The sequence below is a fragment of the Henckelia pumila genome, chromosome 3 (genome assembly GCF_033568475.1).
Source record: "Henckelia pumila isolate YLH828 chromosome 3, ASM3356847v2, whole genome shotgun sequence".
Classification (NCBI taxonomy): Eukaryota; Viridiplantae; Streptophyta; class Magnoliopsida; order Lamiales; family Gesneriaceae; genus Henckelia; species Henckelia pumila.
In genome coordinates, this window is record NC_133122.1 from 125302393 (window position 1) to 125374481 (window position 72089).

Consider the following 72089-nt stretch of genomic DNA (forward strand, 5'->3'; position numbering starts at 1 on the left):
TCTAATATTTTTAGGTGCATATCTTTTTTGTAACAAGATGTAATTTCATATTCGAGCAAGTTAAAATAGAATTAAATATGCGAGCCAACTTGATAGGCAAGAAACAATTAATACTATTGTGATTACTTATGTTGACTTTGAGTTAAGTTGCTTTGGACGGCTAGGATCAATCCAGAGGTTAAAACTTTGATCTGATGGCTAGGACATAATCTTGGTTAGTTATGGTCGTTAGTTAGCTCAAAGTCGATTTAAGGGGCTATAATCTGTGCATAAGGAATTATCACGATTAAGATCTATTATCTCTCTTCCATGTTCGATCTTGTTATCTGAAGAACTTCAAAGGGGATTTCCATATGGAATTAAAGGATCATCTTCGAAGAGCAACTGAGGAGAGCTGGAACTTTGAAGATCATTCTTTTGTCATTCTTGGTTCTTGATTGCTATAGACGAAGACTCTGTAATTTGAGCTTGAAGTTTATAGATTAGAATCGATTGTATTGAACTTGATTTGGTCGTTTACTAGTGAATTCACATGGGAAGTTTTCCAGATCCTTGGATGTAGGATTGATCTCAATCCTAACCAAGTAATCTCTTGTGTTCTTGTTCTTTTATGTTTTCGGTTATACTTAGTGTTCATTGTGATTGCTGTTGCTGTGCGTTGTACTTGTTTTCTGGTGTTCTGTGCTTCAACAAGTGGTATCAGAGCCTGAGATTTAATTCTTGGGCTCAAGGGTTTGAATCTTGCTGCATCAAATCTTCTTATTCTAGATCTCTGTATCGACTCTCGTTGAGGATTTTCTTGAGAAGGATGTCTACTGGCCAGGGGCACTCTTTAACAATGTCCACTTCGAGGTTTGGGGTGGAGAAATTTGATGGAAAGAACGACTTTAATCTTTGGAGAGAAAAGATGATTGCACATCTTGGAAATCTTGGATTGAATGATGCATTGCAAGGTGAATCTGCTATTCCGAGTACAAAATAAAACAAGGTTAAGATATTAAAGAAGACAAGAAACACGATTGTTCTTAATTTGAGTGATCAAATTCTCAGAAGGGTTGTTAGGGAGAAGACAGCTGCTGAAATATGGCTGAAGCTGGAATAGTTTTACATGACAATGGCACTACCCAATAGAATATATCTGAAACAGAAGTTTTATAGCTACAAAATGGATGAAATCAAGTCCATTGATGAGAACATTGATGAATTCACTAAGTTGTTATCCGATCTTGAGAATATGGTGGTGAAGATTGATGAGGAATACCAAGCAATCTTCCTACTTAACTCCCTGATGAAATAATATGATCAGTTGAGGGATACCTTGAAGTATGGCAAGGAAACACTTACCCTTGAAGAAGTGACAGGGGCTGCATATTCTAAGGAATTGGACTTGAAGGCTAATGGAAAGCTTCAAAAGCCTGCTGGTGAAAGGTTAAATATTAGAGGGATATCTCTTGGAAGAAAAAAATTCAAGCAATAGATGGAGATCTAGATCAAGGTCTAAGTCAAGACCAAAGAGGACTTGCTGGTCTTGCAAAAAGGAAGGTCATATAAGAAGATTCTGCCCTCAAAGGAAAGTGAATCAAGGACAGGAACAATTCAATGCTACTGATGCAGCAAACCTGCTGGAAGGATATGAAGAGAGCGAGGTCTTAACTATTTCAATAGATGATCCAAAAGAGGAATGGATTCTAGATTCAGGATGTACCTATCATATGTCTCCTAGGAGGGACTGGTTTTCAGACTTTGAACAAGTAAATACAGGTCATGTGTTGCTGGGAAACAATGAATCATGTAAGATTGATCATGGTATTGGATCAGTAAAACTAAAGATGTGGGATGGCTCTGTAAAGATCTTATCTGAAGTAAGATACATTCCTGATCTAAAGAGAAACTTAATCTCTTTAGGTACCTTAGATCAGAAGGGCTTAAGCTACAAAGCACAAGGAGGCATACTTAAGGTAGTAAAGAGTTCATTAGTTATAATGAAAGCTACCCTGAAACAAGGACTGTATGTGCTTCAAGGGATAACATTATCATCTGAAACTCATGTGACTACATCTGATAAAAATCATACACTCCTTTGGCATCAAAGGCTCGGCCATATGAGCTTAAGAGGGCTACAAGAGCTGTGCAAGCAAGGGTTGCTAGATTCCAAACAAATCAGCAAACTGGACTTCTGTGAGAATTGTGTCTTAGGTAAGACACATAGACTGAGCTTCAATACAGCCAATCACAAGATATAGTCACCTCTGGATTATATACATGCTGATCTTTGGGGGTCCTCTAAGGTACCTCAATCACTCTCTAAATGCCAATATTTCATTTCCTTAATTGATGACTGTTCTAGAAAGGTTTGGATCTATTTTCTGAAAACTAAGGATCAAGGTTTTAGCAAGTTTGTTGAATGGAAAAACTTAGTTGAAAATCAATCTGGAAACAAAATAAAGGTATTAAGAACTGATAATGGTTTGGAATTTTGCAATCATGAGTTTGATGAATATTGTGCTAAGAATGGTATTGCTAGACATAGGACTTGCACATATATACCACAACAAAATGGAGTTGCAGAACGCATGAATAGAAGTATCATGAACAAGGTGAGATGAATGCTTAGTGAGAGTGGACTGCCTTCTAAATTCTGGGCAGAGGCAGCCTCTACTGCCTGTTACTTGATCAACCTATCACCATCCTCTGCCATAGACTTCATGGTTCCAAAATTTAAATGGTCTAGTTTAAAACCAAACTATAAACACCTAAGGACTTTTGGATGTGTTGTGTATATTCATGCAAATCAAGGTAAGTTAAATCCTAGAGCAAAGAAGGGCATTTTCCTTGGTTATCCTACTGTTGTAAAAGGATACAAAGTCTGGCTCCTAGATGATCTTAAATGCATTATTAGTTGAGATGCAATATTCAATGAATCTGTTTTTTATATAGCTAACACAAGTATTAGAATTAGCCAGCTCCAAACAAGCTGAGCAGAATTTTCAGGATAAAAAGCTGCTTCAAACTCAAAGTAATACCTCTGGTAAGGAAGAAGGTGGAGCTGGCCACAAGTTAGCTAAAGATTTCTTTGATTTGAGTCATGAAGAAATTGATAAGTCTCATTATACTTCTGATATATTGGAGGAAAACAGAGATGAGCAAAGAGATGATACAGTAAGTGATCAACATCTGGAAGATTACTTGCTAGCAAGAGATAGGGTCAGAAGGGAAATTAGATTGGCATCTAGATTTGCATTCTGAATTCACAGCATTTGCTCTAAGTGTGGCTGATATGATGGTTTTGGAAGAACCAAACACCTATGAGGAGGCCATAAAGAGTAATGACAGTGCTCAATGGTTGAAAGCCATGAAAGTGGAATTCAGATCCTTAATAAAAAATAACACGTGGGTAGTAGTTGACAAACCAAAAGATAAGAGAGTAATAGGCTGTAAATGAGTATTCAAAAGAAAACCTGGAGTTCCAGGGGTTGAAGGGCCAAGGTTCAAGGCTAGATTGGTGGCAAAGGGATTCTCACAGGTTGAAGGGAGTGATTATGTAGTAGCCCGTAACCAAAAATCAGTAATTGAGGGATTAATCATAATTACTTGGGTAAAGTTCGGAAGCTCCGAAGGTGAGTTCGGAAGCACCGATCAGGATCGGAAGCTCCGAACAGGATCGGAAGCTCCGATCGATATTACGTCAGGCATGACGTGTGGTAAGATCGGAAGCTCCGATCAGGACCGGAAGCTCCGATCACCCCTATCCGGAATCAACAAGTGATATTTTGACACGTGGCAGATCAGGATCTTCGGAAGCTCCGATGGCAGGATCGGACGTTCCGATCGAGGTTCGAACGTTCTGATCGAGGATCGGAAGTTCCGATCGTTGTCTATAAATAGAAGGCCGAGGCTTCACTTTCATTTGCCAATTCCGAGTTCTCCTTTCCATTCTAGTCCTTTTGGAGCTGTTCTAGTCTTCTTAGGTTTGGTCCGGAGGTCGGCGAGGCATTCGATAGTCGTAGCGGAGTTGTGCCCAAGTTCTGGAGGCATCGACATCAAAGGGCTAACGACGGACGAAGGTATAGTTTTGCTTCCTATAAATATTTAGGAGTATGCAATAGCTTAGTTAAGGCTTTTAAAGCGCTTTAATGATAGTAGTATCATTTGGCAGTGTAGAGCAGACTATAGGCGTGGACCTAGAGTTGGTAGAGCTTGCACTGTTTTGAGGTACAAAAGTACTGTTCGAGATATCCTGACTGAGTATGCATGTATTATGTGACTGCATGATTTATATGTCATGATATTATGCTGCATTCATTTGCATCTTGCTGTATCTCTTTCGAGATGTCTGTTAGGAGGGTCGTACCCTATCCTGTTAGTGGATGGACTTCCATCGATTTGGGTCCGGTGTATCCACGGTTATCTCGGTATGGGAGCCACCTCCTGAAGCGACGGCACAGCGTGCTACATACCAGGGCCCGGTCTGTCTCTGTTATCTGATCCTTGACCTCGAGTCTATAGGGAGTTCACTTTGCATGCATGTATACTCATACTCTCGCACTGAGCGTTTTATGCTCACGTCTCGTACTCTGTATTTTCTGGACATCCTATTCCATGGGGCAGGTTTGCGATTGGACGAGGAGGGTGGATCCAGGAGGGGCTAGTCAGTGGTTGGCCAGCTGGAGCTTCGCTTAGGTTTTATTACTGTTGTTTGGGTTTATACAGCTATTCGATTTGGTTGTATATTATTGGATAAATTACAGATTCCTTTATTTGGGATTGTATATTTTGTTTATGGATTCCGCAGTTTTATTCTGATATCTGTTTAATTAAGTTAATTGCATGAATAAGTTCTGTTTAGTAGGTGATCCGGGTAAGGGTCACTACAGATTACCATGAGGTTTTCTCACCAGTGGTAAAGCATTTATCCATTCGCATCTTACTTGCAATCACAGCAATGCAAGACTTGGAGCTTGAGCAGTTAGATGTTAAAACAACATTCTTACATGGGAATCTTGAAGAAAATATCTTGATGACTCAACCAAAAGGTTTTGAGATTGACCCTCAAGCTGGAAAAGTTTGTTTGCTGCAGAAGTCCCTTTATGGCCTAAAGCAATCCCCTAGGCAATGGTATAAACGGTTTGATGACTTCATGTTACAGCAGGGATACATGAGATCGAAGTATGACAGCTGTGTGTACTACAGGAAGTTACAAAATCAATCTTTCATCTACATGTTGATTTATGTTGATGACATGCTCATAGCATGTAAAGACTATATGGAAATTCAAAAGCTTAAGCATCAACTTAATTAATTCTGAATTTGAGATGAAAGGCCTTGGAGCAGCCAAACAAATTTTAGGAGTTGAGATAAAAAGAGACAGAAAGATGAGAACTCTGACCTTGTCACAAGAAAGGTACATAAATAAGGTTCTAAGTCTCTTCAAGATGGCAGAAGCTAAGGCAGTAAGCACTCCTATTGGTGCTCATTTCAAGTTAATGGCTGTACAGAAAGATCAAGAGGAACTAGAGGCAATTCACATGAAGAACATACCTTATTCTAATGCAGTAGGAAGTATCATGTATATGTTGGTTTCTACTAGACCAGACATTACATATGGTTTGAGTCTTATAAGTAGATTCATGAGTAAACCAAGTAGAGAGCATTGGAAGGCAGTACAATGGCTAATGAAGTACATAAAGGGAACTTCAGAGTTGAAACTAAAATACTCAGATTCTGCTTCAAACAAATGTGTAGTTGCTGGATATTGTGATTTTGATTATGCTGCTGATCTTGACAAAAGAAGATCAATTTCTGGATATATATTCACAGTTGGAGGCACTGGTGAGCTGAAAATCAAGCTTACAAAGTGTGGTTGCTTTATCAACTACTGAAGCAGAATACATTAGCCTAACTGAAGCTGTGAAGGAAGGTCTTTGGATTACTGATTTTGTCGCAAAAACGGGTTTTGAGCAAAAAGGTGTGACTATCTTTTGTGACTCACAAAGTGCAATACACTTGTCCAAGAATAATGTCTTTCATGAAAGGACAAAACACATAGATGTTAGATTGCATTTTGTGACGGACGTTATATCAAAAGGTTTAGCTATAATCAAGAAGATTGATACATTGGTTAACCCTGCAGACATATTAACCAAAGCGGTACCTGTGAGCAAGCTCAAGCATTGGGAATGCTAAAGCTAGAATAATCTGAACTAGCTTGTTTGATGGGATCATCTCATTGAGTTAACAGTAAGCAACCATAATCAGTCAAAGGTGGATATCTGTGATGACTTGTGTTGACTTTGAGTTAAGTTGCTTTGGACGGCTAGGATCGATCCAGAGGTTAAAACTTTGATCTGATGGCCAGGACATAATCTTGGTTAGTTATGGCCGTTAGTTAGCTCAAAGTCGGTTTAAGGGGCTATAATTTGTGCATTAAAGAATTATCACGATTAAGATCTATTATCTTTCTTCCATGCTCGATCTTGTTCCCTGAAGAACTTCAAAGGGGATTTCCATCTGGAATTAAAGGATCATCTTCGAAGAGCAACTGAGGAGAGCTGGAACTTCGAAGATCATTCTTTTGTCATTCTTGGTTCTTGATTGCTATAGACAAAGACTCTGTAATTTGAGCTTGAAGTATATAGATTAGAATCGATTGTATTGAACTTGATTTGGTCGTTTACTAGTGAATTCACATGAGAAGATTCTCAGATCCTTGGATGTGGGATTGATCTCAATCCGAACCAAGTAATCTCTTGTGTTCTTGTGCTTTTATGTTTTCGTTTATACTTAGTGTTTATTGTGATTGCTGCTGCTGTGGGTGGTACTTGTTTTCTGGTGTTGTGTGCTTCAACAACTATACATTATACAGCAGAATTATATGAACTGGCCGGCATATAAAAAAAAAATTATTTATTTATGTATTTATATCATTATTAAAATCGAATTTGAATGATTGTATCACACAGAAAGAACTTGAACCAAAACCCAATCCAAAGCAAAGAATCCAAACAACTCCTTTCAAAATCCGTACAACATATATATGTATGTATATCTACTAAATAATTAGTATCCTCCGATCCGATGATATTCCTTTCTCTTCTATAAAGAATCGCGATCTCCAAAACTCCATCGGAAATCGTTCAATTCATTCAGTACAAGGCCGGGGCAGGCGCCGCAGCGAGCTCGCCTGCCACCGGACCAGGGGCGGCGCCGCCACTGCTGCTGAGAAGCTCCAACATGGCGCGGTGGGGGTTGGACCTCTGTTTCTCACACAGAGCTGGCAAATACACTCCTGAAAAATATGTAACAACGATATATAAATAACTAGTGATCGTGCATATATATATATATATATAGTTTTTGGTGATGGAAAACTTAAATCACCTTCAGCGGCGGCGAGGTTGAAGTAGAGGTCGATAATATTGGGGCAGTTCTGGTAGCATGCCGGCGAGCAGAGGTTGGCGGCGAACTCCGGGGCGAAAAAAGCATCGGAGGAGATTCCGACAAAGTCGCGGTCGACGCCGCAACCACTGACGCATTGATCGCTCTCTATGTATCCAGCCAACCTCTCCACAACCACCTCCGATGTCTTGCACGTGTAATTCAGCTGGTTCCCTTCTTCATTCCTGTACTTCTCCAGCAGACATCTCTTCCCTGATGATGCGATGGCAAAAGAACACAGGTTCTTGGGCAAATTCTCGCAAGTAACCTCGCCTGCAATCACAACCACAAACAACATATATAATCATAAAACAAATGGATCCATATATAAAAGACACATTATTAATTAAATATATGTTGTGCGTGCGTACCTAAGGTTGCTTGGAAGAAGAGAGAGCCGAGGAAGAAAAGAATCACTGGAACTTTCATGGAGGAAAAAAAAGAAGCCATTGTTGGATTAATTTTCGGTTCTTGTTTTCTTTTCCCTTTTGGAGATTTTAGATGTCAAGAGAATTAACTATCGACAGAGTGTTTGATGTTAATTATAAATGTGGAATGGGGGAGTTTGTAATTATATAGGGGTTGGTGCATGGAGAGACGGGGAATACGCGTATACATAAGATATTTTGTCCTTTTTTAAGTTATATTAATTAATAATCAAAAAAAAAATCTTTATGTAAAATAAAAAATTAAACATTTAGTTCTATATTTAGAAAAACATTACAACTAGATTTATGTATAATTATTTATATATCTATATATATCATAGATGTTACCGAGAAAAGAATTCAAAATTTTAAAGTTTATATATATAATTATTTCAATATATATATATAAAGAGTTTTACGATCTGAATATTATCTGTATCTATTTCTAAATATTACATTTTCTGAGTTTCATTTTTCGAAAATTACGATGATATCAAAATTAAACTCTGAATTTTTCAACTCGAAAATCATTAATTAATGCAACAGTATTTAAAACTAATTGGTTGCATGCATGTAAAATTTGACGAGTTCCTAGTCTCTAAATATAGGGTGGCGCTTGTCTGGTAGTAGAGGTGGAGCCCACGCGTAATTCTTGGCTACAATATTTATTATTTTTAATTAATTTCAATAATATTTTCCTACTTTGAAAATGTTATAATTTGGTAAAATTCCACTTTATTGGTTAGTATTTATGGTTGACTCCACGATATCATAGAGACGTGTGGGGATGGATGTTTTCACGTTTGAAGTTTCATACATATGGAAGCTTCGGACATAATGTTGACAAGGTCATAACTAATTAATCTAACACATTCTTGATTTTGTTTCCTCATTCTTTTTAACTCTAGACCAGTATATTTCTCTTATCATGATCTGTTATATATATATATACACGATACGTGTATATAATATATAACACATTTTATAGTGTTACTTAATTTGTAGATTGTGTTTTCGAGTAAAACCTTAGATGCGATATGTATCGTGAACATATAGGTTTGCGGCTTCATTGTCCATATAGAGATTAGAGCGAGAGATTAACGGAGAAAATTGAGATGATACATGCATGAGGGTATAAATAAGAGATCATGTGAGATTAAATGTATCAAAATGAGTTAAGTTTGTCGAATCGATCTGACAATAAATTAACAATTTTTCAATCCACTCGACTTACTGCCGAATGGCATGTGAGTTATAGCTCGGTATGCCTCAACTCTCAAAATTATACATAAATTGGTTCATTAGTCGAGTTGACCCGTCATACTTCACCTAAAGACGGATAGCAATTATGAGCTGCAGACGCACATCGCTAGCCCATTTAGGGAGTGTTTGCAATCACTAAAAAAAATGATTGTTAGCTTTTAGCTTAAAAAAATCATTTTTGTGTGTTTTTTAAACCTAGATTATGTGTTAGCTTATGCTTAACTTAATTGAAATCCAAAAGCTAGTCATGTGGTGATTATGATTCTTCAAAAGTGATTATAATAAGAAGGTCATTGTTAAAATCATTTTAATCACTTTTATCAACACACTACCCAACTTTGATTTTTAGATTTTTACATATGTTTCAAACACTCACAACTTTTGATTTTTCTTAATTTTTTTATAATATATAAATTAATCACTTTTACAAAAGCATAATTTATTGCAAACACTATCTTAAACCACTAGACGAGGAAATGAAAAAGAGCTTGCAAAAATTTTACTCTGTTTTTCTTAATTAAGAATCTCCATTAATGCTCTTTTGGTTAATTAGTCGCCTAAAATATTATTGAAGGTTAATAATTTTGCCTAGACTTTGGACCTCCTGAAATTTAAATGAATGCCATGTATGGGAGGATAATAATTTTGCCTAGACTTTAGATAGTGCAAAGTTCGCGCGTGACCATATATATTCTTTAACATTTATTAATTAACATTATATGTAAATATGAAGGTTCTAAAAAGCTTTTAGCATGTCGAAGCTGAAAAGTCAATCTTCAAGATTTTTAAGGCGCGATTACTATGATCTGAAACATAAAAAAAAAATTAAGTTAAATTATAATTATAGTTAGCTCAAAAAAATTCATGGAGTAAATAATGAATAAATATAATAAGTTCAAGTGTAATATATTAATTTTTTTGTGAGATTCTAATTCAATTTATTTTATCATTAATTTTATATCACATGTCATCGAACATAAACTAAATTAATTGGTTTAATTTAAAACATTAGCTGAAAAATTCCCCATTATGTACTGTATTCACATCATCACTAGACTTAACCATCTAATATTGTACATTTCTAACACTCACTAACAAATAAAATTGCTAATTTATGAACATTTTTGATCTTAATCAATGCTCATGTGCTAGCATAGACAAAACTCTTAATCAATTTTGATTTTTATAAAAGTTACACTCAAGCGTATTTACTATTTAATGACACATGACATCATCAAATTATATATGATCGTTTTTTTTTACCTCTTTTGGCCGAAGCGAAATGTTTTGAGAAAAATTCAAGCTAAAACGAAATTAAGCGAGATTTAATATTTTTTAAAACACTAGTAAATATACCTCTCGAATAAAATAATTGATACCATTGTAATAATCGTTGTACCGATATAGCGTCAATTTGAATAAAATTAGTTAATATCTGATAATTTAGGGAATAATGATTTTCGATTATAACAAATTTGATTTTTGGGTGGGAATCAATTAGTAATAACTAATAACCTTAAAGACCCAATTTACATTGAAAAAAAAAAAAGGTATTCTTTTCCTTGAGTTTTCTATTGATAATAAATAAAAAGTTGACCAATATGTATATCGTTTCCATGCGTAACTTTCGTTCGTCACCACCTACAAATTCATTGACCAATCTATTAGTTCCGGCCCTATATAAAAATTCAAGTATATATGACTTTTTTTTTTTTGAAAACGGTATATATATGACATTAGAAAATTGAAATTTCGCGATAAAATTTATCATAATAAGTACTCTTACATAATGAAACTTATACTGTAAATTAATTTAAAACATGCATCACTATTAAATTGTAATTCTTGCCTCCGCCAACGTTTTGAAAGGAATAATAGTGCGTACAAAATTATTATTAGAGTTGGCAATATTATCATTTATTAATTATTTTAAAATACAAAACTGGTGGTAAGATCAATTGTACTACATGTATTACATGATAGTAAAATAAGATTTGTACAACAATTCTGTTCGATCGATGAAGTATTTAGAATGAGGTTCAATAAAGATCATTTCAAACTTGTTGCACTTATGCTTCTAAAAGGAGTTCTTCTAATTGTTTAATTTTAAGGAGTCACAAGCTGGTCTCGTTCTATTACAATTAATACAGCAAAATACTGAAACAAAAATCAATATAGAAACAAAAACTCGTACAGAAAATAAAAAAACATGCAGTACATAAAGTAATATAATACAAAAATTGTCTCTGAAAGTTCGAATGATAAAAACTATTCTATGTCTCCCATTATTTGATTTCCATAAGGTATCACTATAAAACATTTATTTGTACATGCTTACACAAACCCATTTAAATAGATCTTAACTTATCTACTGAAACTCTTCGTATTCCGACACAACAATAGTACTGATTCTGTGAAAGACCCTTTCCACGTATCCAATCACTTCACAATATAATCAGATAATACTATGAGTATGAGTAATTGATGATCTTCTGCATCTTATGAACTTTGCAAGCATGCTTGTTTTTTTGAACTCCTAGTATGTGTTGGGATAAGTATTGGCATTTGACAAACCTGTTCAGTTAGACATCACATATCCAGTCCAAGTATCAACAGTACTGTGAAATCGAATTATTTAAGACATATTTCATAGGAAACAATACAATTTTGATCATTTATGTTTGTCACTTTACGATTTCGATCCTCTATATTTTAATATTTCAATTTTAGTCCTGCATGTTTCGATTTTTGGCTATTTCAATCATTTTTTATTTCAAAATGATTATGTGGTACTATACACGTCAGCTCCACATCAGCACTGTATTGGTGCTACATCAGCGCCACATAAAAAAAGACTACAATTGCCAAAAAATAAAGATAACGGATTAAAGCGCCACATTAAAAAAAACTATAATTGACAAAAAATAAAGATAACGGATTAAAACTGAAATATGAAAATATAGATAAATAAAATCACAAAGTAAAAAATATACATTACTGGAAAAAAGCAATTTTTCTTATTTAAAATATGAAGACCGTTCCAAAATCTAAAACTTTTATTAGAGAACGAGAAACTTCATTAAAGTCATCATTAATACCTATTGAAATTATAAGAGAGAGAAGAAACATGTATTTATGACAAAAATAAACTTTGAAAAAAAATTATATAAAAAAAAGTAGAGAAAGCTTAAAAAAAGAGAGATAATACAGAATACAAAAAAAGAAATACAACATATACACGAATGAAAAGCTTATTGAGCACTCATAAAATATTTATATAAATTGTTCAACGTGCCCACACATACTTCATACATCAAATTTCTGAAGATCATCAAGGCTCAAGAAACAACTAGCTCTAAATTGCTTATTTATTTATAAAGAGATAATATACCGTTTGAGTCTACGGATTCATTCGTTGTATTTTGAATGTTAAGACCGGGCCTCTTAAGGTGGTGGTACTTGTGTTCTAGGAGTTCCGACGCTGTTGACGCCGCAACCACCCACGCATTTATTGCTCTCTATATAACCAGCCAACCTCTCCACAACCACCTCCGATGTCTTGCACGTGTAGTCCAGGTTCCCTTCTTCATTCCTGTACTTCTCTAGCAGGCATCTCTTCCCCGACGACGCGATGGCGAAAGAACACAGGTTCTTGGGCAAATTCTCGCAAGTAACCTCGCCTGCAATCACAAACAACATAATCAAAAAACAAATGGATCCATAAAGAGACATTAAATATATATATATATATATATATATATGTTGTGCGAGCGTGCGTACCTAAGGTTGCTTGGAAGAAGAGAGAGCCGAGGAAGAAAAGAATCACTGGAACTTTCATGGAGGTAAAAGAAGCCATTGTTGGATTTTTCGGTGCTGTGATTTGGTTCTTGTTGTCTTTTTTCCCTTTTGATATTTTAGATTAGATAGATATCAAGAGTGTCGGCAAGCGGCATTAAATACATACTTGAAAAGTCATGGCATGTGGCAGATAAAATGGAATACACAGCAAAAAATGAATTGAATTCTCTTTGCCGTGTACACACTGCATGGGGGAGGAGCAGGTATAAATAGAGTCTCATTCTCAATAAATATTTATTGGAAAAATAAGTTTTGTATTTATTTAGAGTCGATAAATATTTCAAAAAAGTTGTATAATAAACGAATTTTATATCACAAATAAAATTTGTAAGAAATTATTTCTCGATTAATAAATAAGATGAATGAGAAATTAACTTATTAATTCGAATTTTATCGATTGAAAATATTTAGAGAACGAAATATGTGATATATTATATTATATATATACATATTATATTATACTATATAAATATATACATATTATACTATATAATATTATATTATTATATATATTATACCATAGGACTCGGCCACATATATATCACATGAAATGGTGTTTGCTTCATTCGTGAAGAATTGTGTCTTTCCATTAAAAATTTTCAACATCTATAAATAAGACCCCTTCATTTGCATTCAAAGCACACAATTTTTTCTTCTCCTCTTCTTCTCTCTTATTTAATTTTTTTGCAAATTTTTAAGTTTTTAGCGCTTAAAATCTGAATTACAAAACATAAAATCTTGGTTCAGATTTTTTAAGATTTTTGCGTTTAGATTCGATCTTTAGAATTAAATTCGAGAGTTGTTTCGAATTATAAGAAAAACACTTAGATCCAAATTTTACAAGACATAAAATCTTGGGTTTGGATTTTTAAGTTAAACGAGTAAAATTTAAATTCATAGCGTTCTAAACATTTCAAAGTTCGCGTGACTTTAAAATTTGTAGTGCTACTATTTTAAAGTCGTACTCGTTGTATCTTGAAAAACGTATTGTCAATAGTCGTAAGCATTAGGGTGGGGCAATAACGTTTTAAGAAAAAAAGTCAAATTCTTGTCTCGACTATTTTTCCATAACCATTTTTGTTCACCCGCATATACTCAATATATCCCAAGACTATTATTTTACCCAACAATCTTAAAAAGTTATTTGAATATTGGAACCAAAATGGTTTCTACAAGTACAACAACCCCTACTATTCATCATGGAGAAAATCCCGAAAAAATAAAATGGGTCTTGAGTGTTTGATTGTTAGACTGCTCATTGTATAGAACAATTGCATATAATCTAAATCAAATGTGAAATTATCTATGGATACAAGGGTTAATTTTGTTGAACCAAATGTTAGCAAAGGGATATAGTCCTGACATTAACAATGTCAAGAGGTTCGAAGTGAACTGTTATAATTGTGATAAGTCAAATCACATGGCCAAGGACTATAGACTTCCAAAGAAAAACAAACAAAATCAAGTTCACATGGTTGATGCAGATCCCGTCGCAATAGGTCATGAGAAAGACTGGGAGACATAGTTCATTATTGATGAATTCTAATGAAAAATTATTGGATAACCAAGTGAAATGGTTTATCAACTATATACAAAATATTGTATTGTTGTGAAAATGTTGTGATATTTTTTGTTTCATTCACAATGAATTTCGTAAGTTTTGTACGCTTAAAACTAGTATTTACAAGAAATAAAATCTTGAATCAAGTCTTATAAGCCTTTTGCGCTTAAAAATCATGTTGTGAATGAACACAAAAGTTCAAGTTCAATTTTGATAAGTCATCACACTTAATCTAAATTTACAAGATATAAAATCTTGAATTTAGAGTCTTGAGCTATAATGCTTAAAATTTGAAAAACTTGGAAGTTTGAACATCAATACAATAACAAGTGAAGTGATTGAATTAACATGTATTCTCAGTTTAAACCACAAAAAAATTCCTTATGAACTGTAGAAATGCAAAAAAAATTTCTAGAAATATCTTGAAAATGTGGGGGTATTTGAGAAATGAAATATTTCCATTCAATAACAAATGGATGTATATACCAAAATTGATAGATTGTCTCGTATTGAATATATCAATAATTGAAATGACAATCGAAATTGGTGAACCATTGAAATATTGTAAAGAACGACATAATACCATACAGTAATTGATCTCTAATGGCATTATCTCCATCGATTATGTAAAATCAAAAGAGAATCTCGCGGATCCACTAACGAAATGTATTGAAAGATCAAATGAATTTCCAATCGAGGGGAATGGGAATAAAACCCCAAAATTAAATCATGTAGTGGATACTCAACCTAGTTGACTGGAGATCCCAAGATCTAGGTTCAAAAGAGACAACTAAATTACAAGATTGGAGAAACACCTTGGAGAAATATCCTACCCATTCCTATGATAACAGGTGTTGTCCGCGCTAGGGGTATAAGGATATGTCTACACCTTTAATGATTCCTATGAAATACAAACCGGTATGTTATGGTATTGTGGAATACTTTCCTAAGAGATCACCTACGTAAGTGAAAAGTGTGACCGCTTCAAATATGTAAAGCACTCGCGGAACCAAGCGGTGTCCAAGGCTGAATTGGACAATATTGAGAACCAAACGAAATGTTAGAAAGGTTATTGTGTGAGCATAATTGTCTTGGTTTACACAATACGACGAATAGTCAAGGCTTCACGTCTATTAATTGCCAAGTAAATCCGATTATTTTTCACTAAGGAAGGTTCAAAGCCAAAAACTATTTATCCTGATGCAATAACTTTTCGCTAGAACGCTATTTGTCGAGTTAGCATAGTCACATGCATTAATTTTCATTCATGTGGGAGATTGTTGGAAAAATGAGTTGTGTACTCATTTAGAATTGATAAATATTTCGATGGTTCACCAATTTTGATTGTCATTTAAATTATTGATATATTCAATACGAGACAATCTACGGGGAAGGTTCACCAAGTGAACATGTAAATATTTTGATGGTTCACCAAGTGAACATGTAATCACTATTTTCAACAAATGTTATAAGTCATCGGTCAGTATGTATATTCTTATCATAATTTTTTTATTTTAATTCGTACTGTTTTTGGATACCCTATTCCGCGAGACATGTTTCAAACTTGATAGAGCAGGAGGCTCAGGGAGACCATAGTTGCAGGGTGGCTGCAGTGATGGAGATGAGTACTTTAGTTTGGTTATGTTGAGAGCTGCTGTTTTGATACATTTCGATATGGTTGTATAACTTGAGTTTTACAGATTCCTTTCCTTGAGATTGTAATTGGTTATGATTTCCGTTGTTTATTTATGATTTTGTCTTAATTAAGTTAATTGCATGTTTAAGATCTTGTTTAGTAGATGATCACGATGCGGGTCACTACACGTACGTATGAATCATTTATGGTGAAGACAAGTTGATATGAATCTTGATGTGTAAGATTAGTAAACACGATTACAATTTGAATCAAACCCTCTAATCAATAAACAAAAGACCCAAAATTTTGCCCAATCTTTGAAACAAGTAAAATTGATAGGATTTTGGATTTCCACCTTTAATCGACGGTACGATTAACAACAAAAATCACAACAATTGAAACCAAAGAAAACCTTCAGATAACTTGTATCTGACAATCTTCAGTGAGAAACAATCGACAAACGCTTCCAAGTAATTAACTGAGAAAGTTTGATTTTAAAGAGCAAAGCAAAGCTTTGAATAAAATTCTTGAAAGAATTTCAATAATTTTTGAATAAACTGAATCTGAATTATTATTAATGAAATAAACAAAAGTATTTATATTTTACAATCAAAAAAATAAAAGATAATGCAAAATATAATCTAAAGATATCATCTAGAAAGTTTCCTACTATAATTAAAAGACTCAAAATATAGAAAATAATGCCACAATATCAAAAAGTCTCGCACACACACAACATGCTGAACTGTGTGTAAAATTTGGAGGCGAGGGCGCGCGTAGATTGGCGCGGGCGCGCATGGCTCTCTGGAATGATGTGCGGGCGCGCATAGAACTCTGTCCAGAATTCTTGAAAACACTTGGTTGAGGCGCGGGCGCACGTCAGACAGGCGCGGGCACGAATGCGTCTCGGGTTGTGTTGCCTATTTTTGTATTCTCTTTGTCATTTTCTCCGCTCTCTTGACTTCTTTGGACTTCAATAACATTGTAACATCCTTCAAAGTGATCTTCAAGCATCCCAATGCCTTCTTGACAATTCACCATCAATGACTGAAGTGCATCTTTGAATTTCTTAGCTCGACCCCTCGTAACTGGTCCTCTTGGCATCTCCAACGGATCCTTAGTCACTTGATCAGCATGCGAGCCATCCATGATCGCATCATCTTTCTCTTCTTGAAAAGGATTTGTCCTCAAATCTTGATCATCACCTACATCAAATGGAGATAAATCAGAAATATTGAAAGTAGCACTGATATTATACTCACCTGGCAAATCCAATTTGTAAGCATTGTCATTGATCCGCTCCAAGACTTGGAAAGGTCCATCGCCTCTAGGTTACAACTTAAAACGCCGCTTCTCCAGAAAACGCTCCTTCTGCAAATGCAACCAAACCCAATCACAGGGTTCAAACACGACCTTCTTTTTACCTTTGTTTGATTGCTTTGTGTATTGCAAGTTCTTTTTCTCAATGTTCGCTTTCACCTTGTCATGCAAATTTCTCACAAACTCAGCCTTTGTCTTTTCATCCATATTAACCCTTTCACTCATAGGTAACGACATCAAATCCAACGGGGTCAATGGGTTAAAACCATACACGATTTCAAAAGGTGAATAATTTTTAGTAGAATGCACACTACGATTATAAGCAAATTCAATAAATGGCAAAAAATCCTCCCAATTTTTCAAGTTCATTTTAATGAAAGAACGCAACAATGTCTCTAAAGTTCTATTAACTACCTCAGTCTGTCCATCGGTTTGTGGATGACAACTAGTAGAAAACAACAACTTAGTTCCAAGTTTACACCACAGTGTTTTCCAAAAGTAACTCAAAAACCGAGTATCCCTATCAGAAACAATACTTCTAGGCATGCCATGCAATCTCACAATCTCATTAAAGAACAAATCTGCAACATGCGAAGCATCATCTGATTTGTGACATGCAATAAAATGTGCCATTTTTGAAAACCTATCAACCACAACATAAATAGAATCACTTTCCTTCTTAGACCTAGGTAATCCAAGAACAAAATCCATGGAAATATCTATCCAAGATTCGTTAGGTACTGGAAGTGGAGTATATAACCCATGTGGTTGTGATCTAGACTTTGCTTTCTTACAAGTCACACACCGCTCACACATTTGCTCAACATCATGCTTCATATGCGGCCAATAAAAATGTTCATGCAAAATTTGATATGTCTTAGCCACACCAAAATGCCCCATTAAACCACCACTATGTGATTCTCTAACAAGTAACTCCCTAATTGAAGACTTAGGAATGCACAATTTATCCTCTTTAAACAAATAGCCATCATGCAAGTAATATTTATCATTTGGACCACACATACATGACACATAAATCTCACCAAAATCAACATCACTCACATACAACTCTTTCACATGCTCAAACCCCAAAAATTTAGAATCTAAAGTAGTTAAGAGCACGTACCTTTGTGACAATGCATCCGCCACTACATTCTCCTTACCTTGCTTGTACTTGATTACATAAGAAAAAGTTTCTACGAACGCTACCCATTTGGCATGTCTTTTATTCAACTTTTGTTGTCCCTTGAGATGCTTCAAGGACTCATGATCCGTATGAATCACGAACTCTTTTGGCCTCAAGTAATGCTGTCATGTCTCGAGTACCCTCACCAACGCATAAAACTCCTTATCGTAGGTAGGATAATTCGAAGACGATCCACTCAATTTCTCGCTGAAGTACGCCACTGGCTTTCCCCCTTTCATCAAAACGCCTCCAATCTCTACACCTGATGCATCACATTATATTTAAAACATATTAGTAAAGTCAGGTAAAACAAGTAAAGGAGCATTAATCAACTTTTTCTTAATGATATTAAAAGACTTCTCTTGTTCCTCGCCCCAATGGAATGGAATGTTTTTCTTGATAACCGCAGTCATAGGCGCTGCCAATGTGCTAAAATCCTTCACGAATCTCCTGTAAAAACTCGCAAGACCATGAAAACTCCGAATTTGACCAATCGATATAGGTGTCGGCCAATCTCGAATGGCACTTACCTTCTCTTCATCAACCCTCACACCTTGTGCACTCACAACAAATCCAAGAAACACGAGTTTGTTTGTATAAAACACACATTTCTTTAGGTTATCATATAAATGTTGAGCACGCAAGGTGATTAAAACAACTCTCAAGTGTTCCACATGATCATCTAAGTTTTTGCTATATACCAATATATCATCAAAATAGACAACCACAAACTTCCCAATATATGCACGCAAAACATGATTCATTAAACGCATGAAAGTACTAGGTGCATTAGTCAAACCAAAAGGCATAACCATCCATTCATACAACTCATACTTTGTTTTAAATGCAGTTTTCCACTCGTCTCCCTCTCTCATCCTAATTTGATGATAACCACTTTTAAGATCAATCTTGCTAAACACACAAGCACCATGCAATTCATCTGACATATCATCAAGTCTAGGAATAGGATGTCTATACTTAATGGTAATGTTATTTATAGCTCTACAATCAACACACATACGCCAAGATCCATCATTTTTAGGTACTAACAATACAGGTACAGCACATGGTGACATCGACTCACACACAAAACCTTTATCTAAAAGCTCACTTACCTGTCGTTGCAACTCTTTAGTTTCCTCCGGATTGCTCCTATAAGTTGGACGATTCGGCAATGCACTCCCTGGTACCAAATCAATTTGGTGTTCAATTCGTCTCAAAGGTGGTAATCCTTGAGGTAGTTCCTCCGAAAATAAATTGTTGTGAAAAATACTCGCAAGCATACGAGTGTCAAGTTTTAGTAAAGTGAAAGAGAGAGTGTCGATCCCACAGGGAGTAATTTAAAAATATTCAATACTTGTAATTAAAATAGTCTTGATTTTATCTAGAAAATTGAACTTTAGAAGATTTATGACAAATTAAATAAATAAAGAAGATTGAAAAGCGCGCACAAACACAATCCTTAAGAGATTAACAATCAGAGAAAAATAGTCTAGAAGTTTGATTTCACCTGGTCTCAACAATATTCAATCCGAATCAATCTATTTTCATGAATTCCTTTCAATTAATAACCAAGAATACATAAATTATACTATTTCCCTCTCCCGAGTATCAAATAGCATGTATCAATTATAGAACGATTCCAATATTCCTATTAAAAATCTACTTGTAATGATATGTGTAAAACAATGTTTTTTTTAGGCTCTATTAAAGCTATAAGCTCTCCCGAGTCATATAAAGAATTAACAGTGCAAATTCTATTGATCCTATTCTAAATCCCCTCTCCCGAGTGCCGGATTCTGAATAAATATAACAAATAAATTTATGGCCAGTAAATTGAAAAGACTTTCAAAACTAGAATCACAATTAATTTAGAAGAACTCAATTCATTAAAATCAACAATTCATAAATATGTCTTGACCAGGCTACATCGACCTCTAGACTTAAAGAGTTTAGTTCATAATAAAATTTATAGCAACATAAATCATGTTCAGAAATTCAAACATAATTCAACTCAAAAGAAATAAATAAAATAAAGATACAAAGTCGTCGTCTTTCTTCCGTGTCTGGTCGAAAAGTCTTCGTCTTTGTTTCAAATAACTTCAAATCTCGATCGAAACTTACACGAATTTTCTCTCAAGATTTTTTCTGTGTTTTTGGCGGCTCCCCTTTCCATTAGGTCTGAAAAACCCTTAAATACGCCCCTAAGATTCATCCAAACACATTCCAAAAGTATCCCAAAAATTTCCAAAATTAAACACAGCATTCGTCACACAGACAACGATGCGCGGGCGCTCCACACCAGGCGCGGGCGCGCATGGAACACTGTCTCAAAAACTTCACTCATCGACTTCACGCACGGGCGTGCGAGAGTCATGCGCGGGCGCGCATGACACTCTGTAAAAATTCCACAACCCTGTTCAATTGACGCGCGGGCGCGCCACACCAGGCGCGGGCGCACATGACCTTCTGCCCTGTCTTCATCTACTCTTCAAAATATGAACCATCTTCGCTTGCTTCGCTCTGTTCTTGACTCTTTTGGTTCCATTCATCATTAATTCATTTTTTCCTGTCATCTAACAAAAACAACAACTTCTTCCACATAATTCCGCTCGAAACCCAGCAATTATCCAATAATATCAACACAATTTAAGTGGACAAAATGCACTTATCAAATTCCCCCAGACTTAAATGTTTGCTAGTCCCGAGCAAAACCAATCAAGACTCAAGCACAAAACACTAACTATTCCACTCAACAAATCAAGACCAACCAAGAATTACTAGGAAACAATGGCCTTAGCAAAATATTCAAAAAATTTCATCCAATCATATCAAACTATCACTTTTTAATTTTCAACAAACACATGCTAGTGAACCTCCAAAACTTACAAATCCCGCAACTCACGTTCAAAATACTCTTATCCAAATCAATTTACACATTCATAGATCATGAGGACTTTCAAAGGTAAATGGATCATACAACAGGTTAGATACCTTTGAAAAACACACAAAAATCAGGTTATTTCACAAAAGAAACGTTTGCGCGTGTTTCGATAAAAATTTCATATTCATTAAGAATGGCAATCAATCATCCATAGGCTAAATTCTCGCAACCCTTCTCCACTAGTATATTGGGCAACTGAGACTCGGTCAATAGAACTTAATTAGCTTATAATGTAAGGCCTGGCTCATGGCTGCAAATAAAGGATAAGAATTCAAAATAAGGAGTAATTCATAATTATGCTCAAACTCTAATTTCAACTCCTTTTTCATCCACACTTTCATACTTATTTCTTCACTTCATTCTTTCAACTTTCATCTTTTTTTTTTCTTTGTACTACCTCTTTTCATTTTTTCTTTTCAATTCACCATCACACCATTCCATTGTTTCAAAAATATCAACTAGGAGCATATAACATTTTAGAATTCAAATTACTACCTTAAGGGTAGGAAATAGTGTTTAGGCTATTCAGGTAGTTAATGTAGGACCTTGAAATAATGACAAATGGGGGTTTATCACACGTTTACACGCATGCCATTCGATTTTCAATAAAGCTCAAATAAGGTACTAGGGATAACATGCATTACAAGGTAGCTTGAAAGGCTCAAACAAATTCAGAAAAAATGCCTAAATCATCCCTAATCTCAGTATTGCCCGTATTGCGCCTCAAAGGGTGTCCGAACTAGTCCTAGACAATCTCAATTCACAAGTAAATCATACAAATTTTAACCAGTGCAGAAAAGAATCAATCATCAACAGGAAACGATGATTTCAAACACGACTCAGATCATGTACCTAAAGTACTCGTGTATATCTTGTGAAGGCTCGAAGGGCAACTAAGGATAAAATAATGTCAATAAAGATCAGGCCCAAAGATCCAAAAAATTGCCTCATTCATTTCTATGTTTGTATGTTTCAACTCAGATTTAAGCACAATCACAGAATATGTAGGGATTCATTCATCTCATTAGTTCACTCATAAAACTTCTTTTAGTTCAATCATGGAGTTTAGCTAAAAATAATCTTTTGCATCATTGGCCAATGTCTTTTCATTTCTTTCATGGTTTCTTGAATTTACTCACATTCACTCAACAATTCACCCTTTCACAACCTCACAAATTCATCCCAACACCACACAACACAGGAGACTAAACACAATAAACAAAAACAAACAAAAACAAAACACAAAAAGGAATAAAAAAAACTCAGGAACAATTTCAGCAATTTTGAATCACAAAGCAAAATCCCCCCAAACTTGGTACAATCAGTGTCCTCAATGATTTAAACAAGAAAGAAATAGGACATGTACCTCAAACGAAGATCGTCAGTGGTCGTCGCTGTCATCACTCATATCGTCACTATCAACAGCAGGTCCCGGGTTTGAAGTACCAAAGGCAGGTGGCCACTGAGGATAAGGGGGAAAAGGATGAGCCGAGCTCGCCGCTTGAGGAAATTGGTGGCTCAATGCACCAGTGAATCCCATCATGTAATCTATGAAAACGTCATGTCTTTGATGAAGGTGATGGAATTCTTGACGATGTTGGCGCAGATCCTCCTCAAGAGATGTCACACGCGCTTCCAAAGATGGTGATGCTTGAGTCTGTGAGGCAGAAGCTCTACTAGCCGCTGCGGTAGCATTGAACGCTCGTCGGGCAGCACGTTCTCTCTGTTCGCTAGCTGATGGATGGCACGTGGAAGAACCCCCATCGGGTATCAGGGCTGTGGGCTTCAATAACTCTTCAGTAGGGCTCCAATCTACACCCACTGCTTCGCATAAATCCGTAATAATAGATGGCAAAGCTAGGCCCCCCCTCGAACGACCAGTGAAGACGTTCTGAATGGTCTCTTGACAAATTCGGCCTAAATCCATAGACATGCCCTCTACAATGCAATATACTAGAATTGCCCTCTCCCTTGTGACCTCATGATCATGGTCAGTTGGTTTTAGTTTAGCGCAAACCAGAGCATACCACCTCTTGGCATCCCTTTTCAAATCAATCTTCCTCAATTTGGATGGTTTCAAATCACTTCCCAGCCTCCATACAGCGCCCTCGACACAGATAGACTGGATAATAGCATCATAATCAATATCCCCAGTTCGATATGCCACATACTCATCATTGTCTATTGGCGGGATAAGAAATAGAGTGTTAATTGCAACCGAATCAAACGGCACCATGTGTCCTCGCACTAATACTTTGAAGTCAACGTGTTTCACCTTCAGATTGGCATAGAACTCTCGCACCAATGAAATAACAGCTTCTTGAGGCTGCTTAACAAATTTAAGCCACTGACGCTGTAGCACCTCATCCCCAACATTACACCGTATGATGCCATTCGGCTCAAAACCAATTGTGGTATCAAATCTTCTTTCAGGCAAAATATTTTTGGATAGCAACGCTTGATAGTTCTCCTCGGCCTGTTTATTCCAAAAACGATGATCATCGAAATTCAGAGCCGAAGAAGAGGATTCGCCCAACTTTGTTTTCTTCTTTGGAGCCATAAATCAAACACTTGGAAGGCACAATACTATTGCAATTCAACAAGAACAAATCAACAATCTTGACACCCCTAAACTATCAATTCAACTTTCTCGTCAACGTGAAACGAGCATCAACAAAACTAATGAAAAATACCCCAACTCGTAGACAAATCAATGCTACAATCTCCACTATTTCAATAACCCCATAAACAGAACCGTGCACACTCGTGATCAAAAAAACTTACCACCTTCGCCAGATGAAACTCCGCACAACCCAGAAAATAGAAATTTGGACTGAGCTCTGTGTTACGCCCTCGAACGAAGAACAATTAGATAGGATGAAGAATTTAGAAAGCAAGGAGAAAGGATGGATGGAAGAACAATAGTGTAGAGAGAAAAAGGAAAATAAAAACAATATAGGAATAGATCTAGTGTAATCGGCACTATGGAGAGAAACAATGGAGAGAAGAAAAGGAAATAGAGGGTAAAATTAGAAGAGAGAATGAGATTAGAAGGAAAGGAATCGGGTTATATTTGCAGACGAGGCGGGCGCGCGTAAGACAAGGCGGGCGCGCATAGCCCACTGCTCCTTATTTTTTTTTTTTCGTAAATCGACGCGCGGGCGCACCACAATGACAGGCGCCCGCGCATAGCACTCTGTAAAATTTCACTTGTTTTCATAATTGTCAGGCGCGGGCACGCCAAAAGTGAGGCGGGCGCGCATAACCATCTGGACGAAGACTCCGCATATTGAATTGTTCACGCGCGGGCGTGCCACACTAGGCGCAGGCACGCATAACCTTCTGAAAATGGTTCTTGAGAAGAATTAAAAGGGAGAAAAATAAATAAAAACCGAGAAAATGACAAAATTCAATGCAAAAACCGAAAAAACAAAAAATTAAAACAAAAAGATCAAATGGGTTGCCTCCCATTTAGCGCTTGTTTTATAGTCCTCAGCCGGACTTTCACCAGTTTTAAGCTGGGTCTGTGAGGAGAGTACTCTCAGTACTTCATACTTCAGTACCATAATAATGTTTCACCCTTTGCCCGTTCACTTTGAATATTCTTCCATCTGTACATCGCAGCTCAATTGCACCGTGCGGATATACCTTCTCCACCATAAATGGTCCAGACCATCTGGACTTCAATTTTCCTGGAAACAATTTTAGACGGGAGTTAAATAACAATACTTTCTGACCTGGTTCGAATTCGCGAGGTACAATGTTTTTGTCATGCCACTTCTTCGTTTGCTCCTTGTAGATTTTGGCATTCTCATAAGCGTCATTTCTAAACTCGTCCAATTCTGGCAACTGTAATTTACGTAACTCCCCCGATGCTTCGATATCCATATTCAGCTTCTTGACCGCCCAAAATGCTTTATGCTCTAACTCCAAAGGAAAATGACATGCCTTACCAAACACCAACCTATATGGTGACATCCCAATTGGTGTTTTAAATGTAGTGCGGTATGCCCATAATGCGTCATCCAGCTTGATTGCCCAATCTTTTCTATTCGTCTTCACCGTCTTCTCCAATACTTGCTTGATTTCTCGGTTAGAAATTTCCGCTTGACCATTGGTTTGCGGATGATATGCACACGCCACCTTATGCCTGACACCATACTTAGTGAGCAAGGTATTAAAAATTTTATTACAAAAGTGCGTACCTTCGTCACTGATTATTGCTCGTGGTGTTCCAAACCGTGTAAAAATGCTCTTCTGCAAAAATTTGACTACAACACGAGCATCATTAGTAGAGGTGGCAATTGCTTCCACCCATTTCGACACATAATCCACTGCCAATAGGATATAAGTGTATCCAAAAGAAGGGGGAAAAAGACCCATAAAATCAATACCCCACACATCAATAATTCCACTTCTAAAATGCTTGTGAGGGGTAATTCATGCCTTCTAGAAATATTTCCCGTTCTCTGGCACTTATCACATGATTTCACTAAGGTATAACTATCTTTAAATAACGTAGGCCAATAAAAACCAGATTGTAATACCTTAGCGGCAGTTCGGGTGGCTCCAAAATGTCCTCCATAGGGAGAGGAATGGCATTGATCCAAAATTTCAGCTGCCTCTTGCCCCGCCACACATCGTCTAATCACTTGATTAGCACAACGTTTGAAAACATAGGGATCATCCCACAAGTAGAACTTAACGTCATAGAAAAATTTATTTTTCTGATGTCGGTTCAACTCTGGAGGCATAGCACCACAAGACAAAAAATTCGCAATATCAGCAAACCATGGGATATAGGAACTTACCTCAAAGATCTGTTCATCTGGAAACAGTTCCTTTATGTTCTCTTCCTCTTTAACGTCTTCTAGTTCCAATCTCGACAAGTGATCTGCAACTTGATTTTCACTCCCCTTCTTGTCTTTGATCTCAAAATCAAACTCTTGTAGAAGTAGAATCCACCTTATCAAGCATGGCTTAGCGTCCTTTTTGGCAAACAAGTAGCGAATCGCTGCATGGTCAGTATAAACAACTACTTTAGTACCAATTAAATATGGACGAAATTTATCAAAAGCAAAAACTACTGCAAGCATCTCTTTTTCTGTAGTAGTGTAGTTTTGCTGGGCGGCATCCATGGTGCGACTGGCATAATATATGGCTCTGAACATCTTATCTCTCCTCTGGCCTAATACAGCGCCTACTTCGTAGTCACTAGCATCGCACATAAGCTCAAAGGGCTCCTTCCAATCCGGCACAATCATGATGGGTGCTGTGGTCAACGCCGTCTTGATCTTTTCAAAGGCCTGCAAACAATCATCATCAAAAATGAATGTAGAATCTTTTTCAAGTAAATTACACAGGGGTTTTGTGATTTTAGAAAAATCCTTGATGAAACGCCGATAAAACCCTGCATGGCCTAAAAAGCTTCTGATGCCCTTGATATTCTTTGGAGGTGGAATCTTCTCAATTGCAACCACTTTGGCGCGATCCACCTCTAATCAATTGGATGACACTTTATGTCCAAGGACAATGCCCTCTTGAACCATAAAGTGACATTTTTCCCAATTTAGCACTAGATTCTTTTCCTGGCACCTCTGCAAAACAAGAGACAGATTATGCAAGCAATGATCAAAATAGGTACTAAATACAGAAAAGTCATCCATAAAAACTTCCATCACGTCCTCCACCATATCTGCAAAAATCTCCATCATACACCGCTGAAAAGTTGCAGGTGCATTACACAGTCCAAACGGCATCCTTCTGAAAGAAAACGTGCCATAGGGACACGTAAAAGTAGTCTTCTCCTGATCCTCTGGCACGATAGTGATTTGATTATAACCTGAATACCCATCTAAGAAGCAGTAATAGCAATAACCAGCAAGTCTGTCAAGCATTTGATCAATGAAAGGAAGTGGAAAATGATCCTTACGAGTAGCTTTGTTCAACTTCCTATAATCTATACAAACTCGTCAGCCAGTTACTGTACGTGTGGATATTAACTCATTATTTTCGTTTTTAACCACAGTAATCCCACCCTTCTTAGGCATCACTTGAACAGGAGATACCCAACTACTGTCAGAAATAGCATAAATCACTCCCGCATTCAACAGTTTTAACACTTCTTTCTTAACTAATTCTTTCATAGCGGGATTCAACCGCCTCTGATGATCAACATAAGGGGTGTAAGACTCTTCCATCAAAATTTTATGCATGCAAATTGTTGGACTAATACTCTTAATGTCAGAAATTGACCATCCTAACGCAGTTTTAAAATTTCTCAGAACTCTCAACAACTTATCTTTTTCTACAGCAGACAGATGAGCAGATATAATAACAGGATAAGTAGAGTTTTCACCAAGGAATGCATAACATAAATGCGCAGGAAATTATTTCAAATCATGAGTTTCAGTGGATACCTCTGATGCACTATTCTCCAAAGCTTCAGATTCCTTAGGACTTACCATCTTTTCTTTTGGAGCGCTGTCAAGGATTGCTTTTTGCTCATTTAACTCCCAATCTTCTTCCTTATCAACCACCTCATCCGCCACCAAACATCTTTCGAGTGGATCGGTAATTCCTGCATATGAAAAGGAATTATGAGAATCAACAATTTCAATACTTTTACATGTACTTACCTCGTTTGGTCCCCTCATGGTGTGATAGATATTAAAAATTACTGCTTCACCACCAACTCAAAGTGTGAGCTCTCCTTTATGGACATCGATCAGTGCTCGTGCAGTAGCTAGAAAAGGTCGTCCAAAGATCAAAGGAGTTTCTTCATCTTCATCCATGTCTAAAATTACAAAATCTGCTGGAAAGATGAACTTTTCGACCTTCACCAAAACATCCTCCACAATACCTCGAGGATATGTGATACTCCGATCAGCCAGCTTTAAAGTGATGGTGGTTGATCTGACTTCTCCAAGCTCCAAAGTCCTGTATACAGAAAAAGGCATCAAATTAATACTTGCTCCTAAATCACATAAAGCTCGATTAACTTTAGAACCACCAATAAAACAAGGGATAGTAAAACTCCCTGGATTTTTAAGCTTTTGTGGCAACTTTTTCTGCAGGATTGCACTACAATCTTCTGCCAGATTCACCACTTCATTGTCTTGCAATCTCCTCTTCTTGGACATTACATCTTTGATGAACTTTGCATAGTTAGGCATTTGTTCCAAGGCATCTGCAAATGGAATATTGATGTGTATCTTCTTGAAGATGTCTAGAAACTTGGAAAATTGCTCATCAAGTGCCTTCTTCTTAAACCGCTGTGGGTATGGAAGCTCTGGCTTATACATCGGTTTAGATTCAGATTCCTTCTTAGGCTCTTCAACCACAATTTCTTCAGGCACTGGTTCTTCTACTTCTTTTGCTCTGCTCTTCTCTTCAGCTTCTAACTTCTTCCCACTTCTTAACTCAACTGCTTTGCATTGTTTTTTTGGATTCACTTCAGTATTTCTAGGAAATTGTCCTCTGTTTTGATCCTTCAAAGCATGTGCAAGCTGTCCAATCTGTGTCTCCATGGATTTCATCATAGCTCCCAAACTGCACATGTGTGTCTCCATGCTGTCCATTCGAGTTTCAGTCCTCGACATCCTCTTGTTAGATTCAGTCACAAATTTAGACACAACATCCTCCAAAGATTATTTCCCTTCACCTTGATTTGTATTGAATCCCGGAGGGGGTTTCAACACATTTTTGTTGTTGGCATAGGAAAAGTTTTCATGGTTACGTAAGCCAGGATGATAAGCATTAGGTGGAGGGTTACCTCGATAATTCCCGTAACCTCTGGGATTGATGTATTGAGCTTCTTCAGGAGGATGAGATTATTCTATGGCAACCGACACACCTGCAGGTTCTGGGATATTTACCTTGTTCAGAGAAGCAACTTGTGTACTCAATGCAGATAGCTGTGCAGTGATGGATGTAAGAGGATCCACACTGTACACTCCTTTCTTGACTCCCATACGTTCAGACGGCCATTGATAACTATTGATAGTCATCTGTTCCAGAATATCATAAGCATGAATGGGATCCTTGGTAAATATGGTACCTCCAGCAGCAGAGTCCACAAACATTCTTGTAGGCGTATTCAGTCCATTGTAGAAAAACTCTATTTCTTCCCAATCTGCAAAATTATGATTAGGACAACGCCTTAATAAATCTTTGTACCTTTCCCATGCCTCATATAGCTGTTCTGAATCATGCTATTGAAAGGTACTGATCTCAATCTTCAGCTGGGTTGCTTTTGATGGTGGAAAAAACTTTTCCAAAAATTTCACTGCCATGCCCTCCCAAGTTGTTATGCTTCCTAGTGGCAATGACTGCAGCCAACTCCATGCCTTGTCCCTAAGAGAAAAAGGAAACAAACGTAAGCGTATTATATCCTCAGAAACACCATTTATTTTTACTGTATCAGTAATCTCAAGAAAGGTGCGCAAGTGTAAATGAGGATCAGCTGTGACAGCTCCATTGAATTGGTTCTACTGAACCATGTTGATTAAGGCCGGCTTCAATTCAAAGTTGTTGGCATTTATTGTCCCTCGAGCGATTCCAGAATAGTGGGTCTGGATCGTCGGCCTGAAGTGATTTCTAATCGGCACCAAGGGAGGTTGTTGTGCTTCTTCTTCAGCCATTCTTGCAATTTCTTCTATTCTAGCTCTTCTTAAAGCTCGTGCAGTACGCTCAATTTCTGGATCAAATAGCAAAGAGTTTGCACTTTGTGATCGTCGCATAGACTGCAATTAAAAATAAGAAGAAATTAATTAGTAATTAAAATAAAATAAAATAAAAGCTCTAAATTAAAACTTAGACTAATTGGTAACAAGACTAAACAAAATCAAAAATTACTCCCCGGCAACGGCGCCAAAAACTTGTTGTGAAAAATACTCGCAAGCGTACGAGTGTCAAGTTTTAGTAATGTGAAAGAGAGAGTGTCGATCCTACATGGAGTAATTTGAAAATATTCAATACTTGTAATTAAAATAGTCTTAATTTTATCTAGAAAATCGAACTTTAGAAGATTTATGACAAATTAAATAAATAAAGAAGATTGAAAAGCGCGCACAAACACAATCCTTAAGAGATTAACAATCAGAGAAATATAGTCTAGAGGTTTGATTTCACCTGGTCTCAACAATATTCAATCCGAATTAATCTATTTTCATGAATTCCTTTCAATTAATAACCAAGAACACATAAATTATACTATTTCCCTCTCCTGAGTATCAAATAGCATGTATCAATTACAGATCGATTCCAATATCCCTATTAAAAATCTACCTGTAATGATATGTGTCAAACAATGTTTTTTTTAGGCTCTATTAAAGCTATAATCTCTCCCGAGTCATATAAACAATTAACAGTGCAAATTCTATTGATCCTATTCTAAATCCCCTCTCCCGAGTGCCGGATTCTGAATAAATATAACAAATCAATTTATGGCCAGTAAATTGAAAAGGCTTTCAAAACTAGAATCACAATTAATTTAGAAGAACTCAATTCATTAAAATCAACAATTCATAAATATGTCTTGACCAGGCTACATCGACCTCTAGACTTAAAGAGTTTAGTTCATAATAAAATTTATAGCAACATAAATCATGTTCACAAATTCAAACATAATTCAACTCAAAAGAAATAAATAAAATAAAGATACAAAGCCGTCGTCTTTCTTCCGTGTCCGGTCAAAAAGTCTTCGTCTTTGTTTCAAACAACTTCAAATCTCGATCGAAACTTACACGAATTTTCTCTCAAGATTTTTTCTGTGTTTTTGGCGGCTCCCCTTTCCATTAGGTCTGAAAAACCCTTAAATACGCCCCTAAGATTCGTCCAAACACATTCCAAAAGTATCCCAAAAATTTCCAAAATTAAACACAGCATTCGTCACACAGACAACGACGCGCGGGCGCACCACACCAGGCGCGGGCGCGCATGGAACACTGTCTCAAAAACTTCACTCATCGACTTCATGTGCGGGCGCGGGAGAGTCATGCGCGGGCGCGGGCGTGCATGACCTTCTGCCCTGTCTTCATCTACTCTTCAAAATATGAACCATCTTCGCTTGCTTCGTTCTGTTCTTGACTCTTTTGGTTCCGTTCATCATTAATTTATTGTTTCCTGTCATCTAAAAAAAACAACAACTTCTTCCACGTAATTCCGCTCGAAACCCAGCAATTATCCAATAATATCAACACAATTTAAGTGCACAAAATGCACTTATCATAAATCATCGAATTCCTGCAATAGAGAAACAACAACGCTCGGAAGATCTCCGGCTATATCACTTGTGTTAAGGAGTACCTCCTTATAAATCATCAACACAAGTGGAATTTGAGAATTCATAACATCTCTCAACTCACTCTTTTGGGCTATTTTTTTTCAGCCTCTTTTCGCTCAAATTTTTTTTCATCTTTTTTTTCATCATTCTTTTTTTCTAAGGTCATCTAACTATTTTGTTCACTCTTTTTTTCGGCATCTTCCCTATTTTTCTTTTTCATTTGATCCTCCAATACTTGCTTTGGAGTCATAGGCAACAATACAATGGACTCTTTTTTCATTACAAACGAATATTTATTTTTAAAGCCATCATGAACCACTCTCCTATCAAACTGTCATGGTCTACCCAATAAAATGTGACACGTTTGCATAGGGACCACATCACACAAGACCTCATCAACATATTTGCCAATAGTAAATGGCACCACAACTCGCCTATTAACTCTCACCTCCGCACAGTCATTAAACCATTGCAATCTATATGGTTGAGGATGCTTCAAAAGAGATAACCCCAATTTTTCCACTAGTTCACAACTAGCTACATTGGTGAAACTACCCCCATCAATGATAAGACTGCATACTTTTCCCTTTACAAAACAACGAGTATGGAAAAGATTTTCTCTCTGGCTCTCTCCCTCTTCTCTAGGTTGTGCATGTAAAGCTCTCCTGCTCACCAATAAATCACAAACAACATCCCCAAACCCATCCTCATCATCAAGATCTACCAACGCAGGCATTCCATCATAACTTTCCTCCTCACTCTCCGACTCCACATCACCACAAGCATTAACAATCATCAATTTCTTATTTGGGCATTGGCTAGAGATATGGCCAATATTGACACCTAAAACATTTAATATCTCTAGAACGAGTATTAGAAGTTTCAGATGTACCTTTAACCACTTGCCTTGGTGTCTCCGATCTGGTGTCAGGTTTTGGTTTGAACACCTGCTTGTTGTCCTCCCGTTTTGCAACGTTTGGATGCCAAAAAGTCGACGATCCTCCACCTGAAGGAAATCGACCAGCTCCTCTTCTCTTGAGCTGTTGTTCCACCTTCATGGCCATCTGCACCATCTCATCCAAATCTAAACAATGGCAAAGCTCCACTTGGTCTTGGATTTCTCTATTCAATCCGCACAAAAATCTGGCCATTGTAGCTTCATGATCCTCCTCAATGTTGGTCCGGATCATCGTGGTTTCCAACTCCTTGTAGTAATCCTCCACGCTCCTTGGACCCTGATTCAAAGTTTGTAGACGCCTGTACATCTCACGATAATAATGGTTAGGCACAAACTGCTTCTTCATGACACGCTTCATCTCTTCCCACATCTCAATAGAAGGCTCTCCACATCTCCTTCTAGTGGTCACTAATTGATCCCACCAAATTAATGCATAATCTACAAACTCAACCACTGCCAACCTCACTTTCTTAAGATCAGAATAGTGATGGCAATCGAATACAAACTCCACACGCTTCTCCCATTCCAGATATGCCTCCGGATCAGATTTTTCATGAAACGATAGAATTTTCATCTTAATACTGCTGATATTCTCATCCTCCTTACTACTCTCCGTATATTTTCCTCGCACCACTTCTCGCCTATGTCTACCCCCATGTACTCTTCTCTCCTGATCCCAATTCTCATCAAAACTTTCCTCATCATCTTCGAAATCATTTTCCTTCCTATTTTTATTTTTCTTTCCACTACCACTACTATCCTTCAACTTACTCATCCGCTCATGAAGAGGTTCTAACTCCGATCTCATCACCCTAGTAAATTGCCCCACCAAAACCTCCATTTGAACCTTGGAAATTCCTTGGTTCACACTTTCACTAGCTAGCATCTTTATTAGGATTCATGGTACCTGCAAGAAAATCTTTAGTAATAAATTTCCTCACATAAGTTCTCACAGTTCACTCCAAACGAATCACTCAATCACTCCTTTTTTTCACTCAAATTTATGGAAAGGCTTTGCTTTGTAGAATAAAATTCAAACCTTCAAGTTTAAAAACTTTTAGACGCTTGAAAATTGACCCACAAAGATTGCACAAACACAAGAAAGGAGTTTTATAAACAATTTGACTCTGACTCGCTTCAAGGATGAATAAAGACAAAGGAATTGGCCACAAGCTATTTTTCTTCACTTTTTTTTTCTCAGATTTTCGGTTTTTTTTTGAATTTATAACTTGTAGCACAAGACACGAGACTTGGTAACAAGTTTGAAAGAAACTACACAGAAATTTGATAAAGAATAAAGTCAGATTAAGAACAAAGGATTAAGAACGAAGAACACGAAGAACAGAGATAGATGAAGATAGATACTTACTTGATTCAAAACCTTGGCTTTGATACCAAATGATATGAATTTTGATGTGTAAGATTAGCAAACACGATTAAAATTTGAATCGCACCCTCTAATCAATAAACAAAAGATCCAAAATTTTGCCCAATCTTTGAAACAAGTAAAATTGATAGGATTTTGGATTTCCACCTTTAATCGACGGTACAATTAACAACAAAAACCACAACAATTGAAACCAAAGAAAACCTTCAGATAACTTATATCTGACAATCTTCAGTGAGAAACAATCTACAAACGCTTTCAAGTAATTAACTAAGAAAGTTTGATTTTAAAGAGCAAAACAAAGCTTTGAATAAAATTCTTGAGAGAATTTCAATAATTTTTGTATAAACTGAATCTGAATTATTATTAATGAAATAAACAAAAGTATTTATAGTTTACAATCAAAAAAATAAAAGATAATGCAAAATATAATCTAAAGATATCAAAGATATCATCAAGAAAGTTTCCTAGTATAATTAAAAGAATCAAAATATAGAAAATAATGCCAAAATATCAAAAAGTCTCGCACACACACAACACGCCGAACTGTGTGTAAAATTCGGAGGTGCGGGCGCGCGTAGATTGGCGCGGGTGCGCATTGCTTTTTGGAATGACGCGCGGGCGCGCATAGAACTCTGTCCAGAATTCTTGAAAACACTCAGCTGAGGCGCGGGCGCGCATGCGTCTCGGGTTGTGTTGCCTATTTTTGTATTCTCTTTGACATTTTCTCCGCTCTCTTGACTTCTTTGGACTTCAATAACATTGTAACATCCTTCAAAGTGATCTTCAAGCATCCCAATGCCTTCTTGACAATTCACCATCAATGACTGAAGCGCATCTTTGAATTTCTTAGCTCGACCCCTCGTAACTAGTCCTCATGGCATCTCCAACGGATCCTTAGTCACTTGATCAGCATGCGAGCCATCCATGATTGCATCACAAGTTGAATGGACATAATGGAAACTTGAATCGCAGATTGATGTGATGGTATTTTCCTATGTTTGATTGAGTTAATTTGTGATGATTAGGTGTATTTTGATTGATTAAATTCATGTTATAGTTACTAATCATTTTATGTGATTTGATATAGGATAAGTGAAGAAAAGGAGCTAAAGATGGAAAAAAAGAGCGAGATAAGAGAAGAATTACAGAGCAACAATGATTCAAAAATCATTTTTATTTTTAAAAAGCTCTAAATCAAATCTCCACCGTTCAAAATAAAATTCAAGATGGTTTAAAGTTGCTGTCCAAATTTCAGCTCAATCCGACGGCTAGATCTTGGTATATGAATTTTTCAAAATCGCTGCTCGCTGTAAAAAAAGTTGATCGCTCGATCCGCAACATTTAACTGATCGGGCGGGAGCAGAAATAAAAGTTGGACAGAAAGTTGGCAGTTTTATACTCGCTCGATCCGTCAACTTTAACCGATCGATCGGGCGAGAAGAAAAGTCGAGAATTTATATTTTAATAGGAAACTTTCTTGAAAAGGACTCTATACTTTAAATATTATCTAGAACTCGAAAATATATGAGATTGGACGGCTTGAAACGCGAAGAACGCTCTGGCGGCTAGGTTTTATCTTTCCAATTCTTAGATTTAGTTTCTTCTTCAACTCTTTCTTAGTTTCTGTACTTGGTTTAGGAAGACGAAACACTTGATTTTATTATATTTGTGAGATTCAGTTTTTTAGTATTTAATTCAATTTGAGTATCAAGAGTTGTTCTGATTTACTTCATGCTTGTGTGTTTGATTATTAGATTGATCACCTGATAATTCTTTCGTACAATCTATTGATAAATTAGAATTCAAATTCGTAATTGTTTGAATCATCTAATTTGTGAAGCAACTGCGTTTAATATTTTCTGCTGTTGAATTTGTTAAAATGTAGGAACAAAAATTTACTAGGTTAAATACAATCGCTGGTATATGTGTTGTCTAGATTCATCAGTTTTACTAGTTTGAATGCTACCGTGGATTTAAATCTAGATCGCTGGTATCGGGTTGATTTATGGGATAAGGGTTAATCTAGAACGCTGGTTTTTAATTAACTAAAATTAAGGTGAAACAGGAATTAAATTTTCGATGATGAATATTCGATGAGAATTAATTATTTTTAAGGATTCGATGATCGAATGAATAATTTCAAGGGTGTAGTCGACCGATATCAAGTCTCGTTAATTTATTAATCTTTCTAATTTTAATTCTTGCATAGTAGTTAGTAAAATCTAAAATCCCCTTTTATTTATTTCCAGTATTTTTAATAACACAAATAAATTTCACTTTCCTCGTGGGAACGATTCCTACTCTCGCTACTACATGTTTATTTAGTTAATCTAAGTTGGGTTAATTTGGGCGTGATACGACTAAGCGCTACCAAATTTTGGCACAGTTGCCGGGGAAGGCGTTAAATTTATTTGTGTTTTTGTTTTTTTTATTATTATTATTTTTCTTTCTTTCACCGTCTTTTTTTTGTTTTTGCAAGAATTTTTGTGGTGTAATACTTTGAGATGTCAAATCGACAAGTATTCACAAGTTTTATCCAGAAACACGGAGAGCCTTTCTAGGCAGCATGGGAGAGATTCAAAGATTTAGCAACCGTCTTCAAGTTTCATGATTTTTCTAAGTGTTCTCCCCTTACATTTTTTCTTGATGGTTTGGATGCAGTGACAAGAATATGGGTAATTGAAGGAGCTTTCGTAGCCGGTAGTTCATTATTTTCCCGAGATGATGATAGTATGATGCATCTGTTGGATGATATGGCAGAATTTGACTAATACCGGTATTGGGATCATACACACCCGAATTTTACAGACCAGCCATTTGAGCTTCAAAAGGAGGAGGGAAGTTGTTCGCAATTGATCTTACATCCGCTGGAGGATATCATGAGCAAGATTGTGGCATCGACTGTGGAAACTGTAGAAGATCTAAAAAATTCTAGATGTCACCATGTGAAGCACATAGAGAATATCAAGAGATCAATCCGCCATGAACAAAGAGAACAGGAAGTTAAGCAGAAATACTCAAGCAGTGACCAACCCAATTCGGTTTGATGATGATGACTCAGAGAACCAGGATTGGGAGTGCGAATTAATCCTGCTGAAGATTTTGAGGTGCTTGAGTCTTCTCTTCTTATTGAACCTAAGCCGAAAGATGTTCTGCAAGAAATAAGTTATGAAGGAAATTTTTACCACTCGAGTTTGAGGATGACGGAGTTCAAGAGTCTATCGATTTGAGCTCCTCGATAGTATTATCATACACACATCCCCAGGATCCTTTCTTTCCATCAGTACCAGTTTCAAAATATTTTGGCTGCCGAGAGCCCGCAGAGATGTTAACTCCCCATGTTTACCATCTACTTTGGAGTGTTGTTGAGGTGACGAGCTTTAACTATTTACATCTAGCCAAGATTGAGGGCACATGGAACAAAGACCCATTTGTGGTGTCATATGACACTGACTTTGGGCGTCAGCCACTCTTTGAGGAGTGCTTCTGAGGGCCAAGCTGAAGAATGAAAATCAAGCGCTGCTTGGGAGGCAACCCAAGGGGAGTATTTTCTTTCATTCTTAATTTTTTTAATTTTTGTTTTGCATTTTTTCTTACATTGGGGGAAATGTAAGATTTTAAGTATGGGGGAGAGGACTTAGCCAGTCATTGAGAGAATTTAGCTGGTTTTTTATGAATTTTTTTTTAAGAGCTCATAGTTTGTGATGAATTTGACTGTTGAAATTCACTAACCCATGATGATATCTAATTGATGATGATATGCATGCTTTTGAAAATAGATTATTTGCTAACCCTGGAACACTTTGATCTCCAATGCAAATTAGGCTTTGATATGGTTTTTTGAATATTTTATGCACGCATGTTTAACTGGTGATGTATAAAGATGTAATAGATATTGTGGATGTCTGTTGGACCATTGCACGACAATAGGTGTTTGTGAAACTTGATAGTGCTTGAATCTTGATGATCTATTTGATATGGCATGTACACTCGTGGGCGCACCTTTTAAACAATTTTTATGATATGTTAATAACAATGTAATTAACTCCATCCAGGTTGTGAGCGAGATGTTTGAAATCATATTCGTCTTGTTTTGTGGCTATGTATGCGGATAAAATGAGGTTAAATTTTTGAAATTTTTTTTGAAATAACAATTCCATCCGGGCTTGGAATATGAATGAAATCCTATTCACTATTTCATAGCTAAGTTTGCGGTACTAATGGGATTGTAGTTCCATCCGGGCTATAGACGAGGGGATGGAAATTCGAATCCTATCTAGTTATAGCTAAGTATGCGGGTAATTATTGGGACTTTTAAAATGTCGAGTGCAAAATCTGACGGTGCGTAAGTATATCTCAAGAGAGTTGTGTTGTGTTGATGGATTGTTGGGAGGAGAGTTCTTGATTGTGAGACTTGCACTGATTTGTTTTAGGTCGGCAAACAGTCTTGAAACTTTGTCTTTTGAAGTTGCATGTAGCTGGGGTAACATGACACACACACACGTTCGGGACTATATCTCTAGTTGAAATGTCTGGATATTGAACTTGTTCCGTTATTAGCATTTTAACGCCTTTTTGATCATGCATTGAGTTTATTCCTGAGGCACAAATGTGAAGATCATGGTTATTTTTGTTATCGATTATGAGTTCGAGCTTATTTTTAGTTTTGTGTTGCTCGAGGGCGAGCAAGGATTAAGTAGGGGGAATTTGATGTGATGGTATTTTCTTATGTTTGATTGAGTTAATTTGTGATGATTAGGTGTATTTTGATTGATTAAATTCATTTTATAGTTACTAATCATTGTATGTGATTTGATATAGGAAAAGTGAAGAAAAAGAGCTAAAGATGGAAGGAAAGAGCGAGATAAGAGAAGAATTGTAGAGCAGCAATGATCCAAAAATCATTTTTAATTTTAGATATCTCGAAATCAGATCTCCACCGTTCAGAATAAAATTCAAAATGTTTTGAAGTTTCTGTACAAATTTCAGCTCAATCCGACGACTAGATCTCTTGATATGAATTTTTCAAAATCTCTGCTCGCTGGAAAACAAGTTGCTCGCTCGATGCGCAACATTTAACCGATCGAGCGGGAGCAGAAATAAAAGTTGGACAGAAAGTTGGCAGTTTTATGTTCTCTCGATCCGTCAACTTTAACCGATCGATCGGGCGAGATGAAAAGTCGGGAATTTATATTTTAAATAGGAAATTTCTTGGGAAGGACTCTATACTTTAAATATCATCTAGAACTCGAAAATATATGAGATTGGACGGCTTGGAACGCGAAGAACGCTCTGGGGCTAGGTTTTATCTTTCCAATTCTTAGATTTAGTTTCTTCTTCAACTTTTTTTTAGTTTTTATACTTGGTTTAGGAAGACGAAACCCTTGATTTTATTATATTTGTGAGATTCAGTGTTTTAGTGTTTAATTCAATTTGAGTATCAAGAGTTGTTCTGATTTACTTCATGCTTGTGTGTTTGATTATTAGATTGATCACCTGATAATTCTTTCGTACAATCTATAGCTAAATTAGAATTCAAATCCGTAATTATTTGAATCATCTAATTTATGAAGCAACTGCGTTTAATATTTTTTGCTGTTGAATGTGTTAAATCGTAGGAACAACAATTTACTAGGCTAAATACAACCGCTGGTGTATGTGTTGTCTAGATTCATCATTTTTACTAGTTTAAATGCTACCGTGGATTTTAATCTAGATCGCTGGTATCGGGTTGATTTATGGGGTAAGGGTTAATCTAGAACACTGGTTTCTAATTAACTAAAATTAAGGTGAAACAGGAATTAAATTTTCAATAATGAATATTCAATGGGAATTAATTATTTTTAGGGATTCGATGATCGAATGAATAATTTCAAGGGTGTAGTCGACCGATATCAAGTCTCGTTAATTTATTGATCTTTCTAATTTTAATTCTTGCATAGTAGTTAGTAAAATCTAAAATCCCCTTTTATTTATTTCTAGTATTTTTAAAAACAAATAAATTTCACTTTCCTCATGGGAACGATCCCTACTCTCACTACTACATGTTTATTTAGTTAATCTGAGTTCAACAGTCAAATTCATCACAAACTATGAGCTCTTAAAAAAAAAATTCCATAAAAAACCGACTAAATTCTCTCAATGACTGGCTAAGTCCTCTCCCCCATACTTAAAATCTTACATTGTCCCCAATGTAAGCAAAAATGCAAAACAAAAATAAAAAAAACTAAGAATGAAAGAAAATACTCCCCTTGGGTTGCCTCCCAAGCAGCGCTTGATTTTCAGTCTTCAGCTTGGCCCTCAGAAGCACTCCTCAAAGAGCGGCTGACGCCCAAAGTCAGTGTCATATGACACCACAAATGGGTCTTTGTTCCATGTGCCCTCAATCTTGGATAAATGTAAACAGTTAAAGCTCATCACCTCAACAACACTCCAAAGTAGATGGTAAACATGGGGAGTTAACATCTCTGCGGGCTCTCGACAGGCAAAATCTTTTGAAACTGGTACTGATGGAAAGAAAGGATCCTGGGGATGTGTGTATGATAATACTATCGAGGAGCTCAAATCGATAGACTCTTGAACTCCGTCATCCTCAAACTCGAGTGGTGACAAATTTCCTTCATAACCTATTTCTTCCAGAACATCTTCCGGCTAAGGTTCAATAAGAAGAGAAGACTCAAGCACCTCAAAATATTCAGCAGGAATTAATTCGCACTCCCAATCCTGGTTCTCTGAGTCATCATCATCAAACCGAATTGGGTTGGTCACTGCTTGAGTATCTTGCTTAACTTCCTGTTCTCTTTGTTCATGGCGGATTGATATCTTGATATTCTTTATGTGCTTCACAAGGTGACATCTAGAATTTTTTAGATCTTCTACAGTTTCCACAGTCGATGCCACAAGCTTGCTCATGATATCCTCCAGCGGATGTAATATCAATTGCGAACAACTACCCTCCTCCTTTTGAAGCTCAAATGGCTGGTCTGTAAAATCCGGGTGTGTAAGATCCCAATACCGGTAATAGTCAAATTCTGTCATATCATCCAACAGATGCATCATACTATCATCATCTCGGAAAAATAATGAACTACCGGCTGCGAAAGCTCCTTCAATTACCCATATTCTTGTCACTGCATCCGAACTATCAAGAAAAAATGTAAGGGGAGAACAGTTAGAAAAATCATGAAACCTGAAGATGGTTGCTAAATCTTTGAATCTCTCCCATGCTGCGTAGAAAGGCTCTCCGTGTTTATGGATAAAACTTGCGAATACTTGTCGATTTGACATCTCAAAGTATTACACCACAAAAATTCTTGCAAAAACAGAAAAAAGACGGTGAAAGAAAGAAAAATAATAATAAAAATAAAAAAACAAAAACAAAAACACAAATAAATTTAACGCCTTCCCCGGCAACGGCGCCAAAATTTGGTAGCGCTTAGTCGTATCACACCCAAATTAACCCAACTCAGATTAACTAAATAAACATGTAGTAGCGAGAGTAGGGATCGTTCCCACGAGAAAAGTGAAATTTATTTGTGTTATTAAAAATACTAGAAATAAATAAAAGGGGATTTTAGATTTTACTAACTACTATGCAAGAATTAAAATTAGAAAGATCAATAAATTAACGAAACTTGGTATCGGTCGACTACACCCTTGAAATTATTCATTCGATCATCGAATCCCTAAAAATAATTAATTCCCATTGAATATTCAGCATTGAAAATTTGATTCTTGTTTCACCTTAATTTTAGTTAATTAGAAACCAGTTTCTAGATTAACCCTTACCCCATAAATCAACTCGATACCAGCGATCTAGATTTAAATCCACGGTAGCATTAAAACTAGTAAAATTGATGAATCTAGACAACACATACACCATCGGTTGTATTTAGCCTAGTCAATTGTTGTTCCTACGATTTAATAAACTCAACAGCATAAAATATTAAACGCAGTTGTTTAACAAATTAGATGATTCAAACAATTACGGATTTGAATTCTAATTTAGCAATAGATTGTACGAAATAATTATCAGGTGATCAAACTAATAATCAAACACACAAGCATGAAGTAAATCAGAACAACTCTTGATACTCAAATTGAAATAAACACTAAAAAAATGAATCTCACAAATATAATAAAATCAAGGGTTTCGTCTTCCTAAACCAAGTACAAAAACTAAGAAAGAGTTGAAGAAAAAACTAAATCTAAGAATTAAAAAGATAAAACCTAGCCGCCAGAGCGTTCTTCGCGTTCCAAGCCGTCCAATCTCATATATTTTCGAGTTCTAGATGATATTTAAAGTATAGAGTCCTTCCCAAGAAATTTCCTATTTAAAATATAAATTCCCGACTTTTCGTCTCGCCCGATCGATCGGTAAAAGTTGACGGATCGAGCGAACATAAAACTGCCAACTTTCTGTTCAACTTTTATTTCTGCTCCCGCTCGATCGGTTAAATGTTGCGGATCGAGCGAGCAACTTGTTTTCCAGCGAGCAGCGATTTTGAAAAATTCATATCTAGAGATCTAGCCGTCGGATTGAGCTGAAATTTGTACAGAAACTTCAAAACATTTTGAATTTTATACTGATAGGTGGAGATCTGATTTGGAGCTTTATAAAATTAAAAATAATTTTTGGATCATTGCTGCTCTACAATTCTTCTCTTATCTCGCTCTTTCCTTCCATCTTTAGCTCTTTTTCTTCACTTTTCCTATATCAAATCACATAGAATGATTAGTAACTATAACATGAATTTAATCAATAAAAATACACCTAATCATCACAAATTAACTCAATCAAACATTAGAAAATACCATCACATCAAATTCCCCCTACTTAATCCTTGCTCGCCCTCGAGCAACACAAAACTAAAAATAAGCTTGAACTCATAATCCATAACAAAAATAACCATGATCTTCACATTTGTGCCTCAGGAATAAACTCCATGCATGATCAAAAAGGCTTTAAAATGCTAACAACGGAACAAGTTCAATATCCATACATTTCAACTAGAGATATAGCCCCGAACGTGTGTGTGTGTCATGTTACCCCAGCTACATGCAACTTCAAAAGATAAAGTTTCAAGACTGTTCACCGACCTAAAATAAATCAGTGCAAGTCTCACAATCAAGAACTCTCCTCCCAACAATCCATCAAAACAACACAACTCTCTTGAGATATACTTACGCACCGTCGGATTTTGCACCCTATATTTTAAAAGTCCCAATAATTACAAGCATACTTAGCTATAACTAGATAGGATTCGAATTCCCACCCCCTCATCTATATCCTGTATGGAACTACAATCCCATTAGTACCGCAAACTTAGCTATGAAATAGTGAATAGGATTTCATTCACATTCCAAGCCCGGATGGAATTGTTATTTCAAAAAAAAATTTCAAAAATTTAACCCCATTTTATCCGCATACATAGCCACAAAACAAGACGAATAGGATTTCAAACATCTCGCCCGCAACCCGGATGGAGTTAATTACATTGTTATTAACATAATATAAAAATTGTTTAAAAGGCGCGCCCAAGAGTGTATATGCCATATCAAATAGATCATCAAGATTCAAGCACTATCAAGTTCCACAAACACCTATTGTCGTGCAATGGTCCAACAGACATCCACAATATCTGTTACATCGTTATACTTCACCAGTTAAACATGCGTGCATAAAATATTCAAAAAACCATATCAAAGTCTAATTTGCATTGGAGATCAAAGTGTTCCAGGGTTAGCAAATCATCTATTTTCAAAACATGCATATCATCATTAATTAGATATCATCATGGGTTAGTGAATTTCAATAGTCAAATTCATCACAAACTATGAGCTCTTAAAATTTTTTTTTTTCCATAAATAACCAGCTAAATTCTCTCAATGACTGGCTAAGTCCTCTCCCCCATACTTAAAATCTTACATTGTCCCCAATATAAGCAAAAAATGCAAAACAAAAATAAAAAAAACTAAGAATGAAAGAAAATACTCCCCCTGGGTTTCCTCCCAAGCAGCGCTTGATTTTCAGTCTTCAGCTTGGCCCTCACAAGCACTCCTCAAAGAGCGGCTGACGCCCAAAGTCAGTGTCATATGACACCACAAATGGGTCTTTGTTCCATGTGCCCTCAATCTTGGATAAATTTAAACAGTTAAAGCTCGTCACCTCAACAACACTCCAAAGTAGATGGTAAACATGGGGAGTTAACATCTCTGCAGGCTCTCGGCAGCCAAAATCTTTTGAAACTGGTACTGATGGAAAGAAAGGATCCTGGGGATGTGTGTATGATAATACTATCGAGGAGCTCAAATCGATAGACTCTTGAACTCCGTCATCCTCAAAATCAAGTGGTAACAAATTTTCTTCATAACCTATTTCTTCCAGAACATCTTCCGGCTGAGGTTCAATAAGAAGAGAAGACTCAAGCACCTCGAAATCTTCAGCAGGAATTAATTCGCACTCCCAATCTTGGTTCTCTGAGTCATCATCATCAAATCGAATTGGGTTGTTCACTGCTTGAGTATCTTGCTTAACTTCCTGTTCTCTTTGTTCATGGCAGATTGATCTCTTGATATTCTCTATGTGCTTCACAAGGTGACATCAAGAATTTTTTAGATCTTCTACAGTTTCCACAGTCGATGCCACAAGCTTGCTCATGATATCCTCCAGCGGATGTAAGATCAATTGCGAACAACTTCCCTCCTCCTTTTGAAGCTCAAATGGCTGGTCTGTAAATCCGGGTGTGTAAGATCCCAATACCGGTAATAGTCAAATTCTGCCATATCATCCAACAGATGCATCATACTATCATCATCTCGGAAAAATAATGAACTACCGGCTGCGAAAGCTCCTTCAATTACCCATATTCTTGTCACTGCATCCAAACCATTAAGAAAAAATGTAAGGGGAGAACAGTTAGAAAAATCATGAAACCTGAAGATGGTTGCTAAATCTTTGAATCTCTCCCATGCTGCGTAGAAAGGCTCTCCGTGTTTATGGATAAAACTTGCGAATACTTGTCGATTTGACATCTCGAAGTATTACACCACAAAAATTCTTACAAAAACAGAAAAAAAATGGTGAAAGAAAGAATAATAATAATACAAATAAAAAAACAAAAAAACAAATAAATTTAACGTCTTCCCCGGCAACGGCGCCAAAATTTGGTAGCGCTTAGTCGTATCACGCCCAAATTAACCCAAATTCACTAACCCATGATGATATCTAATTGATGATGATATGCATGCTTTTGAAAATAGATTATTTGTTAACCCTGGAACACTTTGATCTCCAATGCAAATTAGACTTTGATATGGTTTTTGGAATATTTTATGCACGCATGTTTAACTGGTGAAGTATAACGATGTAATAGATATTGTGGATGTCTGTTGGACCATTGCACGACAATAGGTGTTTGTGGAACTTGATAGTGCTTGAATCGTGATGATCTATTTGATATGGCATATACACTCTTGGGCGCACCTTTTAAACAATTTTTATGCTATGTTAATAAAAATGTAATTAACTCCATACGGGTTTCGAGCGAGATGTTTGAAATCCTATTCGTCTTGTTTTGTGGCTATGTATGCGGCAAAATGGGGTTAAATTTTTGAATTTTTTTTTTAAATAACAATTCCATCCGGGCTTGGAATGTGAAAGAAATACTATTCACTATTTCATAGCTAAGTTTGCGGTACTAATGGGATTGTAGTTCCATCCAAGATATAGACGAGGGGATGGAAATTCGAATCCTATCTAGTTATAGCTAAGTATGCAGTTTTAGCTAATGGGATTGTAGTTCCATCCAATACATTTAACCGATCGAGCGGGAGCAGAAATAATAGTTGGACAGAAAGTTGGCAGTTTTAAGTTCGCTCGATCCGTCAACTTTAACCGATCGATCGGGCGAGACGAAAAGTCGGGAATTTATATTTTAAATAGGAAATTTCTTGGGAAGGACTCTATACTTTAAATATCATCTAGAACTCGAAAATTTATGAGATTGGACGGCTTGGAACGCAAAGAACGCTCTGGCGGCTAGGTTTTATCTTTTCAATTCTTAGATTTAGTTTCTTCTTCAACTCTTTCTTAGTTTTTGTACTTGGTTTAGCAAGACGAAACCCTTGATTTTATTATATTTGTGAGATTCAGTTTTTTAGTGTTTAATTCAATTTGAGTATCAAGAGTTGTTCTGATTTACTTCATGTTTGCATGTTTGATTATTAGATTGATCACCTGATAATTCTTTCGTATAATCTATTGCTAAATTAGAATTCAAATCCGTAATTGTTTGAATCATCTAATTTGTGAAGCAACTGCGTTTAATATTTTCTGCTGTTGAATTTGTTAAATCGTAGGATCAACAATTGACTAGGCTAAATACAACCGCTGGTGTATGTATTGTCTAGATTCATCAATTTTACTAGTTTGAATGCTACCGTGGATTTAAATCTAGATCGCTAATATCGGGTTGATTTATGGTGTAAAGGTTAATCTTGAACACTGGTTTCTAATTAACTAAAATTAAGGTGAAATAGGAATAAAATTTTTAATGATGAATATTCAATGGGAATTAATTATTTTTAGGGATTCGATGATCGAATGAATAATTTCAAGGGTGTAGTCGACCGATACCAAGTCTCGTTAATTTATTGATCTTTCTAATTTTAATTCTTGAATAGTAGTTAGTAAAATCTAAAATCCCCTTTTATTTATTTCTAGTAATTTTAATAACACAAATAAATTTTACTTTCCTCGTGGGAACGATTCCTACTCTCGCTACTACATGTTTATTTAGTTAATCTATGTTGGGTTAATTTGGGCGTGATACGACTAAGCGCTACCAAAGTTTGGCGCCGTTGCTGGGGAAGGCGTTAAATTTATTTGTGTTTTTGTTTTTTTATTTTTATTATTATTTTCTTTCTTTCACCGTCTTTTTTTTGTTTTTGCAAGAATTTTTGTGGTGTAATACTTCGAGATATCAAATCGACAAGTATTCGCATGTTTTATCCAGAAACATGGAGAGCCTTTCTACGCAACATGGGAGAGATTCAAAGATTTAGCAACCATCTTCAGGTTTCATGATTTTTCTAACTGCTATCCCCTTACATTTTTTCTTGATGGTTTGGATGCAGTGACAAGAATATTGGTAATTTAAGGAGCTTTCGTAGCCGGTAGTTCAGTATTTTCCCGAGATGATGATAGTATGATGCATCTGTTGGATGATATGGCAGAATTTGACTATTACCGGTATTGGGATCTTACACACCCGGATTTTACAGACCAGCCATTTGAGCTTAAAAAGGAGGAGGGAATTTGTTCGCAATTGATCTTACATCCGCTGGAGGATATCATGAGCAAGCTTGTGGCATCGACTGTGAAAACTATAGAAGATCTAAAAAATTCTAGATGTCACCTTGTGAAGCACATAGAGAATATCAAGAGATCAATCCGCCATGAACAAAGAGAACAGGAAGTTAAGCAAGATACTCAAGCAGTGAGCAACCCAATTCGGTTTGATGATGATGACTCAGAGAACCAGGATTGAGAGTGCGAATTAATTCCTACTGAAGATTTCGAGATTCTTGAGTCTTCTCTTCTTATTGAACCTCAGCCGGAAGATGTTCTAGAAGAAATAGGTTATGAAGGAAATTTGTTACCACTCGAGTTTGAGGATGACGGAGTTCAAGAGTCTATCAATTTGAGCTCCTCGATAGTATTATCATACACACATCCCCAGGATCCTTTCTTTCCATCAGTACCAGTTTCAAAAGATTTTGGCTACCGAGAGCCCGCAGAGATGTTAACTCCCCATGTTTACCATCTACTTTGGAGTGTTGTTGAGGTGACAAGCTTTAACTGTTTACATTTATCCAAGATTGAGGGCACATGGAACAAAGATCCATTTGTGGTGTCATATGACACTGACTTTGGGTGTCAGCCGCTCTTTGAGGAGTGCTTCTGAGGGCCAAGCTGAAGACTGAAAATCAAGCGCTGCTTGGGAGGCAACCCAAGGGGAGTATTTTCTTTCATTCTTAGTTTTTTATATTTTTGTTTTTAATTTTTGCTTACACAAGGGACAATGTAAGATTTTAAGTATGGGGGAGAGGACTTAGCCAGTCATTGAGAGAATTTAGCCGATTTTTTATGGAAATTTTTTTTTTTTAAGAGCTCATAGTTTGTGATGAATTTGACTGTTGAAATTCACTAACCCATGATGATATCTAATTGATGATGATATGCATGCTTTTGAAAATAGATGATTTGCTAACCCTAGAACACTTTGATCTCCAATGCAAATTAGACTTTGATATGGTTTTTTGAATATTTTATGCACGCATGTTTAACTGGTGAAGTATATCGATGTAATAGATATTGTGGATGTCTATTGGACCATTGCACGACAATAGGTGTTTGTGGAACTTGATAGTGCTTGAATCTTGATGATCTATTTGATATGGCATATACTCTTGGGCGCACCTTTTAAACAATTTTTATGCTATGTTAATAACAATGTAATTAACTCCATCCGGGTTGCGAGCGAGATGTTTTAAATCCTATTCGTCTTGTTTTGTGGCTATGTATGCGGATAAAATGGGGTTAAATTTTTGAAATTTTTTTTGAAATAACAATTCCATCCGGGCTTGGAATGTGAATGATATCCTATTCACTATTTCATAGCTAAGTTTGCGGTACTAATGGAATTGTAGTTCCATCCCGGATATAGACGAGGGGATAGAAATTCAAATCCTATCTAGTTATAGCTAAGTATGCGGGTAATTATTGGGACTTTTAAAATGTCGGGTGCAAAATCCGACGGTGCGTAAGTATATCTCAAGAGAGTTGTGTTGTGTTGATGGATTGTTGGGAGGAGAGTTCTTGATTGTGAGACTTGCACTGATTTTATTTAGGTCGGCGAACAGTCTTGAAACTTTGTCTTTTGAAGTTGCACGTAGCTGGGGTAACATGACACACACACTCGTTCGGGGCTATATCTCTAGTTGAAATGTCTGTATATTGAACTTGTTTCGTTGTTAGCATTTTAACGCCTTTCTTGATCATGCATTGAGTTTATTCCTGAGGCACAAATGTGAAGATCATGGTTATTTTTGTTATGGATTATGAGTTCGAGCTTATTTTTAGTTTTGTGTTGCTCGAGGGCGAGCAAGGATTAAGTAGGGGGAATTTGATGTGATGGTATTTTCCTATGTTTGATTGAGTTAATTTGTGATGATTAGGTGTATTTTGATTGATTAAATTCATGTTATAGTTACTAATCATTGTATGTGATTTGATATAGGAAAAGTGAAGAAAATGAGCTAAAGATGGAAGGAAAGAGCGAGATAAGAGAAGAATTACAGAGCAGCAATGATCCAAAAATCATTTTTAATTTTAGAAAGCTCCAAATCAGATCTTCACCGTTCGGAATGAAATTCAAGATGTTTTGATGTTTCTATCCAAATTTCAGCTCAATCTGACAGCTAGATCACTGAATATGAATTGTTCAAAATCGCTGCTCGCTGAAAAAAAAGTTGTTCGCTCGATCCCCAACATTTAACCGATCGAGCGGGAGCAGAAATAAAAGTTGGACAGAAAGATGGCAGTTTTATGCTCGCTCGATCCGTCAACTTTAACCGATCGATCGAGCGAGACGAAAAGTCGAGAATTTATATTTTAAATAAGAAACTTTCTTGGGAAGGACTCTATACTTTAAATATCATCTAGAACTCGAAAATATATGAGATTGGACGGTTTGGAACGCGAAGAACGCTCTGAAGGCTAGGTTTTATATTTCCAATTCTTAGATTTAGTTTCTTCTTCAACTCTTTCTTAGTTTTTGTACTTGGTTTAGGAAGACGAAACCTTTGATTTTATTATATTTGTGAGATTCAGTTTTTTAGTGTTTAATTCAATTTGAGTATCAAGAGTTGTTCTGATTTACTTCATGCTTGTGTGTTTGATTATTAGATTGATCACCTGATAATTATTTCGTACAATCTATTGCTAAATTAGAATTAAAATCCGTAATTGTTTGAATCATCTAATTTGTGAAGCAACTGCGTTTAATATTTTCTGCTGTTGAATTTGTTAAATCGTAGGAACAACAATTGACTAGATTCATCAGTTTTACTAGTTTGAATGCTACCGTGGATTTAAATCTAGATCCCTGGTATCGGGTTGATTTATGGGGTAAGGGTTAATCTAGAACGCTGGTTTCTAATTAACTAAAATTAAGGTGAAACAAGAATTAAATTTTCAATGGGAATTAATTATTTTTAGGGATTCGATGATCGAATGAATAATTTCAAGGGTGTATTCGACCGATACCAAGTCTCGTTAATTTATTGATCTTTTTAATTTTAATTCTTGCATAGTAGTTAGTAAAATCTAAAATCCTCTTTTATTTATTTCCAGTATTTTTAATAACACAAATAAATTTCACTTTTTTTTCTCGTGGGAACGATCCCTACTCTCTCTACTATATGTTTATTTAGTTAATCTAAGATGGGTTAATTTGGGCGTGATACGACTAAGCGCTGCCATAGATATTCAAATACCAGCATCCATTGTTCCACTTAAGAAGAAGAGTTTCTCGATTAAAGTAATTACCAGATGGGACCTATCATACAACGTTGAAAAATCAGATAGGACGGACACATCATTCAACAAAATTAAAAAAAAAAAAGATGTTGAAGACAAAGTCTATATATAAAGAGAAAGAAAGCTTGAAGAATACACATATCAAGGAACATAATCGAAGCAACTCTCAAGCTATCTTCCTGAGCACTCGAAATACTAAGATATTCAAACTGCTCAATCTAACCCTCGCAAAGCAGTAGCATATCTGATCTTCAAGAGATCTTACAAGGGTTACTCAAGTCCAGTTGCTGATCAAAGAGCACTAGTTAAATTCTACGAATTTGAGAATCTGAGTCCACAAACTCAGTAACAAACATTATTGTTAAGAGAAATTTGATAAAAGCTTATAATCTTATCATTGTTGAAACTAGGAGTTTCTCATTAGGCATTGATAAGTCCTATTTTGGAGTGGTGTCTTGCAAGAAATTGTAATAACTAAAGTCTTCTAGTGCATTCCTTTCTAAGTTGAAGAAGGAGAGACGAAGAAGGGTTAAGTCTTCGAACTTTCATAAAATCTCGTGTCTTTATTATTCTTGCATGCTTTATATTTCAACATTTATCATCTACTTTGGTTGCATTTGGTACAAAATATTAGGTAGGTTTATGAGTGAATTTTTGTGTAATCCAATGTTTGGTTGGTTTGTCACTAAAACTACCTAATCTAATCTACAAGGGATAAAGTAGTGTTGGGCTTGGTTAATTAAACCCTTTCCCCACCTAGTATAATCTATCCCTGGCATTGTCCTCCCCATTAATTCTACGAATACCCCTTTCCCTCTGTTGATACCATTTTCCCTCCATTCCTCCAACTTATTCTCTGCGTTGACATGCCTGAGCCTTCGCCCACTCATATCCCTGCAACCATCAAAATTATTCATTTTCTTCTGCCCAGCCTTGGTCGCTGCACCTCGTAGCAAAGACCCAAACCCTCCTTTCCCACCTCTAAGCCTGAGAGAGAGAGATGAACCACCACTGGAAACTTTCCCGCCTTTTATTCCGACCGAGATTTAAAGTTGGCCGTTACACTACAAAACAATTGATTTCGAGGCAAACCATCGGTGTTCAACACTATGGTTTCAGGGATTTCTGTTGTTTCTTGGGATTCAACGATTTTCAAAGTTTTGAAATCATGGAGGATGTGGGAGTTGCTGAATCAGAGGAGTTGGAGGTGGGAGGGGAAATATGTTAGAGATTCGATACAACATTTGAGAATGGAAACAGAGATTGAGGGTGTGTCTAAATTCAAGATTTTGTGCTTTCCATCGAGCAATTTTACGAACAGTTCAGAAAATCTTACCATGCCTGAACGAAGATGAGCCCGCACAATCGAAATTTACTCGTTTGAGATCTGGAGATTTTCGAATCGACGCAATTTTCTTTTCGATATAGGCTAGGTTTTTCTGAAAAACGTCGAGGAAGAAGTGAAAAATAGGCTACTTTATTTCATTATTCAATAAAAAATAAAGGGTATTTTTGGCAAAAATATTTTAAACCATTACTTGATCTTATTTTTAAAAATCAAACCAAACACAATATTACTTTCAACACAAATTATCAATCATTATTTATCATATATTTTATCATTCAAGTATTAATCATTTGATAATCTCATCAATTGAACCAAACACACCGTTTGAGTGAACTGTTTCCGCACTAAAATTAGTAGTTCATATTAAGTTAGAAAGCGGAGAAAATTAGTTGAGTAAAATAATATTTTCTCAATTATTTAGACAAATATTTTAAAAGTATGTATTCACCTCCTCTACACACACAATCAATCCCAAGAGACTATAATATCATGCAACTTTTAAAACTAGGCCAATATTCTTTGGCCCATTTACTTCATCACTTGTTTTATTTGTTTTGATTTATTTTTATGTATAAAAAAGACATACAAAATCTTATATGAGACCATACGACGAGTTTAATTTTGAATTTTATCTCCAATTCGATTTGACTCATGAAAATATATTATTTTTTATATCAAATTATTTATTACAGATATGGACCATATGGTTTAAGTTGACTTATCTCAAGACACCTTCAATGGAGGTATAAAATTTAAGGTTGAAAACATGAACCCAAAAAATGAACCCACTGTCATTGCGGGTAATAATTTTAAAGTAAAAAAAATGTTTCAAGAATATAAACAATGTTCAAAATTTAAGGAAGTTGAAAGGTTGAGTAATGCTATATGTACACGAAATATTACACGTTGGGTTGCACATGATAACTCCAAGATTGATTTGCAAGCCCATGTTTGTCTCAATTTTCGAGCTTAGATAAACATATGGATTGATAGAAATATACTGTAGTAGTTGGACAATGAATCTAACACTTTTGCCATGGATTAATTTTGTCCATATGGATTACACACCATCATTTACCATACTACCCCTTCAATATAATAATAAATAATAAAATCACAACATATTCATGAAGGGGTGGATGAGAGAATTGAGGAAAGTAAGGATATTTTGGTATGACATAAAATATATATTAATCAATCTCACTAATATATCACACAACAAACATAATATTAACTATCAAATACAAATATAATTTTCTTTTATCAATCAATTTATTAATCATTTAGTTATCTCATCCTCCTACCAAACGGAGCCTTAAAATTACATGATTATCTTACATGCATTTTTGAAAGATTTTTTTAATTCAAATGGAGGGATAATCATGAAATTTTAAAAGTCATGTGTAATCTAATGTGTAAGACTCCGTGTACATGTAGCATTATTTAGAAGGAATTGACAAAGTGCAACTTTTTGAAAAAAAAATAATAAAATAAAATAAAAGACAGTGTAACTCTCCTCAAACACACGATAAGCGAGAGTTTGTCCACAACGCGCGCGAAGTTGCTAGTTGCGTGACCTTTCGGCCAACAGCTTTACCTATATATTTTTTATATATTGTTTGTTTTTTTTTTATTAAAACATATTTTGTTTTAAAAAAAAGGTTGATCCCGAAGGAAACTCCATTCTATATGAGTCACAGGTTCATTGGTTGTTGTGGGGTTAAATCGAAGGATGTGCATGAGCGGTAGGGACCTGAGGGAGGAAGCAAAATGACCAATCCTCAAAGCATAACCCACAATATTTCAACAGAGAATATGCTCCACAGGAAGATCGAACCCGCACGCTGCAGAATTTTTTCCCATATCACCTCAAGTCTTACGAACTTGCCTACACTCCTATGACAAACATATTTTGTTTTGGTTTAACACTTAGTCATTTAGGTACAATTTTGTGAAACTGTTTCGTGAAAAATTTTAGCCGTTGTCTTAATATTTTTTGTTTTTATATTTTTGAAATATTGTTATATGGTGAATTAATATTATATAAATTTTAATTATTAATACAATATTTATCTTGTTAAATATATGTTAAATATAAGTAAAAAATTAAACATAAAGGCAGTAAAGTAGATTGCTTCCAACAATTTTAGTTTTTTTATTTTTTATTTTTTTTTAAAGTTGAAACTTAAAGTTTGTTTGGTATCTCTATGTGCATCATACTACCCTAACACTTCATTTTAATTTCAATAGTTTTTTAATAACATTTTTAAAATTTTAAAATACTCTTATAACATAATACTCTATATCAAATTTAAAAGATATTAATTAATATTTATATAAAAGTGTATTTAAAAAAATTACGATTTTTTTACGTTGAAATTGAAGTTTGTTGTGTCTTTAACTATCCGTGCATCCTACTACCTTAATAGCACATATTTTAATTTCAGTATTTTAAAAAAAAATTATGATTTTTTTAAAAATATAACATAATATTTCTCTAAAATATTAAAATAAAATTAATTAATGTTAGATTTATGACCAACCAAAAATTTTATTCTACTTTTTTTTTTATTGAAGTTCTATTCGATAATGCCCTCGTTTTAGTGTTTTTTTATTTCTAAAAATTTATTACATTATTAAAAAATAATATATGATAAATTAATTAATTATGTGAATAAAAATTATTATTATAAATATATATTTAGTTTAATATATAAGTGTAAAAGTATAAATAAAAATAGCAAATTCAAACGAAGGAATCAATGTATGATTAGAGAGTTAGGCCCCCAAAGTTGTGTTTTTTGTGTTTATGATCTCGAATTAAATGTTTAAAAAATAATTAGTTTTAAACTTTTGATATGACAATACACTTGATAAAAATGAACCAAATTTGTAGGTTCATTAGTGGAGATACTCTCGCAATATTAATTCATGAAATCATCTCGTAACCTTGCCAAAAAATTGTAGAAAAAAATTTTGACTACAAACAGGCTTGAATATCTTTTCTAATAGAGAAAACAACTTACCAGGAATAAAAATTTCAACTTTCTGTTCAGCTCATCTTTTCATTCCAAGAAACATTTTCAAAGACGGGCTCTAATGTCAACAATAATTAGGAATGAAGTTTTCATAAATGTGTCAAGAAATTAATCCAAATAGTTACATCAGTCACTCAGCCATTGAAAAACAATTTCATGAGATCCAACAAGGTTAAGATCATGTAGTCTATAATAAATCTAATACCTTTACAAACTGCAGTTAAAAGTCAATCAACTGAGCAAAATCTAGACTAGAGTATGTCTTTGGTGGTCTTTATAAGATCATATGCTCTGATATCTACTTGATCAATTTCCATAACGAGAATTCTCCAGATTCAAAGAGCTTCTATGGCATTTAACTGGAAAAAAAAAACCAACAACAAATCCCCCATCATACCAAAGCTAAGCATGTTAGAGGAATTAAAAGAACCAAGTAACTGGGATCGAAAATTACCAGGACTCACGATTCTGATACATTTAGTGACAGAATGCAGGGCTGCAACAGAATCTGAACCAGCTAAAATACAAGAAAACATAGCAGCGAAGTTCAGTTCCGTAGGATGACCTAAGACTGCATCAAATTATACAAAACTCAAGTTCTTAATCTTACCCACTAAATTGACTTCTTGATGTGATGTTATTTGCTGAGCATCCATGTTAACATTCTCAGGTGTATATGTGGAGCTGGCATTAATGTGCAGCAATATAAGGTTATGGCATAAAATTAATTCGAAATGAAGGTATTAGTAGAGAAGCAAAAATAAGTACCCTGAATGAGAATCAGGAGATGAATCTGTTACTTGCTGGGAAGATAAACCAAGCCCTTCACCTTCTACGTCGCAGCTAGAGAGAAACTCGGAAAAGTTGAAGTCTAAACCCAAAGCTTCCAAATTCGGAAAATCCAAGTCAAGAAAATTTACATCCAAGTCAGATTCAGATGTCGAAGTAACCTCTGGAGTTTGGTGCTCTGGGATCATTGGTAATTCTGGAACACCAAAATCCAGCTTTCCTTTCACATGGTCCTTTATGCTAAACTTCTTCACGTTTGTATTGACAGGTGAACAAGTTGTGATGTATTGGTTTTTCTCTATTGAATAATATCCAATTTGTTTTGTGGGGGTAACTCGAATTGTCTCTGAAGAGATTATTGTGCAGTTATTGGAAATGATTCGTTGAGTAGAGGCTTCAGTGGAAGTACCAGCTGAGCAAACATCTGATGAAGAAACAAGTTTGTCTGGTTGAAAAGAAGCTCGTGGAGGTGTTTTAGGGATGGTGGAATTCACTGGAGGGGATTGAACTTGCTCATTGAACAAACATTTGACGACATTGGATCCTTGAATCGGAGATCCGTTATGAGAATTGTCAATTTCAACTACATCCGACACATAATTTGTCAAAGAGTTATCTTGATTGTGTTCTACATTCCGTCCTTCGGCACCTGGAATGACATCCACGATATTTAAAGACAGTAAGCACCAATGAAGTTAATTGTAAGTAGAAAGGTGATGTTTTTCTTCAAAACTTTTACCTTTTGGTTCTGTGCACCTGCGAGATCTCTTTACATTTGTCGAAGCATTTGAGACGTCTTTTGGTCCTTGCCTTTTTGCATTTACATGGCTGATGAATGGAGTTGAAAATTTTGTGGGTTCTGGTTGGCTGTTTGAGGGCCTGGACGTAGACATCATCGCAGGACTGTAGTACATGGGATGGCCACCTGAATGACATAATAACTAAGTTCACCATTCAAGATCACAAGAGGTGATTCATTCATTGAATTACAGACGAAAGATACATCATCTCTATGGGCTTAAATCCCTAGTTATTGTGAAATAAAAAAGCTGATGAGGTCATGGAGTAAATATTCTCGCGTTCATTGCTACTGCATTATTCATTCAACAGTTGTGCAAATATGAATTCATGTATGTGCATGCATATGCACCTTTATACACGCTATTGCCCTTTGAGATTTTTATGAGTTCGGTATTGATGAATGCTTTTAATTATCAGAAGATGATAATAATATGTTCATATTTGGACTAAGACATCCATAGGATTGCTGTGAGTTCAACAATAGTTGGTAAAGCAAATTATCTTGATTCATGGCTAAAAAAATATAATGACAACTCTAAGGACACCGTATTTCCATTCCAAGATAGTCCACTATGTGGGTGGATCATTGTCAAATTTCCTCAGACTCATACTGCGTAAATGACTTGGATCCATTAACGTATTGAGATTACCCCAATTCGAGCTTGGGAGGCTTCAGAATAGAAGGAATAAACAGAATTACAACAGACCAAATTTGAGACAATTTTATTTTTCTCATTTCTTGTGTGCAGAAGCACGGTTTAATGTACAAGGCATACCACCCGGGGCAATCGGGGTCTAGGCCGCAGATGAAATCTAATTGATGTATCAGATCAATACAACTGATCCTTAATCCTACCAATACAACTAAAACAAGTCTTTCTTCATTGCCATTTCCCATCCCACAAACTAGATGACAAGGAGGATAATTCAGTAGTTGTTCGAACTTTTCAAGCTATCTAATTTCACCCCAGCACAAGTTTAGAAGAAAGAAAAATTGAATACCCAACAAAATCTACTGATACTGCCCCAGGCAGCCAATATAAATCCACAAGAAAACATTGCATAAATTCAACCAATGCGAAGAATGGGTACCTGCAGGAGTCACAACAGCGACCTCAGCTTGAGAAACCACCGCCCGAGATGCAACGGAGTGCGGCTGCGGCAGCGCAGGAGGCATAACAACACTAGAATTGTACACATTCATGACATCCTGCATGCCCTTGAGCAGATTCTGAACCCGAAACTTCTCCTGCTCCAAACGGCCTCGTTCTTGATCCACCCATATTTTCTGCTCCTTCAACGTAATATACTCCTCCAAAATCGTAGCCAAACCCAACAAGCTCTTCGGAGCCTTCAACATTAAATCATAAAATCAATAAGCAAACAAGACCCATCACAGAATTGGGCATAAAAACCCAAAACCAAGAACAATTGTTACATCGTGAACGGGAGATTTGGAGATGAGATGGGATGCCTCGGAGCGGAAAGTGGAGCGGGTCTGTTTAAAGCTGTTGTCGCAAAGGTAACGATCAACGATGAATGCGATTTGAACTGGTGTAACATTCCCTTTACCCACGGGTTCCGGTTTCTTCGACTTGCTTTGTTTGCCCATTTTCGCCATTTCTCGACGGAGGAAGATTCAGAAATGAACAGCGTAAGAGGGAAGAGAATAACATAGAGAATCTACGAGCGTAGAAAGAAAGCGGGAGAAATTCAAAATTTTGGAGGAAATCTTGGGGTTTAATGCAAGGAGGGAGGGACTGTTGATTATTGGGAGAGAATTGTTTTTGAGCGGTTAAATTTTGGGGTAATTTTATGTTTTCCCTCCAAACTGTAAGTGGGGTGGTGCTCAATTTGCAGATTGCACCTGGAGAATAAATACCTTTTAAATATGAAGCCCAGTAAAAGGGAAAATAACACTTACACCCCTCGAAACAGAGACTTTTACCAATTGCACCCTGTTGCCACTCAAGAAAAGAAACAGTTAAACTCGCTGTGATACATGTTTGGCCAAATTTAAGATTAGTCAAAAATTATATAATTTTAAATTTTTATTCGATATAAAAGAAAAATGAATAAATCATAAAAATATTGTATTATTATATTTTTAAAAATATTATTAAAAGTTATAATACATTGATTGATATTCCATTAATAAAAAATATTTTTTTTATTCTATAAACATATCATAATAGAACAATAATCTTTCAAAATTAAAACGCTAATTAAGAACTATAATTATGAATTAAGGTATCCGCTGTTCAATGTAATAAAAAAATATAAATAGATAAATAATAATACGGGTAATATTCATTTTCATCCCTCACATTTGAAACCAATTTCAAAATCATCCCTCACATTTCAAATTACTTCATTATCATCCTTCATCTCTATTTTTAGACCAATTATTTATCTTTTACAATTTTTTGACTTAAATGCCCTTTTGTCTTATTTGAATAATGTTGATTCAAAAAAATATACAATAATATTGATAAAAATAACTAATTATATAAAATAAATTAATGTTTTTTAATAATATAATAAAATTTTAATTTAAATAATACACAAATTTTTAATTTGAATAATGTTGATTCAAAAAATTATAATAATATTTATAAAAATAACTAATTATATAAAATAAATTAATGTTTTCTAATAATATAACATATTTTTAATTTAAAGAATACAAAAAAATATTATATTTATTAAAATACAAAATATAAAATTTAGTGTCCAAGATTTGAAACATATACGTAAAAAAATATAGGATAATTATAACAAAAATAATTTTATTTTGTAATATTTATAAAAACATATTTTTTGTAGTATTATAAATATTATTATTAATTAATGATATATAAATATTTATTTTTTATCAATATTATTATATTTTTATTTGAAAATATATAAATATGATATTTTTTTATATATATGTTTCAAATTTTGTCCACTAATTTTAATCTTTGCACTCAATAATTCATCTCTCAATAATTGTATTCATTGAGATTAATGTGAATCGAAATAATGACATTAGTTCTGATATCACTTATATACCTAACGTTTATCGTTTTTATAAAAAATTATAGTTGATTGTAATAATGTAATTCAAATAATTTAAATCATACAGTAACTCATGCGTCACGGTTCGATCGCTTTCATAGCAGGAGCAATTATTACATCCAACATATTATTATAAATTATTATTTTATTTTATATAATTAGTTATTTTTATCAAAACTTGTATATTATTCATATTGAATAATAATTTTTTTACATTATTTAAATAAAATAAAATAAAATAAAAGGGCATTTAAGTCCAACAACTTATAAAAAGCAATTAATTTGTCTTATTTTTAACCAAAAGAGATATAAGGGATGACATTGAAATCATTTGAAAAGTCAAGGATAATTTTGAAATTAAATTCAAATGTGAGGGATGATTATGAATTTTAGCCATAATAATACTAATAACAACAATAATTAAGGACTTAAGGTACCTTATGCAATGGTGGGACGGATTCACTAAATTCGCAGACCGGTTTAATTGGGTCTAGCGCACTATGAACGACCATCGCTAATGATGATTGTCATTAGACCCGATGGATTACACATATTTTTGTGAAGCTCAAAACTTCTCTAATGTTGTGTTTTGAATAGAAAAATTTCAAATTTATAGATTTTAAATATATTTAAATGTATTTCTATTGTTTAAAGAAATAATATCATAAATTTCAAATTAATTATTTTTATGTTTATATAATATATATATATATATATATATATATATATAATATTTCATGTTAATTATGATGAATTCCAATTCCATCCAATAATAATGTCATTCGAAATTATTCTACTTTATATAACTTATATATATTGTTGAATCCTAACTTTTGGTGATAACAAAATAATACTTCGTTGTTTTAGATCGTCCGTCGTTTAACATGTATAACAAGTGTTCAAGAGAAGTCTACCGACTCCAATATATCAGCTGACCAAGAGATATCGACTGGAATGAGCAGTATCAGTTGATATAAGCATGTCAACCGAGCTAAGCACGTCAACTGTCAAACGCTCAACTGATCTGGGTTATAAAAGGCTAGGATATCTATTGAACTCATAAGATGATGAGATATCTGTCGTATTCAAGAAGACAGAAATTTCCAGTTTTCGAAAAGTTGACAAGACAACTTAAATGCAAAGGACGAAGCATTTAAGGAGATGTCTGATAAAGTGTAAAAAGTCATAAATAACATTTAATGTGAAGACACATTGAATAGACAATTTAAGGCGCTCCAAGTACAGATATTCAGAAGATATGTCCACATTTCACAAATCAAGTAATGATATCTTACATTCAAGATGTTTCCTACCGTTGACAAAAGGAAAAAGACGTTGGACAAACTGATATATATGTATGTGTATATATATATATATATATATATATATATATATATATATATATATATATCAGAGCTTATCAAGAAGAAGAGAGAGATTTACGTTCAAAAAAGATTTTCATACTTGAACATTTGAAATTACTTTGAATACTTGACTGCTCACTCAACTCTTCGCTAAAAAGCATATCCGATCTACAAAGAGATCTTTCCAAGGGTTACTCAAATCCAGCTGTTGTGTGAAGAACACTATCTGCTACAAGGATTTGAGATTCTAAGACTTCAAGAAGCTTAGACGTTTATCATCATCAACTGAAGAAAGTATGATAAGAACTTGGAATTTTATCAGTATGAATCTAGGAGTTCCATTTTGGGCATTTGATAAGTCCTAACTTGGATCGGGTGTATTTCAAGACGTTGTAATAACCAAAGTCTTCTAGTGTATCCTTCCCGTGAGGAAGAAGGGGTGACGTAGGAGATTGAGCTCCGAACATGCATAAACATATTTGTGTTTATTTACGCTACTGCATTACACTATTTTTCATCATTATCATCTAGTTTAGTGAGAGCTGTTTTCGCACTACTCTAAGTAGCTCTTATATATCTAGAAAGCTAAAAGAAAATCGGTTCAGTAAACTAACATTTGCTGTAGTGACCCGCGCCGTGATCACCTACTAATCAGAACTTAAGCATGAAATTAATCAATAAAATAATATTAATCAAAGTAACTGCGGAATTAAAGTAAGTCAAATACCATGAAAGCAAATCCTAGTGGTCAACTCTGCTATCCAGCCTTGGTAACCACCTAACCTCCCTATCTTCGGGAGAACTACCTGCAACTGCCCCATGGAATAGGGCATCCAGCCAACAGAAAATAACCAGAAGTGAGCCTAACATGCTTAGTACGAGAGTATGAGTATACACTATTATATGCGCATGAATGCAAATGAACTGGGTACCAAGACACTCAGGTTTTCAAGAAACAAGCTCATAGACCGGGCCCAGGGTATATAGCACGTTACGCAGTCGTCTCAGGAGGTGGCTCATATACCCAGTGGATAATGGTGACCTGATACTAGTACAAGTGTTCAACCATCACGGTGACCTAACACAAGACTTATGTATCCAACCATCCACAAACTCGTAGGGTGAGTGCCCTACTACAGGATACCTCTAAGGTAAAGGCTCAATATGCTCATGTATGCAACATACAGTCATGACATGCTGTATATAAAGACATATAAAACATGAAATCACATAATCCATGCAAACACATAATACATGCATACTCAATCTGGATATCTCGAATAATACTTCCGTACCTTACTAAGGTAGATCCTAGAAGCTCTCATCTAGGTCCAAGCCTACCATGCAGCACTACAACATAAATAACCATGCATTACCTAGCATGCCAAACATCATCTACTAGGCTCTAAAAGCCTTAATTAAACTATAGCATACTTCCTATTTACTATAGGGAACCAAAGCCATACCTTCGTCCGTCGTCAGCCCGCTGATGTCGCATGCCCCAGAGCCTGGGCATAGCCTAGCTATGACCTCTGGATGCCTCGCCAGAGCTCCACTGCCTGGCTTCTACTGCGGACACTGTCCTCTATAAAAATTAATATTTTCTACTCCAACTCTTAACGAAAGAGTCCCGAAGCCCATAAAATAGAGACATTATCGGGAGAGGAGAGTAAATTTGACATTCAAAATGAGAGTCTCGGACCCCTTTTTATAGGCCTGGGTTCGGACGGTCCGAACTGGGTTCAGAGGCTCCGATCCGGGCATGATTTCCACGTGTAGAGTGCATTTTGACACCTCAATCTGGCGGTGAGTTCGGACGGTCCTAACTGGGTTCGGAAGGTCCGAGCTGCCACTTGTCCGAGCCACTTTTGACACCTGGACCCTGCTGAGTTCGGACGGTCCAAACTAGGTTTGGACGGTCCGAACTGGTCCGCATGCTCCGAACTACTTCGGGCCTTCCGAACTCTTTTGGCTGTTTTTGGACTGTCTGAAACCCCCGGGACACTTCCTACCATTTTTGGACGTTCCGGATCTGATTTTTCACTTATTTTCACCAAATAATGACTCCTTAAACATGTTTTGAAACTTTTAAAATTATATGTCATTTTTTAACATGTTTAAAATCACTTAATCTTGTAAAATGAAACCTGACTACTACATTTGCTCAATAATTTTGCATTCAAGATAAATTTTTAAGAGTGTGTATTCACCCCCCCTCTACACACGCATTCGATCCCCAACAAGTGGTATTAGAGAGGGTTTTTCTCTTAGCTGTTGATATTCATCATGACTTCGCTAAATAAAATTCATATGTTCTCTAAAGAAGATTATGATGACTGGAAAATACGTATGCAGGCACACCTTTCTGCACGAGATGATGATATGTGGTACGTCATCACCGATGGACCCATGAAGATTCTCAAAGTCAATACTGCTATAGTCATATCAGGAGGCGGATCACAGATGGTTGAGAAACCCAGAGCAGAGTGGAGTGCTGAGGACAAGAAGAAAGAAAATCTTGACAACGTAGCCAAAGATATACTGTACAAAACACTGGACAAAAACATGTTTATCAAGATCAAGACATACTCAACCGCCAAGAAAATTTGAGAGAAGCTTACACAACTGTGCGAAGGAAACGATCAAACCAAAGAAAACAAACTCACCATAGCCATTTAGATGTTTGATAATTCCAAAATGAAACAAGGAGAAACTATGGCTGAGTTTGATGAAAGATTTAGTAATATTGTTTGTGAACTTATTGCTCTCGGAAAAATATACACTAATCGTGAAATTTCTTTGAAGGTTATGCGAGCATTGCCTAGAGAATGGTATTTCAAGACCATAGCCATGAGGGAATCAAAGGATCTAAACAAACTAGAGCTTCATGACTTATTTGCAGATCTCAAGGCATACGAGTTTGAACTCGGAATCAGAACAGAGGAAGATCCATATGTCTCGAACACCACCAAGGCACTGACATCAACTATCTCACCTCAACCGACTGAGGAAGTATCAGCAAAGAATACAGCTGAGCAGATGAGTGGAGAAGCAATGTCCCTCTTCATAAAAAGGTTTGATAAATTCATGCGTAAGAATAAAACAAAGTTTAATAAAACTTATTATAAACAAGATCATACAGAGGATGGTCCTACGTGTTTTAACTGTGGCAAGAAAGGCCATTTCATTGTAGATTTTACTAGGCCTAAGAACGAAGAGAGAAAGCAGCAATATGAGAAAAATAAAGGCAAAGAAGGAAAAATATCATTCCGAAAGAATAAGGAACAAAGAGTGTTAGTTGCAGACGAAGAAAAAAGCAAATGGGCAGAAACGGAATCCGAATCATCTGATACAGATAGCTCATCCAAAGAAAGTGAGGAAGAACAAGTTCAATGTCTTATGGATAACTCTTAGAGTGAAGAAGATGATACAGAGGTATTTAACTTTAATTCATCTGAATTTACACGAGAAGAACTTGTTCAAGCACTTAATGATATGGTCACTGAGTATCAGAAGCTTTCTACATCATTTGAGGAAGTAAAAACAGAAAAGGCATGTATTATTGATAAGTCAAGGGAATCTTGCTGTTCACAGCAAAAAGAACTTGACGGTCTAAGGACTAAGCTAAATCTGTTGGCAGCAGAGAATGATGATATGAAACGAGTATTCCAAGCCACTTTATGTGAAAATCAAAAGTTGCTTAAAACAATCAAATATTGGAATAATGCTTCTACCTCGTTGGATAAGATACATGAGAACCAGAAACAAGCAGACGATAAAATCGATCTTGGATATGGCTCAAATGAATGTATTCTTACGAAGGAAAATACTCAATCGTATTCTAGTGGGAACGATCCTAATGCAATAAGATTTGTTCGATCTAGTACGATATATGAACATGATGAACCTAAGATCTGTGATGGACAGTCAAGTCGCTATGAGAACAAAGGTAAGCATAAAGGACTGGGATATGTGAAGGCTCAGAATCCAAGTAAAAGAGAGACGTAGAGCAAATCTAGAATGAATGAACAAAGAAAGGGAAACCAATCTAAGTTCAGGCAATCGAGGTTTGAACCAAGTCAATCCAAGTACATGAATAATCAGATGACACAAAACCTGTACTTCAACTGCATTCCTGTTCAAAAACGATATAGACTGGATAACAAAGATCAAAAGTTCAAATAGCACACTGTAAGATCCAGACCACACAAAAGTACACATCATGCACCTCGACCGACTCACTTTATAGATGCACATACGGGTAAAACCGTTAGAGTAATTCAAGAGTGGGTCCCAAAAGGACCAATCCAGTTCGGACCCAAATAGATAAGGGTACCATGGATATATATTCTTCTTGCAGGTACTATCAGTAAAATCAGTCGAGAAGAATAGTCCAATGGAAAAGACAACTTGGTATCTTGACAGTGGATGCTCCAGGAACATGACTGGAAATAAAGAACTGCTATACGAAATCATACAATACAAAGGGCCTAAAATTATTTTTGGTGATAATTCAAAGGGTAAGACTGTGGGTAATGGTAAGATTACTCATGGTAACATTATTATTAATGACGTATTGCTTGTTGATAACTTATGCTATAATCTGATCAGTATTAGTCAACTATGTGATAATGGTCACATTGTTGAATTTCACAAACACACATGCATGATCAAATCTAGTAATGGTGAAATCATGTTAACCGGACTAAGAAAACAAAACACTTATAGGCTAAATTGGCAAAGTGAACAACCGTCTGTCCCTACTTGTTTTGTTGCTCAAAGTGATAAGCAGTGGTTATGGCATAAGCGGCTCAATCATTTGAATTTTAAGTCCATTAAACATCTGAGCAAACATGATTTGGTTCTTGGCCTGCCCAAAGGAGATTTTAAAAAGAATAGAGTTTTTTTGGCTTATTAGCAGGGCAAACAAGTGAGAGCTACTTTTAAAACCAAAGGGTGTATATCTTCTTCTAAATTCTTAGACCTGTTGCACATGGATCTGTTTGGTCCTATATCGGTCAGGAGCTTAGGGGGAATGAAATATAATTTAGTGATAGTGGACGATTACTCTCGTTTCACCTGGGTAATTTTCTTACCATCCAAAGATCAAACAGCTACTCACCTGATAAAAATTTTAAAACGTTTGCAAAATGAGAAACGTACTGGGATAGATCGGATCAGGAGTGATAGAGGCACTGAATTTTTAATCAAAACCCTCGAATCCTATCTAGATGACCAGGGAATTAAGCATGAGTTGTCTGCTGCTCGAACTCCACAGAAAAATGGTGTTGCTGAAAGAAGAAATCGTACTCTCAAAGAAGCAGCTAGAACTATGATTGCTGATTCTAACGTATCTCAAAGACTCTGGGTAGAGGCAATTAACACAGCATGTTACACTCAAAACGGATATATGATTAACAAGAAACACAACAAAACATCATATGAGATCTGAAATGACCCAAAACCCGATGTTTCATATTTTAAAGTATTTGGTTGTACATGCTTTATTCATGATAACGAAAAACATCGCTTAACGGCTTTTGATGCAAAAGCAGAAGAAGGCATATTCGTTGGTTATTCCTCAGCCAGTCGATCTTACAGAGTATTTAACAAAAGGTCACTAATAGTAGAGGAAACTGTTCATGTTATTTTTGATGAAGCTATTGTATGTGCAGACAAGTCTCAAACCAATATCGAAGATCTAGCAAACAGGCTAGAATCAATTGTTTTAGATGACGAAAGTGACAGTGATGAACCTCCTGTCCTAAGGGATGAACCAGAAGAAGTGATCATTCAACCTATTGAAGGGAGAATAGATCAAGATCATGAAGAATAGAGAATCGAGGAAGAAATCATTGAACCCGATAACACAATCAGAAATGAGGAAGACATTCCAACAAACCAAAACAAAAATCCCATTGGACCAAGTCTTTGGTGGAGTAAAAATCATCCACATGAGATGGTCATCGGTAATCCTATAGCCCCTTTATGTACACGTAATCAAATGATTAACGAACTACTGCATGCAACATTTATTTCACAGCTAGAGCCTAAACACATCGATGAAGCCCTACAAGATGATAGCTGGATTGAAGCCATGCAGGAGGAACTAAATCAGTTCACTAGAAACAAAGTTTGGAATCTAGTTCCTCGATCGGAAAACCAAAACATCATAGGCACCAGATGGGTATTTCGTAGTAAATTGAATGAGGATGGAATAGTAATACGAAACAAATCCAGATTGGTTGCTCAAGAATTTAGACAAGAGGAAGATATTGACTTTGACGAATCATTCTCTCTAGTAGCAAGGCTTGAAGCCATCAGGATATTTCTTGCTTATGATGCTTACAAAAACTTCAAAGTTTATCAAATGGATGTCAAGTCAGCTTTCCTAAATGGGCTACTTCAAGAAGAAGTGTATGTTGAGCAACCATCAGTTTTTTCTACCCCTCGACCCCTAATTATGTATTTAAACTTGATAAAGCTCTTTATGGTTTAAAACAAGCACCAAAAGCTTGGTATGACACCCTATCACAGTTCATATTAGATCATAATTTTGTTATAGGAACAGTCGATAAAACCCTTTTTAAATTTGTTAAAGGAGATCATATTTTACTTGTTCAAATTTATGTGGATGATATCATATTCAGATCAAATAATCCTCGTTTGTGCAAAAAAATTTCCAAGTTGATGCAGGAACAATTCAAGATAAGCATGATGGGCGAATTGAACTTCTTTCTCGGGCTGCAAGTAAAACAGCTTGAGAATGACATCTTCATAAATCAGGCCAAGTGATAATTGCATTTTGTATGCATTATTTTGTGACATTTTTATGTCTATTTTATGTGCATTCATTTTTTTTATGTGTTTTAGTGCATGTGTGTGTATTTCACTCTCCGGGTTAATTTTGTAGGAAAATGGATTTTTGAACAATGAATTACGGAGCAGCCTTGGTCAAAAATTCAATTTTAATTTTAGAAAGATCCAAATCCAATCTCTACCATCCAAATAAAGTTCAAGATGTTATAAAGCTTTTGTCCAAATTTCAGCTTGATCCGACGGCTAGAACTCTGGATATAAATTTTTAAAAAACATTGCGCGGAGCAAAAAAATCCACTCGCTTGAGCGAGATTTGCACTCGCTCGAGCGAGCGAGCGAGACGTGCAACAATTCCTATGAGACAAAAAGTTGCTCGCTCGAGCGAGAGTCATGCTCGCTCGAGCGAGTGAAGCGAGCCTAGAAATCCTCCGGAACAGAGTCATGCCCGCTCGAGCGAGCGAAGCGTGCAGACTTTTTAAAAATATAAAATTTTGCTCGGATTGGATGCGAGCGAAGCGTGCAGACTTTTTAAAAATATAAAATTTTGCTCGGATTGGATGCTATATTTTGAAGACCCTTGAAAATATAAATACGAACTCATCCATCAGATTAAGGGTTACACAACATCTTTGAAGGCAAGAGGAGACAGATCATCATCTCTGATTCTACTTTTCTTCTTTTCTTTTTATTTTTGATTTCTAGTTGATGTTTTGGATTAAAAACTTTTGTTCTTGAAATATGTTGAACTTTGAGTAGTTTTTCTCTTTCGATAAAGGTCACGTGATTAGGCCAGATAATTTATGTAGAAAACTTGGATGTTTATTTGAGAATTTTCAAACTTGATTTTATTTTATTGATTGTCGAATTTATATTTGTCTTGTGAATTACTTGGCCAGTTATTTTCTTGCATGTTAATTGATTCCAAGTCGACAGAGGAGGTTTCGATTTTGATCACTTTGATAATCAATATATTATAAAACCAACTAGAAATAGAATTCGGTTTCATTATGCGGTTTGGGTGTAAACTGAATTTTCAACGTTCGTCATGCATTCAAATTTGATTAGAATTACAAAATATTAATTCGTCAATATTTGAATAAGTTTGATTGTTCTAGAAATAGTCCTTTGAACAAATTAGGAGAATTCCCGTGAATTAAGATTAAATCTGAGTCTTGAATCAACTACTTGTTACATAATTTGTCTGGTACCTACGTGAATCCTTGATCAAGATTTTTCCCTATCGAATTTAATCCAAAAATATCTGCTATGTTTTGAGTTGAATTTTATTTTCAATTTAATTTCTTATTTTAAAATCTAAAATCACTCTTTTTGATTAGTCTAGATTAAGTAGAAATAATTATATTCTGGTAGTCATATTTATACAGTCCCTGTGGGTTCGAATCTGATTTCTATTCACTATCTATAACTTGACCTGGTACGCTTACCAGTAAAATTTATTCACACCGATTTTAGCGGTCAAGTTTTTGGCGCCGTTTCCGTGGACTGTTTAATATCAGAATTTTTATTTCACTTGAGATTAGACTTTATTTATTTTATTAAATTCTGAAATTTTCTTCTTTTCTTTGTGATTTTCAGGTACTCACCTGTGATAAGTGTATTTTATACACTTAATTTATATATGATTTTAATTGTTAATTATTTGTTTCGAGCAGAATTATGTTTGGGTTTTGTTGTTTTTGTGCTTGCAGAGAATTATGGAAATAATGGGGAAAAAAAGAATTATTGTGGAAGAAAAGGAGAAGAAAATAGGAATTAAAAGAATTAAAAGAAAAGTATAAAGAGAAAAGAGATAAAAGAACGTTCAGAGAAAAGAAAAGGAACAGTGTTGGGCTTCTTTAATGGGCTAAGAAAGTTTAGCGCATCTCTTTAGCGCTATCTCAAGTGCAAACGCGCAATGCTATGTTTCTGAGAGAATTGAGATTTCGAGACTAAGGCGCGCCCGCGCCGTTTCTAGAGAGCCCGCCCCGTGGCTGTTAATTGGAAATTTTATTATTTCGGGTAAATAATTCTTGGGCTTGGTTTTGTGGGCTTTTGTACGCAATATAAAAAGGAATTCTTATCAGAGGAGAAAAGGGGGAGCCGCCACACACTTAAACACAACACATCAGAGATTTGATCGTGAGATTTCTAAAGATTTCTGAAGGATTTTGTGCTTTAATCTGAAGAACGAAGACGGAGTTCGATAGTCCGGACACGGCATCGACGACGAATTTGATTTCTTCCTTTTATTTAATTCTAAATATGTTTAGATTTATAAATTATTGTTTTATTCAGAATTTTATTATGAACTAATTTTTATAGTCTAGAGGTCGGATGGAATTTGGTGTAGACGCTTTCATGAATTTTTGATTTTATTGAATTGAGTTTCTTCTAGATTAATTGTTTTTTCTAGAATTGATTGTCTTTTCAATTATCTGATCAATAATTGATTTGTTATATTTATTTGAAATCATTGCTCGGGAGAGGGGATTTTGAATAGGACATTAGAAGTACACTGTTAATTATTTATACAGCTCGGGAGAGTGCATGATTTTAACAGAGCTTTTTAAAAAAAACATTGTTTTGTGATAGATCACTGCAATAAATTCTTAATAGGGATATTGAAATTTAATTGTAGTTGATAAACATTATTTGTTGCTCGGGAGAGGGAAATAATATACGTAAGTGTTCTTGGCTATTAATTGATGGGAATTCATGAAGATTAATTAATTAGGATTGACTGTTGTTGAAACCAGGTGAAATCTATACCTCTAGACCATTATTCTCTGATTGATTATTCCTGAAAGTTGTGTGCGTGCTATCTAAAATCATCTGATTATTTATTTTATTGCAAAATTCTCAAAGTTTGATTTTCTAGATAAAGTTTAGACTATTCTAATTACAAGTACTAAATATTTTCATTTTACTCCCTGTGGGATCGATATCTGAATTATTCACTATATTAAAACTTGACACTCGTACGCTTGCGAGAAATTTTCACAACAAGTTTTTGGCGCCGTTGCCGGAGAGTAAATTTTGATTATTTTTTAGTTTTGTTACCAATTAGTCTAGATTTTAATTTAGAGTTTTTTTTAATTATTTTATATTAAATTATTAATTGATTTCTTCTTATTTTTAATTGCAGTTTATGCCACGAAGAACAAGAAAGTAAAAATTTAAAAGGCAGATCGTGGAATTAATTTGGCGAGTAAAAGAGAAAGGAAAGACTTAATACCGGTGAAAGTCGGGCTGCGGACTTTAAACCAAGCGCTACTTGGGAGGCAACCCAAGCAAAATTTTTTTATTTTATTTTAGTTGCTTTTATTTTTTAGTTTATTTAATTTTTGTTATTTAATTGTTTTTAAGTTTTTATTTTATTTTATTTTCAATTTTTAAAGTTTAATTTTGGTTAATTTTAAAAAACTTTCAGGCTCCAGAATCTCAAATTCGAGCAAGAGGCGCGCCCGCCCCATTAATCTGAGCTTCCGCGCCATACCCTGGAAGAAAATGGTATTGATTTGCGAACTAGAGGTGCGCGCGCGCCACTCCTCTTGAGCGCCCGCGCTTCCTCTGCGCCACACTGATTGAAGATTAGCGCAACCCCTAGCACAATCGCGCTACCAACTTCCTCATCTGCGCAACAGCAAGCGCCAACAACTCATCATCTGCCCTCCATCGAGCGCAATCGCGCCTCTTTCCTTGCGCTAACAAGTCCTGATAATCTGCGCTACCTAAGGCGCAATCGCGCTGCCCCACTCTCCATGTGCACATCCTCCATGCAGTCTGCTCTTCCCAACAGCACACCATGCTCGAGCAGTCCAGCTTCGTATCTGTGCTTAAGCTTACGAAATCGAGCTTAATTCAGCACCTTCTTCCATGCGCTAACCAGACTCAACAGCGCTAAATCAAGAGCAATTGCGCCTCTTCTTTTCCCGTCTGCGATGCCTTCTGTGCTATCGCGCGTCCAACTTCCATCATAACGTAGCACCATCTGCCTACATCGT

General features: G+C 35.6%; 3 protein-coding genes and 1 non-coding gene across 5 annotated transcripts; 1 reads left to right on the forward strand and 3 right to left on the reverse strand.

Annotated features, from left to right (window-relative positions):
* Nucleotides 1–6888: 6888 nt before the first annotated feature.
* LOC140892445 (uncharacterized) lies at nt 6889–7984 on the reverse strand. Its single transcript, XM_073301321.1, has 3 exons — nt 7806–7984; nt 7378–7707; nt 6889–7285 (listed from the first exon to the last, which is right to left on the reverse strand). Exons 1-3 carry the CDS (start codon nt 7882–7884, stop codon nt 7143–7145), a joined length of 552 nt encoding a protein of 183 aa, XP_073157422.1. The 5' UTR covers nt 7885–7984; the 3' UTR covers nt 6889–7142.
* Nucleotides 7985–11280: 3296 nt separating this feature from the next.
* Nucleotides 11281–13165, reverse strand: LOC140892337 (uncharacterized). 2 transcript variants are annotated; one of them, XR_012152806.1, is made up of 3 exons: nt 12906–13165; nt 12517–12805; nt 11281–11699 (listed from the first exon to the last, which is right to left on the reverse strand). XR_012152806.1 is itself a non-coding variant. In XM_073301188.1 (2 exons), exons 1-2 carry the CDS (start codon nt 12979–12981, stop codon nt 12570–12572), a joined length of 312 nt encoding a protein of 103 aa, XP_073157289.1. In that variant the 5' UTR covers nt 12982–13163; the 3' UTR covers nt 12367–12569. The 2 variants fall into 2 exon arrangements, 1 of the variants encoding a protein (XP_073157289.1); XM_073301188.1 differs by lacking the exon at nt 11281–11699 and having other exon boundaries at nt 12367–12805; nt 12906–13163.
* Nucleotides 13166–29769: 16604 nt separating this feature from the next.
* LOC140893643 (small nucleolar RNA R71) lies at nt 29770–29875 on the forward strand. Its single transcript, XR_012153237.1, has one exon. It is a non-coding gene; the product is annotated as a small nucleolar RNA R71 (small nucleolar RNA).
* Nucleotides 29876–55364: 25489 nt separating this feature from the next.
* Nucleotides 55365–58454, reverse strand: LOC140893203 (uncharacterized). Its single transcript, XM_073302266.1, has 7 exons — nt 58281–58454; nt 57935–58193; nt 56781–56966; nt 56021–56690; nt 55863–55936; nt 55707–55769; nt 55365–55611 (listed from the first exon to the last, which is right to left on the reverse strand). Exons 1-7 carry the CDS (start codon nt 58452–58454, stop codon nt 55559–55561), a joined length of 1479 nt encoding a protein of 492 aa, XP_073158367.1. The 3' UTR covers nt 55365–55558.
* Nucleotides 58455–72089: the final 13635 nt, after the last annotated feature.

Excerpts from the sequence above, each read along its gene's own strand:
- LOC140892445 (XM_073301321.1), bottom strand. The coding sequence starts at position 7,884 with ATGGCTTCTTTTTTTTCCTCCATGAAAGTTCCAGTGATTCTTTTCTTC. Across the intron at positions 7,708-7,805 it reads CTTCTTCCAAGCAACCTTAG|GCGAGGTTACTTGCGAGAAT; the intron begins GTACGCACGCAC and ends TTGTGATTGCAG. Across the intron at positions 7,286-7,377 it reads CAACCTCGCCGCCGCTGAAG|GAGTGTATTTGCCAGCTCTG; the intron begins GTGATTTAAGTT and ends CATATTTTTCAG.
- LOC140893203 (XM_073302266.1), bottom strand. The coding sequence starts at position 58,454 with ATGGGCAAACAAAGCAAGTCGAAGAAACCGGAACCCGTGGGTAAAGGG. Across the intron at positions 58,194-58,280 it reads CCAAATCTCCCGTTCACGAT|GCTCCGAAGAGCTTGTTGGG; the intron begins GTAACAATTGTT and ends TTAATGTTGAAG. Across the intron at positions 56,967-57,934 it reads CGCTGTTGTGACTCCTGCAG|GTGGCCATCCCATGTACTAC; the intron begins GTACCCATTCTT and ends TATGTCATTCAG.
- LOC140892337 (XM_073301188.1), bottom strand. The coding sequence starts at position 12,981 with ATGGCTTCTTTTACCTCCATGAAAGTTCCAGTGATTCTTTTCTTCCTC. Across the intron at positions 12,806-12,905 it reads CTTCTTCCAAGCAACCTTAG|GCGAGGTTACTTGCGAGAAT; the intron begins GTACGCACGCTC and ends TTGTGATTGCAG.